This window comes from Notolepis coatsorum (genome assembly GCF_963971535.1).
Source record: "Notolepis coatsorum genome assembly, chromosome: 2".
NCBI lineage: Eukaryota > Metazoa > Chordata > Actinopteri > Aulopiformes > Paralepididae > Notolepis > Notolepis coatsorum.
Window position 1 is genome coordinate 198,776,657 of NC_140166.1, and position 72,089 is coordinate 198,848,745.

Consider the following 72,089-nt stretch of genomic DNA (forward strand, 5'->3'; position numbering starts at 1 on the left):
GTAAGCGCTCTGGGGTCACTGGGGTGTCACGAAGAGCGCTATATAAATCCAATCCATTATTATTATTATTATTACTTTCTGGTACTTTGGGGTATTTTAGGGTACTTTGGGGTATTTTCTGGTACTTTGGGGTATTTTAGGGTATTTTTGGGTATTTTAGGGTACTTTGGGGTATACTTTGGGGTATTTATAGACAGGTAATGTTTTGTAACCTAACGTTACGTGGGACCAAGTAAGGTTTCGTGGATAATCCAATGTAGTTACCCCCCACCCAACCACCTCCAATGTAGTTTGCCCACCCCTACCCACCTCCTCCAATGTAATTTCTTCGTCAAATGTATATACTCTTAGTCTTTTTTAGACTCTTTTGTATCACAAACAGTACTGTATTTGTAAATCTGGTATGTCAAATGTACTATATTTGTAAATCTGGTATGTCATAATAAATGTATAGATGTAGCAGTACTGTCTATCTGTATGTCATGTTATGATGAATTGAAAATGGGGGACCCTGTGTAAACAAGACGAAAGTCTTTCTTTGGTCTGCATCCCCTTAACAATTGTGTGTATTGAGCTGTACTGTACCCATTCTGCAATCTGTTAAAAAAATAAAAATAAAAAATGTCAATCAATCAATAACCAGCGTTTAGCGCTAGCTAACGTTACCTAACTAGTAGCTAATGTTAGCCTAGCCTGACGTTAGCCTAGCCTGTTTAGCCTACCTGTTAACTGTTATTGTTTTATCATTGAGAACTTACCGTAGCAAGTCAACTTCAGTCACCTTCTCTTCTCTTTGTCGTCGGGAGGAAAGCGCAACAGCACAAATGTACTTACCGGAGCCCAGGTTGTTGTGATCACATGACTGACGAAGCCGTGCAGTGATAGGCCAGAAGTCAGTTCGATTGCATCCAGGCTCGATTGCTTATCCTCAGGGATGTGCACAGGGCTTTAGAAAGGCAGGTGCCCAATAGGAGAAAAGGGCATCAATTATTAAATGCAATGCGAGCGCGCACAGCGCGTGAGCCCGATTTTTGGGGTTAATACAAGTCTATGGTACATTCAGTTTCACCGATAGATGTCACCAAAACTACATAGTGTCCCTTTAATAACACAATATGCGCTCCAGACCAACAGCTGCGGGCGGCATGCCGAAATTAACACTGTTGAGAAAGCAAGAGAGATTCAGATTCAGAGTTTTATTTGCCACATGGAATCATACACTCAGAGTTTCTTCATTACACAATCATAAATAACATTCCATGGACAAGAGAGAGCAAGAGAGAGAGAGAGCGAGAGAGAGCGAGGGGGAGAGAGAGAGAGAGAGAGAGGGAGGGGGAGAGAGAGAGAGAGAGAGTATGCTGCGTGACAGGGAGGGGCTGGGGAGGGGTGATCTGGCGACGTGTTTCACGAGAGCCGCGCATCTTGCAAGTGAGGCGGTGAGATGAGAATGTGATAAAGCATGAAGTAAAGACATAATGCAATGCCACCGCCCACCGTGGTATGAATAATAAGAAATGTAGTATGGGGATTCAGGGGAAGTGCAGTGTTGCCACATCTAGCCTGCCTGCCGCCTGATTGCATGAGACTAAAGCATGGATAATCACAACTTCACAAGGCAATGCATGCCCGAAATATACAGTGCACTGCAAACCCGACATTTTATTTTGTTGGGCAAATACCTTACCTGATGAAGTGTACTCTTGCTTTGTTTTAGTTGAAATTAAATAAGAACGATATTCCATTTGTTCCATCCAGTTTAATAAAGAAGGAAACAATATACAAATAAGTCTCGGACGACTGCAGGTGTATTTACAAGTAGCGTCTCAACTTCCTGTTCCGGTCGCTGCGCTACTGTGCAGGACAGTCTGTTATAGAGGCGCTGTCTAGATATTCTCTATCTCCCCCAGAGTCTTTAACATACTGTGTAAAGGCTGAGAAATAATAATAAACAAACACACAAAAACGTGGACAAATACCTGTATAACCCACACCCAGGCTATGCGACTATAAATCATGTGTCCATTATGTGACTAGCCCATGGAATAGTCCCTGTGCCAGGCAGGCACTCTGGTCGCCCTGGTGGATCGGCGTAAGTCCGCCCTAGGTGCAGGGGACGACACAGTGGGCCCCGGTGGGGGATCGGCTCCCGGGTCCAAAGGGGCCGGTGGTGACGCCTGAAGGACCGTGTGCGAAGCAGGCGGCGTCCCGCGCCGGGGTTGGCTCGCCAATGTGAGTACCGGTGGCGATGTGGGGGACACAAGGTCGCAGTTGGGGTCAGGCAGACGTGGTGTGACAACGAGTGCTGGTGGTACGGTGACACGGGTCGCCAGGTCGTCGTAAATTGATCGAGGAGGTGGAAGGTTGTTGCGAACAGGGCTGAACCTGCGCAGGAACCTCCTGTTCCGAAGTGTGACTATGCCCGAGCCGTCGACCTTGACCACGTATTGGTCATGCTGGCGTACCTCCACAACACTGCCAGTCCTGTCCCATTTGTTGGGGTAGGGCCCTGTCTGGTTCTGTACACGGACCATGTCCCCTACCATGAGTGGCGGGAGGCGTTTTGTGTGCTCTGCCCAGGCATCCGCTGTGCGGATGTGGCGTTTGCGGAGAGCCTCCTACCTTGCCGTCAGTGTCTCACGCCAGGTCTCGTGTGGTCTGTACTTCCCAGGTACAACCGGGATGAAGTCACGTATCGGGCGGCCGAAGACACACATTGCCGGAGATATTTTCGTGTCAGGGTCAGGTGTGTTACGATATTGCAGGATCGCTCTCTGCACAGCATCTGTGTCAAGCTCCCCCTTTGGGCCGGTGTTGTCAGTGATAAGGCGTTTCATTGTCTTTACCCCAATCTCAGCGCGGCAGTTGCTGTGGGGGAAGGCCACAGATGAGAGGCGGTGGTGTACGCCCCATCTGTATAGAAATGACCTGGTCTCGGTGGAGGTGAACTCTGGGCCCCCGTCTGATGTGAGCTCTTCTGGCGTCCCGTACGTCACGAAGGCCCGACGTAGGTGATTTATGAGGCCGGCGGCGCCCCCCGTCGCCTTCGAGATGATCGGCCAGTTTGAGTACCGGTCCACCGTCACGAGGTAGTACACGCCCCTGTGCATGAAGAAGTCCGAACACACCGCCTGAAAAGGGTAAACAACTGGGATCGGCGGGGTTGGCGGCGCTCCAGGCTGTGAAGGTGCCATCCGGTGGCAGTGCTCGCAGTTCCTCCGAGTGGCGCTGATGTCAGCCGACATGCCTGGCCAGAACACAGAGGATTCTGCGCGGGCGGTCATCATCGATACGCCCTGGTGGGCAGCGTGTAGGGCGCTCAGCACTTCTCTGCAGAGAGAGAGTGGTATAATCACCCTGTCCTTGTACAAGACCACCCCATCAGTTGATGTGATGTTCTCACGGTACTGGTGGAAGTCACGGATCGTCGTCGGCATCTCGAATTTTGAGTCGGGGATGCCGTCCGTCGCCATTTCCTCCAGGGTGCGCATCTCACCATCGCTGCTGGTGGCCTCCCTGACACGATCCCATGTCACTGACCGCAATGATTCAAGGCCCGCAGCACACCATGCCAGGTCATCCTCCTCAGTGTCGTCGTCATTCCCTGGCTCGGTCTGGCGTAGGAAGGACAGTACATCAGTGTGCGTACTGGGTGGGAGGTGGGCGTTGTCATCTGGAAGGTCCATAAGTGATGGCCGTGTGGTGCCAACCGGCCTACGTGACATGGCGTCCGCCGCCTTGTTCCTCATGCCCGGGACATGCACGATGCGGAAACGATAACGCAAGGTCTTCTCCTTGAGGTTCCGTAGGCGTGGGTTTGGTATGTCATCGAGCGCCCTGTCTGCAAGGAGTCTCAGCAGCGGCTTATGGTCTACAGCTACAATCAAGTCCTCGCATCCCAACACAAAGTAGCGTGCCTTGTCCAATGCTTCCGCGACCGCAAGAGCCTCGCCCTCTATGGGCGCGTACCTGGACTCCGCCGCATGCGTGAATCTGCTGCCAACCAGGGTTATCTTCCACCCATCAGTGCAGCAGAAGGGTCTGACTGGCATACATCGGCAATGTTTCTGGAATAACCAGAATCCAATGCCCTCCTTTGACCAGTCCGTGGCGATACATGTTGGCCTGGTTGTCAAAAATGCGGACACCACGCTCAATTTCTTCGATGATCACATCCTTTGACTCACGGAATATGTCTTCCAACTCCGCGGACCACTCGAAGCGTTCTCCACTCTTCAGGAGCTTCCGGAATGGCTGCATACGCTTGGCCATACTGAAGGCGTAGGCCACCTGGTTGACCAGCCCAAACCACGACCTGATGTCCGTGACATTACGTGGTTGTGGGAAGTCGTGTATCGCCTCCAGGTAGCGACTGCACGGTCGCACATCAGTCATGGTGATTGTAAAGCCAGTGAAGTCCACCGTGGGTGCGCTAAAAATGAACTTCTCCGGGTTGAGGACTATTCCATTCCGGCCGCATATGTCCAGCCACTGGACCGCCTGGAAGTAGCTCTCCTCAATCGTATCTGACCATAGTAGCGTGTCGTCTATGCACTTAGTTTTGTTGCCTATGTCCGCGACAACCTCGTCATACCGTCGCGAGTAACCGTCCCCCGATTCCATGTACCCCTGCGGGGCCGACAGGTACCGGTAGCGGCCCCATGGGGTTATGAACGTCGTCTTGTGGCGATCGTCCTTGTGTAATGGGACGCTGTGGTAACCATTCCAGGCATCGAACACAGTCTTGAGTTTCCCGTTAGGCACACATCTCGCTTGGTGGAATGGAGATTGGGTGTGGTGGGTCTCGCGGAGTGCATACTTGTTCAGGGCCTGGAAGTCGACAGTGCGTCGCGGTTTGCCTGTCTTCTTCGCGCAGATCACCATGCGATGACACCACGTCACCGGTGTACCGATTGGTACTTCCTCCAACACGCCGAGGCGGACGTCCTGGTCGAGGCCTGCCTTTACCTCCTCTTGCCAGTGTAGGGCCACAGGGATGGGGGTGTGACAGGCAACCGGTGTCGCATCCTCATTAAGCATGAGGCGGAGTGGTGGGCCGGTCATTTTCGGTAATGTCTGGTGGGGGCATGTGTTAAATGTGCTCTGAGCGTACAGTTCTAACAAGTGTCTCCGTAACGCCTTCCTGTTAGCCTCGATCGCCAACATGGGGAGTGTGGTTGGCCTGGTCGGCGGCTCCGCACGCCGCGGGCAGTCACATACTTCTGATGTCGCCAGATTCACCTCCCCGAGTGTTGGGAACTGGGCGGAGATCATTCCCAGGTCCACGCAGGCTGCGCGGGAGAGAAATATGCGGTCTGAGGTGTCCGTCACACGCGATTTGGCGTGTCTCCAACCTTCGAGCGTCACCACTGTTGCCGGCGAATCTGACTACCGCAGCTCCGAGGATCCGAATTCCCTTATTGTTCGCAGCTTTCATGGTCATGGATACGGGGATGAGGTCCTCTGCGCTTAGGCCCATTTGTTGAGCGACTTTAATGCCGATCAGGCAGCTTTGGCATCCCGTATCGGCCATAGCAGGCAGGGATACTGCACGGGTGCGTTTTAGGAAGTCAAAACCCAGAGCCTTGTAATCCTCGTGCTCGGTGGTGAGAGTGAGGTTGACGTATGGCTGCGGGCTGGACGCACGCTTCATCCACTTGTCGCACATATCATCGTACAGGTGGTGAGCGAGGGGAAGCGTGCGTAACTCGCCATCTGTGCTGATTGTGCATAGCTCAACGAATGCTGCTGTCTGCTCGTCACACGTCCAGTCTGTCTCTCCGGGTGGGGGCCTAGTCGATCGGCCACCCAGGCAGGCCCTCTCGAGGTGATTCTGGCGGCCACACTTCCGACACTTTTTACCGTATGCTGGGCACTCGGCACGTCTGGCGTGCCACTGGGGTGTTTTGCCGTGGCCCACCTCGCCGCAGTGGATGCATACCCCTTCGGGCTTAGCCTTTGGTTTCTCTAGCCTGGCTCCTCCTCTGGCGCGGGTGTCCTGTTGTCTCACCCGCCTGTACGAACTGCTGACCGTGTCCGCGCTCTGAGGGTCAAGCAGGCGCGATGCCGAGCGCTTTCCAGACTCCTTAGCCTCGATATACTCGATCATGTCTGTTGTGAAGGGCCAGATTAAACCGAATATATATATTTATTTATATATATATATTTAATTGTATTTGTATATTCTCTAATATTCCCTGATATCCCTTGTATATTCCTTGTACAATATGCATTGAATATCCATTCTAGCCTACTGAACATCCCATAATAGTCTCCATTCTACTATTGGTCGAGACCTTGGTGCCAGGCTGCCATACCCCTCAGACCCAGTTCAAACGTACCGCTCCACATGTACGAACAAGTCCTAGTTCCGCGTAGGAATCTGGCTACCGCACCACTAATGGGACTATTTGTTCATAGTGCGTATATATACTGCGCTACTAAAGTAGGACTTTCTTTTCAGTCCAGTTTCTTACCCTCCAATAGAGTCACAGACGTAAAGCCTCCCCGCGACGCCACGTGTGGGAGTAAGGCCAAGTTCGCCTACCATCGGTATTGAGACATCGTGTATATTAATATTTGAATAGTCATATTTGGCACTATATCGTCGAGTTGGACGTAGTCTATTAAGCTAATAATAGTCTGTTAATATATAGTGCTTCGTACGGTGAGAATACTACCGTAGTCAGTACCCCATCGTTTCGGGCAGAGAACTGGCTGCTTATCCAGGGTGGTTGACCCCACGTGAAGCTGCACCCGAGGAGCCCCAGAGCCGACGAGCGAGTGGACCTGTATACCGGATTATTCTACCGACGACAGCCCGCCTTCCCAGGCACGGATTATGCTTTGTATACTTTGATTATTCCATGGATAAAGACCCCCGACACTGCCGTGTGTTGGAACCCCCCCCCCTGGAGAGGACGCAAGGTGAGGAGACGCTCTGCAAGACGAGGTCGCTTCACGTCTCTCCTCCGTGGACCGGATGACGCCGGCCCACAAAGAGTCCACCTGCTTTCATCTGTGGTCCAAGGATCGCCGGCGCATTGAACGGCACTACAGTGGGTTCACCTGGGATACCCTTGGCCGGATGAGGCAGCCGGATTCTACCCCCCCCCCCCTTCCTACTCCTGTCGGCTTACAAGCGACCGGATTAACCCCCCCTAGCGTATCCAGTATATAATCATTCAAGTATCATTGCTGTTATTCCTTAAACTATTCCAGGTCGTATATGTACCACCTGCGCCTTCAGAGATTGGACATTCTCTATTGATATACCGACGAATACTCTTGCCATAAAAGTGCATACTAATTTCCATTCATAAATGTGATTGTTTTGATTAAGTGCTTGCTCTACACACCATCGCTGTGTAGAAATAAAGACCTATTTCTAATTCGTACATTTGTGTTGGATCCGTTTCATCTACGTGACAGTGTTCATCATAATATATTTATGCCGTGTACTGGGTGGCCGAATATTAAGTACAAAGGTAGTGGTAGTAAGTATCATATCTAGTAATACAGTCAGGGAATTGTACCCCTCAGTTACAATTGGTCCTTCGAGCCGGATGGTAATTAGTGTAGTATTAATATAGTGTTATTAATATTGAAATGGCCTATGATGAACACTCCACGAAACGATCCTCCTAACCAACGCCCGCAGCGCGAACGACGGCTCCCTCAGTATTTAGAGGCTTACGCTGTCAGTCAACAACCTAGTCTTCTACTAACAGTAAACGCGGTAAAACTAGAAAGTAAAAGTATGTCTAACCCCAACGCCCAGACTACCCCGACCATAGAGGCCCCTACGGGCTCTAATGTAACTGACCAAGTTCACGGTGGGGACCAGTGGGAACCAGACATGACTTCACACCCCGCCAGTACTGAAGAAGTAGTCCCCGATGAGTCCCGGGAGGAATACAACGCTACCGAGAGAGAACTCGGCACGGAAGAAGACGGGGAGAGCACCGTGGAGATAGAGCTCCAAGGCTCCGCAAGGAGTACCCCGAGGGAAGGCTCCCCTATACAACCGCCTTCTCCCAGCGAGGCAGAGAGGACCCTACAGCAGGCCTTCCTCATCAGCCTGAACGCCGCTGCTGAACGCGACCGACTGCAGATCCAGCAGCGGAGCAAAGAAGAGCATATACGTCTAGAACTAAGACGCATTCAGAGAGAAGAGAATGTGGCCCGAGACCGAGCAGACAGCCAGCGAGCAGCTGCTGGTGCTCTACGGGACGCAGAGCGCGACAGACAGCAAGCGCAACTAATAGAACAGCTGATCAGACGGACAACACCCTCTCCCTCCGCCAGAGGCTCCAGGAACTCGTCTAGACACACCTCCAGGGCGGCATCCCCTAGCCGAGTAAACAACCCTGAACTTGACCAACAGACGAGGTCTATACCCCCCACAGACCACCTCCCCCCACCGGTCCAAGCGAGACCTAGCAACCGGGAAGGAGCAGCATATCCTGTGGAGAGGCTAAACCAGAGACTACAAGCACTGGATGACCTAACTGAAGACGAAGAGGAAGAGGAGGAGAACCACGCCCGACGACAGCACAGTACTCTACCGGACCAGGAGGTCCGGTACAGCCCAGGCTATACTCCCGCGGAGCTGCGCTACAGACCCCCGACTCTATACACGGGTGAGCACGACGCACGACCCGCACCGAGGAACAGCACCTGGACAAGCGGGCCATGGTACACTGCCGGTACCAGCCCATACCAAGGAGCGGGAGGAGACTCGCCTAGGAGGCCTCTCCCCCAACGCTCGCCGATGTATCCACAGTCAGCGTCATACATTGGCACGCCTATGGTACCCGACTTCACCCAAGAGAACCGGGCCCAGTATACAGAACTCCGCATGTGTCTGGAGACCATGTTGGTGGATGTATTGGATTAACGCCACAAATACGCCATCCTACTGAAGCACTTAAAGGTACCCCGCGCACATAATATAGCGCTCGCCTACGCGACTTCCACCACCCCATACACAGCAGCGCTGGTAGCATTGGACCAGAGGTATGGGCGCATATGGGATTACGTGATCCAGGAGATCCGACACATCGACCGCTTACCCCCAGCAATAGACAATCGAGCACTGGACGACCTGTCCATCAGAGTGCAGTCCCTGGTAGGGATGTTGGGAGCGCAGAGAGAGAAGGGGAGGCATGAACTTTACGCCAACTCAAATGTGGAAAGGATCTTGGAGAAGCTGCCGCCCGCTCGACAGGAGCGTTTTAGGCGACAGAGGGACCACCGAGACCCGAATGGCCCCGAACCGAACCTCCTCGATCTAGCAGACTTCCTGGCGAGAGAAGTCAGCAGCCTACGGCTAGATACATTCGGACGGAGCACCCCTGGCTCCAGAGAAGGAACCAGACGACTAAATGATGGAAGAAGATCGGTGACTGTGATGCACCAATCGGAGTCAGTACCGAGCAGCAGGAGCCACAGTACCCCCTCCAGAACGGAGAAGTGGAAGATAGTGTGCCCCTACTGTGAGAAAGAACACTGGCTAGCGCAATGTGACTCCTTCCCCAAGCTGAACGCGGAGGAAGCAAGTCAATGGATAAAGTCCAACAAGCGCTGTTTTCGCTGTGCGCGCTCACACATGGCAGCCGAATGCCGCTTAAAGAAAAGGTGCACCAAGTGCGATGGAGCCCATCTGGACATACTTCACGACAGTAACAGACGGCGCCCTTCACCCGCACCATCCAGCCGCAAAGCGAGCGTCATGTACATCGATCCCGCCAGCAGCAGTGGAGCCCGAGTACTCCTAAAAGTAGTGCGTGTGACACTAAGCTACCAGAATAAAGTCCTGGACACTTACGCCGCCCTCGATGACGGGTCAGAGAAGACCCTTCTGCTCGCCTCCGCTGCGGCCCAGCTAGGGCTGCGGGGAAGCGAAACCCAAATGACAATTCGGACAATAAGACGAGATTTGAAGACGATAAAGGGCGAGAATGTCTCATTCTCTATCGCAGCAAGCGGCCAGCCTGAGCGACGGTACCAGATTACAGACGCTTTCACCAGCCAAGAAATAGGACTGTCGCGGTACACATACCCCGTCGCCAAGCTGATGGAGAAATATGTACATCTGCGCAAGTTACCGATCCCGCTCATAGACAATGCTATGCCGACCCTGTTGATAGGCTCCGACCATGCAGACCTCATTGTCCCGATAGACCGGGTTCATACCGGACCCCGAGGCTGTCCTGCAGCAGTCGAGACCCGTTTGGGATGGACTCTCCAAGGCCCGCTCGCCAAATCTCTCAACCGAAGTACAGCCACTAGATGTCTCCACTCCCGAGTCACGGAGGGAGAAACCGCACTCCTGCAACACGTAGAGCGGCTATGGACCTTGGAACAAATGCCCTTTAAGAACGGAAAGAAAGACATTCGCTCTAAAGATGACATTTACGCCATTCACCTCCTCGAGACAGGGACCAAGAGAGTCCCGGTCAACGGCGTGTTGAGATACGCCACGCCACTCCTGCGGCGAGAAGGAATGCCTACTTTCCACGCCAAGACAGACGCCACAGAACGGTACCTGCTGAACACGGAGCGGCGCTTAGCCAAGAACCCCGCCCAAGAGAGTGTATACCGCGCTGAGATTGAGAAGCTCATCACAGCGGGACACGTCACAAAGATGGACATTAAAGAGGCTGACCAGACCACTGAATCGTGGTACGTGCCTCACCACAAGGTCCATCACAACGGTAAAGACCGCATAGTATTTAACTGCAGCTACCAGATCGGATCCCAAAATCTGAATAAAGAGTTACTGCCCGGTCCCACACTCGGCCCCTCCCTACTCGGCGTTCTACTCCGCTTCCGCCAGGAAAAGGTGGCCATCAGCGGGGACATTAAAGGAATGTTCCTGCAGGTGAGATTAGTAGAGGCGGACAAGCCCCTGTTACGGTTCCTATGGAGAGAGAAGCCAGGAGATGAGCACCCAGCCATCTACCAATGGGAAGTCCTCCCCTTCGGAACGACGTGCAGCCCCTGCTGTGCTACATTTGCACTACAGAAACATGTAGCAGAGGACCCAGCAGCGGACGAAGAGGTCCGACACAGCGTAAAGAACAGCTTCTACGTAGACAACTGTCGACAAAGCCTTTCAACCCAGGAAGAAGCCGAGGCTCTCCTGACTAAACTCCGCGCCTCATTGATCAAAGGCGGCTTTGATCTCAGGCAGTGGGCCAGCAGCGATCCGCAAGTACTGCGCAGCCTCTCCTCCGAGGACAAGGCAGTCAGCAGCGAGACCTGGATGGCTACAATCCCGGGAGAAGCCCAGGAGATGACCCTGGGATTGGTGTGGCGATTCAAAACAGATTCGCTTCACTACAGACACAAGCCCCTGACTACGGAGCAGGGAAGGCCGGCGGCGGCGCCGACCACCAGACGGAGTGTGTACACAACACTCGCCCGACAATATGACCCGCTAGGATGTATTCTACCGTACACCACCAGGGCAAAAATGATTGTACGAGCATTGTGGGACAAGGACCAGGGCTGGGACGACCCCATTCCCGCACACCTTGCATCCACCTGGAGAGAGTGGGAGATGGAGCTCCACTCACTCCCAGGCGTTAATATGCGCCGAAGCTACTTCCCACCCACGGTGAGGCCAGAGACATGTAAAATGGACTTACACGTCTTCAGTGACGCCTCAGAGGTCGCATACGGATCAGTAGCCTACTTGCGGGCCCAAGAGAAGGGGGGAGAGATCTACACAGCATTTGTCCTCGCCCGCTCGAGAATAGCCCCACGCAAGCAACAATCTATCCCACGTCTAGAGCTCTGCGCAGCCCTAGCCGGAGCGCACCTAGCCACGCTCATCCAACGTGAGCTCACCATACCGGTGTCTAGAACAATCCTGTGGTCAGATTCCACGACGGTACTCGCCTGGATCAAATCGGACTCATGCAAGTACAAAGTCTTCGTGGGAGTCAGAGTCACCGAGATTCAAGACTTAACCGAAGAGTTAACCGGAGAAACAGAGTGGCGCTACGTTGATACAAAACAGAACCCAGCTGACGTCATCACCCGGGGGATGCCCCTGGATGACCTCACCCGTCGCAATGTCTACAGTGACGGCCCCGCATTCCTAAGACTCCCGGAAGGACAGTGGCCCATGCCTATCCCGAGGGAAGCAAGTCCAGAGGAGGTGGAAAATAAGAAGTCTGTGTTCTGTGGATTGAGCACTGTTATCTCCGCAGACCCCAACACACTCCTGATGGGGCGGCTAGATCCTGCATTACCCCAGACAATGTACCGGCCTGAAGAAGCGAACGGCCGACGAATGTGGAGGTACAGCCAAGTATTAGCCGACAAGTTTTGGAGCAGTTTCCTACTGCACTACCTACCGTCTCTACAGACCCGCCAGAAGTGGGTAAAGGAGAGAGACAATTTGACAGAAGGAACAGTCGTCATGATTATTGATCAATCACTGCCCAGAGCTATGTGGCCGGCCGGCCGCGTAAGCAAAGTGATCACCGGTGCCGACGGCAAGGTCCGAGCAGCTGAAGTGCTCGTCCAGGGTCGCACTTACACCCGTCCCGTGGCGAGGCTCATAGAACTGCCTCGACTCCCAGACACAATCGATGATGACCATGACCCTATAACCCTATGACTTTGTGAAGTTGACTGACCCCTACAGCAAACCCTTATGTGTAAATAGACAACGCGATTAATCTGTCTCTGTTTAACTGATTAGGTCTGGGACCAATCAGGGGGTGGCTGTTGTGAAGGGCCAGATTAAACCGAATATATATATTTATTTATATATATATATTTAATTGTATTTGTATATTCTCTAATATTCCCTGATATCCCTTGTATATTCCTTGTACAATATGCATTGAATATCCATTCTAGCCTACTGAACATCCCATAATAGTCTCCATTCTACTATTGGTCGAGACCTTGGTGCCAGGCTGCCATACCCCTCAGACCCAGTTCAAACGTACCGCTCCACATGTACGAACAAGTCCTAGTTCCGCGTAGGAATCTGGCTACCGCACCACTAATGGGACTATTTGTTCATAGTGCGTATATATACTGCGCTACTAAAGTAGGACTTTCTTTTCAGTCCAGTTTCTTACCCTCCAATAGAGTCACAGACGTAAAGCCTCCCCGCGACGCCACGTGTGGGAGTAAGGCCAAGTTCGCCTACCATCGGTATTGAGACATCGTGTATATTAATATTTGAATAGTCATATTTGGCACTATATCGTCGAGTTGGACGTAGTCTATTAAGCTAATAATAGTCTGTTAATATATAGTGCTTCGTACGGTGAGAATACTACCGTAGTCAGTACCCCATCGTTTCGGGCAGAGAACTGGCTGCTTATCCAGGGTGGTTGACCCCACGTGAAGCTGCACCCGAGGAGCCCCAGAGCCGACGAGCAAGTGGACCTGTATACCGGATTATTCTACCGACGACAGCCCGCCTTCCCAGGCACGGATTATGCTTTGTATACTTTGATTATTCCATGGATAAAGACCCCGGACACTGCCGTGTGTTGGAACCCCCCCCCCCTGGAGAGGACGCAAGGTGAGGAGACGCTCTGCAAGACGAGGTCGCTTCACGTCTCTCCTCCGTGGACCGGATGACGCCGGCCCACAAAGAGTCCACCTGCTTTCATCTGTGGTCCAAGGATCGCCGGCGCATTGAACGGCACTACAGTGGGTTCACCTGGGATACCCTTGGCCGGATGAGGCAGCCGGATTCTACCCCCCCCCCCCTTCCTACTCCTGTCGGCTTACAAGCGACCGGATTAACCCCCCCTAGCGTATCCAGTATATAATCATTCAAGTATCATTGCTGTTATTCCTTAAACTATTCCAGGTCGTATATGTACCACCTGCGCCTTCAGAGATTGGACATTCTCTATTGATATACCGACGAATACTCTTGCCATAAAAGTGCATACTAATTTCCATTCATAAATGTGATTGATTTGATTAAGTGCTTGCTCTACACACCATCGCTGTGTAGAAATAAAGACCTATTTCTAATTCGTACATTTGTGTTGGATCCGTTTCATCTACGTGACAGTGTTCATCATAATATATTTATGCCGTGTACTGGGTGGCCGAATATTAAGTACAAAGGTAGTGGTAGTAAGTATCATATCTAGTAATACAGTCAGGGAATTGTACCCCTCAGTTACAATGTCCTTTAGTGGCATGTTCTGGTTCTTCTCACCGAGCAGGTCGAGCTGTATTTCCGAATCTGCAATGCCACGGGCAATCACGTCACGTAGGATCTCTTCCGTGAAGTCGTTGACTTGGTCGCACCCTGTCCTAGTGCATTTCACATCAGCGCTGTCTAGATATTCTCTAGAAATAGTAACTGTAAAAAAAGGTCTCGACTCGAGTGTGAGCTCAACAACAGCTGGATATCAATTTCGTGTTCAGTGCACTGCTGGCCCGGCGTGCAGTTTACATCATCTCATCATCACCCACCCACTTGCTATGCGTAAATAATAGGTCCTTCCAGGCTGGAAGGACCTATTATTTACGGCATTTCTCTCTCTTTCTTTACCTAATATTTAGATTCTATCGTGACATCTTTCATTTGGAAGGGCAGGGCAGTATATCTATATGTGCAACAGTTAAAAAAAAAAAAAAAAAGAGGGTGGCATCAAAAGGGCACTTTCTAATGAAAAATGAAAAAGGCAGGTGCCCGGGCACCCCTTCACCCCTATGTGTGCACGTGCCTGCTTATCCTGTCTGGGTAACCCGGATGATTCTGCATCGCAATTTTTTACATTGAATTTTGAACACCGTAATTATGCATTCGAATTTTTTACATTGAATTTTACACACCGCATTTTTATTTCACATAGGTAAATTCAGAGCAAAAAATTCAGATACATGATTTTCAAAGTAATTATTTTCAATGCTATAAATTCGGTGTCTGAAAAAATTCAGATACATGATTAGAAAGTAATTATTTTAAATGCTATAAATTCGGTGTCTGATGAAATTCAAATACTTCTGTCACTCATTTACTTCCATAGGATTGGTCTGGTATATTTCCTGCAAAACAAGATACAGGCTGCTAAGATAATAACATTAAATCGAATGGCGTTTCGGCCCTACAGAAGCTAGAGCTAAAAATCAAAATGCATATGATCGATATCATGTTCCACCATGAATGCATGAAGGGGGGGGGGGCGGGGGATGTCGTTTCTGATGATTGATTACCAATAACGGCATTAGCCTCAGTAGCCGTATTCGCTGACCGGGTGGATGGCTATCAAAGCAAGGCCCGATAAACCACCGCAACACTTCCGGGATTCTGAAATCGGGGAGGAGATAGCGGGGGGAGCATAATAATGAATGTGGATGAGAGCCGTGATGTAAGTGGTTGCAGATACGGCTGTGGGGGTGCTAGAGACATGATCGAATAGACGTTTATGCGCGTCAATCTCCTGAACACGGCGTGACCCATTCCTAATCGATCAGAACTAAATCGCCAGAGAAAAAGCCCATTTTAAAGCACCTATTCCGCATGCACATGCGCAGAGTGCCCATGGAGTCTGGACGACGCACAAATGAATGTGGACTGTTCCATCAGAGGGCGGAGCTTCGGTGGCCAGTGTGAGTGGCTACAGACTGCTTCACTTAAATATAAACATTAGTCTACCTGGAGACTCAATGAGGTAATTGTAGATGTCGCCATAAGATGCGTCTGGCCATTTAGTGGGATCATTATCGTGTTCGGCTGAAAGGACACTGGCCACCGAAGCTCCCCCCTCTGATGGAACAGTCCACATTCATTCGTGTGTCATCTCGCGTCGTCCAGACTCCATGGGCAATCTGCGCATGTGCATGCGGAATAGGTGCTTTAAAATGGGCTTTTTCTCTGCCGATTTAGTTCTGATCGATTAGGAATGGGTCACGCCGTGTTCAGGAGATTGGGCGCATAAACGTCTATTCGATCATGTCTCTAGCACCCCCACAGACGTATCGGCAACCACTTACATCACGGCTCTCATCCACATTCATTATTATCCCCCCGCAATCTCCTCCCCGATTTCAATGTAACGCGGAAGTGTAGTGGTCTATAGGGCTGTAATTTACGTGAAAAAGGTCTTACCGTGGGCCGGTTGGACTGCAAAATGGATTTCCCAGTTATCGATGGCCAAGTGGTAGATCCATATGTCCATTGGCTGATGCTATATTTCTTTACTGCACACTGAATTCAGCTCCCAAAACATATTCCATGCTACACGCATAGATTCAGCCTAACAGGAAAGTCCATTCAAGATCAGAAAAAATAAAACACTGTTCTGCCACAGGGAACACTGCATTATCGAGACAGCGACCCTACGAGGATCTGGCCGGTAATGCACTTTTCCGAATTCCAAGAGTAGGGTAATTCTGTAGTGCCGCTCTGTGACATTGAGTAGATTAAAATGGAATAAAAGCCAAAACAACCTTGCCACGGACATGTCCATGGTTGGCCCTCAAACGTTGGATCCCAAACACGGACATGTCCGTGGTTGGCCAGGAATGTGTTAAGCATCCGTCTGTGAGCCAATCAGAATGCACCTCGACAGTGTAGTATGACGAACCAGAAGAGGTTTGTCATATAAAGGAAGTCAACACATGAGTTCAATTTAACAACAATGATTTATTTAATCCTATCTAAAAACAATAATTGATTAAACAACAAAAGCATAAACAAATAGGTATGTATCAGAATGGATAAGGATCCCAAGATGGTTCACTTGGTGGCTGATACAACCTGTGGTGTCTGAAGTGGAAAAGCAGATGGGAGAAGCAGACAGAAGGGTTAGACAAGGGAAACATATATACTGTGTGTGCAGGCAGCTCTCTGCACTGCACAGGTGATTCAAATTGGGGTAACGACCTACCCACTCCAACCTGCTCTTTGAGTCAGAAGACTCCCCATTGCAGGTAGAGTGGGGGTCGTCACACCCTCCCCCTAAAGACAAGGGTTCTACCCTGTTAATAAATTACATTTTTATTTATAAGTGACTAACCCAAATGTAACAATACTTTTTCCCAAATTCAACATAGGTTTACCCTTCACCCATTCCCCTCACCATCCTGCCTCCGCTCTCAGCAACATAGGGCCCTAGGTAGCTATTTTAAGAGAGCAGGAGACAGTAGGGATTGGGGAACAGACAAAACAAGAGTTGCACACCAGAGGAGCACACAAATACAAATTACAAAGCACAAAAGTCAACAATCAAACACATGGGCCAAAAAGGGATATTTAATCTACAGAGCTAAATGGCGTTTCCAACCAACCTATCAAGCATACCCCACATAGGTTAAGGGTTAGGCCTCGGGTTAGGCCTCTTTGTGCATTATCAAAATTAGCCCTAGGCTTATAATACAGCAGTCAAAGAATTAAGGGTACAATTAAGGGTTAAACAAAACACCACAAATCATCTCCAACACCCCTGCGGACCGGTCACCCTTTCCCCTCACCCTCCTGCCTCCGCTCTCTGCAACATAGGATCCTAAGAAGCAAATTAAGAGAACAAGAGACAGAAGAGATTGGGGGAGCAAACGAGACGAGAAGAACAGAATGTTAAAAGGTGATGCACATCAAAACAATAGTCAACCCTATAAGGTCGCCATAAACTTAAATGGTCAACCATGCCCGGACGTAAACTTAAACGGTCAACCATGCCCAGACGCATGTCATCAGGTGCTGGAAAGTTGCGGGCACAACAACATCCTCCATCTCAGCACAACGACCATAAAGAGATTTTATCTTTTTCTTTTTCTTTTTCCAGTTCTCTTTTCCTCTCTTTTTTTCCGTTTTCATTTTCTCCTTCCCAACCATCTCACTCTGAATAGTCATGGGACCACCAACTTTCTCACCAAACCTCAGGTCATCAAGGCTAAACCCTGTGACCTCCTGGGCGACCTCTCTGGAAGCCAGTAGGAGCAATGGCAGTCCCTCCTCAGGAACGGCCACTGGAGAGGTGGAACAGAAAGAAACATTAATGCATTCCCCATTATTCCCCCCCCCCTTCAGATGGGCAAAAGGTGGTGGGCGTCAGGAGGTCCACATGATCACATGCATCTCCGCCTTTGGCAATAACATTTGAGATAACATTTGCCTCATCCATATTCTCAAATGGCACGGCTGTATCTAACAGTGTTTCCCAAGCCGGATCAATTTCCACCCCTGTAGCCAAATCAGACTGTGACATGGACTGAAATGGGTCAGGCAGAACCAAACTAAGATGAACAGACTCAACATCCGCGCCTTTGGCAACCCCCTGCGCATCACACGTTGCCGTCATTTCCTGTGCCACTGCACAGGCTGGATGCTCAATGACAACATTTGATATGTTGTCATTGTCAACACCGTCAAACATAGGACTAGGAGAGTCTTGTGGTTCTGGACTAGGAGAGTCTTGGGGTGCTGGACTAGGAGAGTCTTGGGTGACTACACTTGGGAGAGGCCCCTCGGCCCACACCCGCACCCCAGCAAGATTGTTACCCAGGTCGATGTCCACACCAACTACAGGCAACCCAGCGTGCACACCTCTCTGCATAACACCACTTCCCAAACCTGAAATGAGAGAAATGTTAGGCACAGAAACAGGGAACACAGACAATGGTGGACGAGGAGAAAACAATAAATCCAGCTCCCTATGCTGCAGATCTATATATTCGGCAAGCTCAGCCTTCTGCCTAATCTCCTCCAAAGCGAACTCTTGTCTGTGCTTTGCCTTGTAAAGCCAACTCTCGTCTGTGCTGCCGTATCAGAAGTTCCTTCTGCCGCTCAAAACTGAGTGCCATAGTGCACTATTGGCCTAAACAAAGTGAGCCGCACTCACAAACAAAGTGCCCTACGACACAGGCCTACAAAACAAACAAAACCTATGCTGGGACAATGAAGCGTGAATACCATTAAAAAACAAACAGTCTGATCAAATGAAACCTCCCCCCCTGACTAACTACAGGTCCTAACTAACTACCTCAAAAGCTCAATCTTCGTGCCACTACTTGTAGGGGGTACTGATGCACTAGAACTCTCTGGGCAGAAAAGTACCTGTTATACAGCCACTCCTCTGAGCCAGAGACGTGCTCCCGAGAGGACAAAAGCGCCTATGCCAGTGCCTGTCTCTGCCTACGTTTTTGCGGCCGCCTAAAAAAGAAAATACCAAGACAAGTCCCCCTATTGGAAACCTGCCCTCTTCGCCTACCTGGGGATTTTTGGTTCCCAAAACAGACTGTATGATTAAGGCATCAAACTCCAAAGCCTCAACACAAGCAATAACAAACAAACAAAACAAAGTAACAAATCTCCACCACAAGAAATCTGCACAAACAAACTGCCACTTCCCCCAAATACCAAACAATCAAACCCCAATAACAAAGACCAAATCACACATGCTCACTCCCCAACATTGGCATACAATTAATTAGGCTACAAACAAATTCTAGCCAACAGGCTACAAATACAATACTAGCTGCAACCCTCAGGCCACAGACACTAGTCCAAAGAAGCAATTAGCCTAAATATCTTTTCAAATGAGCCCTTCTATACTCAGACAGAGCCCAAACAAATCGTCCCAACAGGAACCCACCACAAATGCCAGCCAAACTACAAACTCCAAATGCCAGAAAAATTACCAAGCACAAATACCAATTCAACCACACTAGGCCAAATTACAAACAAATCAATGTCCAAGTGTCACAAAAGGTCCTCCAAACGGCTTGAGCCCCCATATATGACGAACCAGAAGAGGTTCGTCATATAAAGGAAGTCAACACATGAGAGTTCAATTTAACAACAATGATTTATTTAATCCTATCTAAAAACAATAATTGATTAAACAACAAAAGCATAAACAAATAGGTATGTATCAGAATGGATAAGGATCCCAAGATGGTTCACTTGGTGGCTGATACAACCTGTGGTGTCTGAAGTGGAGAAGCAGACAGAAGGGTTAGACAAGGGAAACATATATACTGTGTGTGCAGGCAGCTCTCTGCACTGCACAGGTGATTCAAATTGGGGTAACGACCTACCCACTCCAACCTGCTCTTTGAGTCAGAAGACTCCCCATTGCAGGTAGAGGGGGGGTCGTCACACCAAAACACGTAAGTATGAGGTACCCACTGATTTATTTTTTTCAATTTCAGAGATAGATTCTTACAATGATTAAAACAACTCAAAATCAAGATTATTCACACCCTGTTACAGCATAATTCAAAACCCTAAATAAAAAATAGCACATTATAAAAATAGCTTCCCATAAAAAAAACTGCAATTTGTGCTTATTACAACCTAAGACAAAGAATCATATAAGTCCGTTTGAAGTTTTCAGAGGAAACTATTATCTAAAGATGGTAAGTTAGTGTTGTGTTCACTTGTAGTTAATTTAAAGACAGTCAAGGTTGAGCCGTTGCTTGTATCACCTTCACACTCCATGTGATATATTAACTTCACAAGTGCAAATACGGTCAACATTTTTTATAAATGGACTTATATGGTTCAGTACAATGGTTCAATTAATGAGTCCAGAATATATTTACATACACTTGTAAGCAACGTCCTCATGGCACAAAAATAGACATTTCCCTCAGAGCAAATAAAAGACTCCATTCTGTTAGTTTTCACTACCGCTCCTTTCCTTGTCTCCTTCCAGGAAATAACTTGGAGAAGATGGGAAAAGAGGGAGGAGAGAAAGGGGCAACTGGTACTGATGTTTCAGGGCTTCTGCATCACAGACGAGACAGCAATATTGATGATGACCAAATGCCATTAGACGTCCTCAAAAAGAAGCTTCCCTTTTTTCATTTCACTAAAGTTATCAACTTTCAAGATATAAAATGTCATTTCTTTTTTATACTTTTCCGGATATACATCATTCTAGAGGTTTTGTATTTCTCCTCACGGGTGGTCCAATCATTCTTACAGCTGGCCTGAATCATGCAATTGACTTCCTGGACCCTCTGCTGCCGGAGGCTGGAGATGTTTGAAGCAGCTTTTTCTCCCCTGTTGGGACAGCAGTGTCGTGGATCAGGGGGGAGGAGGTGGTAGTGGAGTGAAGGAGGCTTTTATAAAGAGACAGTATGCGCTCGTCACTTGTTGGCCGAGCTGCAAAGTCAGAACTCCTCATACTTTTCACCCTAATCTCAAATAGAGTCAATGTTTTTGACACTATTGATTTTCAAAGCTATGGTGATTTCTTTTTATACAGTTATACTCTTAATGTATTAGCGTCTCTTGCACGGGAGCTCCGACAGTTTCAACATAGTCCATTGAGATCGATGAGGTCCTTTTTTGTACAGAAGCTTCCAGAATCTGCAGAGATAATTTACAGCAGTTAAATAAAGTCTACATATTCATAATAAAAATCCTTCAAATACAGAGGAAAAAAAACACCCACAATTAGGTCAATAAATATTTGGACATTGACACAATTCTGGCTCTGTACACCACCACAATGGACCTGTGAAATGAAACAATCAAGATGTGCTTTAAGTGCAGACTCTCAGCTTTAATTTGAGGGTATTTACATCTAAATCTTGAATTTTGATTTCACAGGTCCATTGTGGTGGTGTACAGAGCCAATACTGTGTTGATATCCAAATATTTATGGACCCGACTGTATAGTGGTGTTTACATCAAGAAATGAGTAGTTTTCAACCTTTTTGATGCCACCAAAAAATTTAACATTCCCAAGTACAAAACTATTGAGTGCTTGGAAAGGTCACAAATCGCATTGTGCTCATATTATACAACAGTTGGTTCCAACCAAGTAATTTGATTGGACAAGAGGAATCGATGAGTGCTGATATTCAGTATAACAGCACTGGGACGTTTTACCTATATGCATCACTCCACCGCACAGGTGTTCTATTAATAACCATTAATTAGGCAATGGTTCAGGTTCAAAAGTGCAGTTGTGGAACTATTTGTTGGCGGAGCTAAATAAATGATTACATTAACAAACAAATGTCAAAATCTAAATCAATTGTCGCTTAAAACGGTTAACTAATAGATGGTGATTGTAAAACTGTTGATAAGAGGTCTGGAGATATTCAAAGCATAATAAGTTAGTAAAAAAAAAATTGCCTAGAAGTCACCGTTTGATGGCATTACAGATTTTACTTTTAACTTAATTGAATAGAATAAAATCTATGTTTTTTATATTTTTTGTATTCTTCAAAGTCAATGTGTTATGTCAATATCAGCCTCGTACCTACGATCGAATCACAGCCGATATTCAGTATAATAGCACTCCTTCTTATGGGATATTGCTTAATTAGGCTAACTATAGAAAACTGCTGGCCATGGAGAATTATCAAAAATATAGGTTATTCAATTCAATGAAGTTAAAGGTAGAATCTGTAATGCCATTAAGCGTGACCTCTAGGCAAAATAGCCCTGCTTGGTATTGCACTTAGTTTATTTAGTTTTTGTATTGATCCGATGTGTGGGTTGGAGTTTAGTAACCTATTATGCTTAGAATTTCTCCAGACCTCTCTTAGCAGAGCCTGTGTTCTGGGCCAGCAATAGTAGGCCCTCCCCTATCCCCACTCAAATCCAACCCATATATCAGATCAAAACAAAAAGTGTAAACAAAGTGCATTATCAACCAGGCTCTTTTACCTAGAGGTCGCTGTTTGACAGCATTACAGATTCTACCTTTAACCCTTTGGAGGCCAAACCCGAGATAAGTCGGGTTAACTCGCCATGCTCTGGGCACCAAACCCGAGAAATCCCGGGTTTTAAATCGATATTTCTTTTATTCGCTATATCCATTCATTTTTCATCCATCCAGCCTGACGTTATCATTGGGAATGGGTCTGAGCTCGCAAAGGGCAAATACCGCCGCCTAACGGCTCCCGGATGGTATTGCACATCATTGGAATCCCTCTGGCTGGGGCTGTGCATCAATCTAAGACAATCTAAGAAGTCCGGTCCAGGTTTTCCTTCTCGGGCATGCAATATCGTTATAACACATTGACTGGGGACACTCGGAGCAGCGTGGATTATGTGTTTTGGACATATAACGTTGGATCAATAAACGCGATCAATATTTGGAATGGCGATAAGGAATTGGATTAATCTTTTTGCACTACATCAGATGTGAGGTAAGGACTTTGTTACAAATCTTGGGTTAATCCGATGTTCCTTTCACCGCCATCGGAGTATGTGTGTGTGGTTCGCACCGACCAAAGTACGGAGAAGCGATTTTTCAGACCCGCTTCTGTTCGCCCATGATGACACATATAATATCGATAATCTAGCGTTTATTTGAAAACGATTCATAAATCAAGCGACAAATGGCACGATTTCTAACAAAATACATTGAACCGCGATTTGCTGGAGTTTATTGAGATGAGACAGAACGCTCTAGAAATATATTCATATTCATCACGGTATAAACGGAAATGTATGAAAAAAATTTCCGTTTCGTGCATGTTGACTGGAAGCAACTCACTGACGATCAGTGTTATTTAGATCTATTGCTATTATATTTGATATATTTTAAGCACTCGCAAATAAGTCCTATCCTACATTGGATAAAGCACTGGCGCTGAAGGACCATCAGCGCCCTCTGCTGTTGGCGCTGGAAGTGTTAAGGGGATATATTTTGTTTGACATGGGTTTCACTTTAACATTCAAGCATCATTTCAAACTACACATGGGAGTGTAAAGAATAACTGACACATGATTGATGCATCAAAATGAATAGGTAGACAAAATATAACATGTCATATTTATTAAATTTGTTAACATAACACTGACCTAATACTTTGGTGCACGATTTTATTTAGCTTAATTATATACATTTATTGCTGAACTACATCAGTCTCGTCACATTTGTTTACTTAGGCCCTGCACATTCAAGAAGTAATAAAATGTAATGGAACTGCGGTCAAAATGTAGGATTGTGTGATGCACCCAATCTTTGCCCAAATAACTGGAATCTAGTGATGCACCGATGTGAAAATTGTGGCCGATACCGATAACCGATATTAATATTGCTGTTCTGGCCGATACCGATATTTACCGATGTCGATATCTCTGTATAGAAAACACTTTATGATAATCAAATAAAGAGCTATTTTCCAAAACGCATTTTTTTGTACTTTTGTAACTTATTTTCAGAAATGACTGATATTTTGAAACTATTTAAGTTTTTTATACATACATATATATATATATATATATATATATATATATATATATATATAGGTTCATATCGGCCGTATCTTGATATCGGACCGATACCGATGTGTAAAAAAACAGCTATATCGGCGGCCGATATATCGTGCATCACTACTGGAATCAAATAAAATAGTTTGTAGATTTAACCGTCACATCCGTGAGTTCACTCCATGGCTTTACCAGTATTGATACATCCGTTCATAACCACCACCTTGATGATTGACATTTAAAAGAAAATATTGGATGTATGACGTAAACTTAAAACCAAAGATAATCCCTACCAGATACTTTGTACTGTTACTGTACGCACACACGTGTTGAGGGCACATGCATGAGACGGTGCAGGCAAACCGAATAGCTAACATTGGAAAGAGATGCCAAAAGGGAAGAATAAGTGCCATAAAAACATAGAGATCACAATAAAAGTTATTTACCAACTTATGCAGCATCTTAATCATCATCCAATTGGTGCATGAACAATGCTGAAGCAATTCGAACAAACAAAAAGGGCATCTTAAATGTCACTTATCATAGATAAGATAAAAATCACATTTAGACCCGTCACAGGTTTATTGCTTATATTGGTACGCAACAAGGAACAAGTTGCTTTATATAGTTGGTTTGTGTGCATTTAGAAGAGGTTTTAAAGCTCACCCTAGCATTGTTCCCTCGTGTAGCTTGCAAGGGCTGATCCTCTTTTGCCTTTTCAGTCTGTCCAGTGTGAGATGCAGATGCCACACTGTCCTCACTGGATTGGACTTGAGAAGAGTTTCTATTTGGATTTGGAGGTTTAGCTTTAGCTCGCGGTGAGGTAGCAGGTTTAGCTTTAGCCCGCGGTGAGGTAGCAGGTTTAGCTTTAGCTCGCGGTGAGGTAGCAGCCTTAGCTTTAGGTGAAGATGAGTCAGTGTTAGCTTGAGAGTGCTCAGCACGCAGCTCCCCAACTGCACTGGTAGCACTGGCTCCAGCTAGCTCCTCCTGCGTCTCCGGCTCATCTGAATCTCCCTCAGTTCGAGAGGCGCTGTCGGTGTCTGAGAGATATTCTGGCTGCTCCAGGTCAGGAACCCCCTCCCTCCGCTCTGCGTCCAGCTCATCCGCGTTGTAGGGCCGCTCAGTGTTCCGTAGGGTCTCCACCACCACCTTGGCGGGCTCTTCCCTCTCTTTGTTGGGCCTCCTGTGACGAACATGGGGTCTATCCAGTCTGCCTTGGTTGGCTTGGGGCCTCGGGACATGTTGCGGTGCATCCCCCCCTGCTAAGCAGTAGCGGTCTGCGTCCCTCAGTGGAAGAGGTTGAGGCTGGGGCGGGTTCAGTGCTGGCGGTGAGGGGTCCCTCCGTCTGCGGCGTAGTGGTGCGGTGATGCCATACTGGAAGGCTGCCTGGACACTCCCATACATAAACACCTGCAAAGGATACAGTAATGATAGACAGTTATATCATAACTGAAGCCCTACATAATAACTGAACACCAGTCTCTCAATTCCTTTCTTTAATCTCCACTTTCGTCTTTAGTCTCCAAATTCCTGAAAACATTGACAAATTGAATGATGGGTGTTCTCTGACCATGAGTGTCGTATGCTAGTGTGTGAATGCCGTTTCATCAGGTATCTTTACCAGGATGGAGAGTACTATAGTGAGAAGAACGGGGATCTGCAGGGTGAATGGTAGGTCCTTGAGCAGCGCTATGAGGAACTCGCTGATCCCTTGGCCGATGTGCTTCAGAGGCTCCGTGATGAAGGTGGTGATGGTGACCGCTATGGCCTAAAAACAAAGAGGGCTGTTTGTATAGTGACCGGCTCATCGGATATGTCGTTTTTCATACACACACGGACCACTAGGGCTGGGCGATATGGGCAACATTTTTATCATAACATTTTTCATATAATTCGATAATTATCGATATTTTTATTAGTATAATTTTTTTTATTATTATTTAAACAACAAATGTATGTTTATTTTGTAGCAATTATTTTTCGTGGCTGCCATCTTTAGTGTTACAGCCCCTCACACTGCAGCTGGTTTGAAAGCGTAAGTAAACAGGCTTCTCTGCTGGCTGTGGCTCCAGGAGAGTTGAATAGTTCTGGCTCTGCTAGTTTCTTTTCTATCTTTTGGCGCTTTTTGCACACGTGCACTGTGACTCGCGACTGGAGACTAGCTCTGCTAGCAAACATAGCCTACTGTGTACAGACGGTTTCAAACTGTATTTTAAATTAGAAAGCAAACAAAATAAATGGACAAGAGAAAAATAAATCTCAATTTGGTCAGTATTGTCATTTGGACAAGCAAAGCCATTACTTTAAGTTGCAGGCAAGAAAGACAAGTCTGTCCACCGTCTCTGGTTTTAAAGCTGCCCTGTTGCAGGTCACAATACAATTTATTTTTTATTATCGACCACGTTTCATATCTATAATGAAAGAAAAATATATCGCGATAATTATCGTTATCATTTTATCACCCAGCCCTACTGACCACACATCAAGTCAATAACATTATGTGCCCTACCTTGGTTGGAGGTACCAGCAAGATGGGGTTGACGATGAGGTTTTCATAGTATTTCATACAGGGGTCACCCTGAAGGGTCCAGGTGCTTCGGTACCACTCTGCAACAGAAGGGCCAAAGTACCACTTCAAGAGTCAGACACTCAAGTAAAACCAAATATTGTGTAAAGTTATACAACGGCATGCAAATTTCTCGATTCTGATTGGCTGAAACAGTCCATTTACACGTATGTATTGCGATCAGTCCACGCTTGCTGGCCCAGGACCCGCCCACAACCGAATCACATCACATCAATCCGCCGGATCACAAGAAGGTGGACAATAATCTTTACAAATGGATATGTTGATAGCGACTAAACGACTAAATATCAAGCGATTCTGTCACAGCGAATGTCTTAGTCGTTTAAACAATGTTGGATGATGTAATTGATGAGTCTTGAATCATTCTGTAACAAAAGAAAAATCGCGGATTGATTGATTGATTAATTTTCAAAAATGTTTTCAATTTCTTTTTCCTTTCGACTGTCAGCGCTCGCTCTAGTCTCCACCCACCACCACACCCCCCCCCCCCCCCCCCACACACACACACACACACACACTCTGCCTGCAACGCGGGGGATAGTCAGACTGAGAGAGAGCTGGGTGCTGCGCTGTTCTAAGTGAGCATGGCCTATTGAGTTGATTGATTGATTGATTGCTAATTTTATTACTGTACGCTTGGTTTCCAACTGGTTAAGTTTAGGCCCTCTACAGTAGGTTTAAAAAAATAAATAAAAGAATAGGGCGAAGAAAACGTTTTTTTCCTATAGGGCAAAGAAAACGTTTTAATTTGTTTTACCTACTTTCTATAGAAGCATCCAAGAATGAAGTTCTATGGAAAGTAGGTCTGCATTCCCTTAACAATTGTGTGTATTGAGCCGTACTGTATTGTACCCATTCTGCATCTGGTAATAACATTTTCAATCAATCATTCCAATAATACACAGTTGGATGTGTTAGTTGGTTGGATGCACTTCAAGCTGCTTCCACATGAGGCAACTTCTCTCAATCATTCCAATAATACACAGTTGGATGTGTTAGTTGGTTGGATGCACTTCCGATCTGCTTCCACATGGAGGCAAATTGTCTTTTTTGTAGTTGTGGGAACTACTTTTTCTGGCGGATGGTTTTTTCAATAAATCTTCGATTAATGTGTGTTTATTGTATAGAAATAAGGTTGGATGAATGTGGCAGTTGTATAAAAGCTTTACACCACTTGCAGTCGTGATTTGTGAACAATAAACCATGCCTAGGGGGTCTAACCACCCTCGGCTGCGCCTCGGGCCTAACGACCACCCCTAGGCATGGTTTATTGTTCACAAACCACTCCTGCGCGTGATGTAATGTTTAATTACATGAACATCTATGACCTATCGAATTACTTTGTTATAAATATGACAAATGTATGCTTTCTTGAAGTTGGCCATATCTAATAGATAATCAAATGATGCTGATGTCACCATGCCCTAAGCAGCTTTAGATACAATTGTATAGTCATTGCACAGCACAAGTAGAGTACAACGAAATGTGAAGTTGGCAGAGTGCAAAGTAACAGTAAAGTGCATAGCAATATACAGTACACTAGTACAGTGTCACGTGTGAATATGTGGAGTATATATGACAAGGCTACGGAGTAAATATGCTAAGATAATGTATGTATAACTATATACAGTGGTACAAACTATTGACATTAGGTTGTATGAAATAGTTGCCAGTTACTTACCAAGTCCCGTGGTCAGAGTTCTGACTGGGTTTCAGAGTGAACCGGGTAGCTTTAGACAGGCAGCAAATGGGGATTTGGGAGCTACAAACTCAAAAAGGTTTTAATCTACACCACAACATGCCTGGTCCTTCTGCATTTTAAAAACAGCTGATAGGCCACGCTAACTGTGAACTGGCTCCAGCCCGTAGTAATACGCTTTTCCTCCCAATAAACAAAATAGTGCCAAGTGATAGCAGAATCAGAAATGCAGGAGGACGGTGGTTTTGTGTTGGAAATAGGAAACCCTTCATATTGTGGTGTGGGTTGAAACGTTTTGGCGCTTCTGAACCCGTTTGCTTTCGGGTTTGCTCGGAACCCGGCCAGAACTCCAACCATGGGACTCGTTAAATAAGCGAATAGCATTTTGAGAATGAATTGCTTCATTCATATATAGCCTAGTAATATAATATATGATAGTACTCATATCAAAAGGGTTTTCAAATATTCAATTATCTTACCCTTCAGACTATCACTCCAACCAATTTTCGTCAGTCCAGTACATTTCTCACTGACACTGTCCATCTTGGCTATGTTGTTTTGGTGCTCAGCAAAGGCAATCTAAACAAGCAGAAATTAAGCATGAAACATAGGTGCTTATAGGTGAAAAGCATTCAGTGATAACTAAAACAGAGTCAGTACTGTCTGGTTATTAACTGGTGGTTACCATGGTTACCTTACCTTATACAGGTAAAACCAGTTCCAGATGATGCTGATGAAGAAGCAGATGGCGAGCAGCCTCTTGATCTGGACGAACCAGGACACCACTGACCACAGCTGAGTGCAGATGATGACCACTATGACCATGACACATGCGCACACCTGGAGGTGGAAGCCAAACAGACACAAGACGTAACACTAGGCAATAGGAATGCACCAGGGCCCTATTCCCCGTACCTGGTTCAACTAAGTCGATCAAAAGTCCCATTATCCAGATTCAATTAACCCGATGTTTGAATCCGGGCTTTCCCTGTTCCTCGAACGCTGATTCAGTCTCGTTAATTCTAACCAGATTTGATACTCAGGATAATTGCGTGCGGCCGCCTCACCTGAAAAGACAGCAGGTGTCGATCGCAGAAATCCTGATTTTTCTAATGGCATTGATTGATTTATTGATTGATTGATTGAAAACTTTATTAACAGATTGCAGAATGGGTACAATACAGTACGGCTCAATAGCCTCGCCGACAAGTTAAATGCATAATCTATAGGCTAATTTTAAGTCCCTCATTACCCCAATCAATCAGATTATATTTCTTTAAATGTGCCTGCTGGCAGTAGGCTTAATGGAATGAATAATCAAATGAGATATTGCTAGCGAAAATAATGATTAAACTATTTCAGATAAGTAGACAAAAACAAGCCCAAAGAGTATCTAATTGATAGGAATTAATAGATACTATATATAATATATAAATACATGGTTCCCAACGTTTTCAGAGAGGCTTGGAGGGAGGCTATACAGTTTCACTATTAATCAGGTTTTAATCTGTTTGACATCATCCATACATGCATTGAATTGATTAACCTTTGGTTTATACCAGTGACACCTCATGTTAATCACCTTCTTGTTCATCATCAGATAACACTAACGGTGCTTGAACAGATAAATGCATTTTCTCAAATTCATCAAAACGTCAAAGGCTTGCAATTGCTCATTCATTTTCTCAAGTCACGTCCACGTCATCAAATCGCATCTCCTCAAACATTTTAATCCCACTTACAATATCACAATAACGTGTGAGTGACAATTCAACAATCCACATATTCCGATCCGTCGTAATTCATATCCACAATCCACGCATGAAGACGCTTCAATTTATGCTTGAATGAAACGCAATCCGGGCGCAAATACATCCACAGCAGAGAATATAAAACTAACCGGAGCCAAACGCCCGATGGTTAAAAACATCCCCGCGGGATTCACATTTGCAATGCTCCCTTATTAAAATAACCACATAGTGTGTATATTAGGCTTGGGCGGTATGACGGTATTACGGTATACCAGGTATTTTTAGAAATCCCGACGGTATTGAAAATCAATACCGTCAAAATCACAGATGCGTTTCAGTTTCTATTACACTGAAACAGAGTTTTGACAGGGACCATTGGTTGTAGTGCACACACAGCACGCGCCAGCAGAGGGCGAGACCAGTCCTCACTAGTGGAGCGAGCACACGCAGAGCTGGTTGTCTACACACAGGAGTGGTGGAAATTAAATGAGACACGCTTACCGTTGCTGGTGCTGGGCTAACTAATGTGGCTATCGTACTGAGAGCTAACGTCGGGACCTGGCTGGTGCTGGGCTAACTAACGTGGCTATCGTACTGAGAGCTAACGTCGGGACCTGGCTGGTGCTGGGCTAACTAACGTGGCTATCGTAGTGAGAGCTACCGTCGGGACCTGGCTGGTGCTGGGCTAACTAACGTGGCTATCGTACTGAGAGCTAACGTCGGGACCTGGCTGGTGCTGGGCTAACTAACGTGGCTACCATTCTGAGAGCTAACGATAGTAGCACTAGGATGCTGCAGGCTTCTGGCTACCATTCTGAGAGCTAACAATAGTAGCACTAGGATGCTGCGGGCTTCTGGCTACCATTCTGAGAGCTAACGATAGTAGTACTAGGATTAGGGCTGGGCGATATGACCAAAAACGTTATCGCGATAAAATTATTAAATTATTTTCATATAATTCGATATCGATAATTATCGTCGATATAATGTCCGTCAAGTTTAATTGACTTCTTATGCTGCTGCGAATGTCTCAAGTCGAGTTGATGTCGTCATCAGTCCGCGCACGTTACACGTTAGCCGACAAGCGGAGTATCTCATGACAATAAATATGACACTAAAATACTCTCTTCCGCCACAATATATTGAAACGAACTGTATACCTCACACTACTATAAACGTGGCCTCAGAATTCAAAACACACACATACTCGGCACGTAAATATATAAAACATCGGCGTGCAAGCTAATTAGCCTAGCAAGCCTGTAGTATCTAAGCGGTGTATTTCATGACAATGTGCTAAATATTACACTAAAATACTCTCTTCCGCCACAATATATTGAAACGACGTCCACTGTATACCCCCACTACTATAAACGTGGCCTCAGAATTCACGTCACACACATACTCGGCACGTAAATATATAAAACATCAGCGTGCAAGCTAATTAGCCTAGCAAGCCTGGTTGTTGAGTGAGTCCTACCTCCTTCCGGGTATACTTCGCTCTCGGCCATCTACTTCACTGATTGGTTGTTAGCTGTTGTGCGTAAACACGTCATCACGTAACGTTGGTTGTTGTCAGTGAGTGTGGTGAGCCGAGGCTGAACGGAGCCAAGCTTGGAAAATCGATATATCGAAACTTTGCGACCACGTTTCATGTTTATTTCGAGGAAATAATTTATCGCGATAGTTATCGTTATCGTTTTATCGCCCAGCCCTAACTAGGATGCTGCGGGCTTCTGGCTACCATTCTGAGAGCTAACGATAGTAGTACTAGGATGCTGCAGGCTTCTGGCTACCATTCTGAGAGCTAATGATAGTAGTACTAGGATGCTGCGGGCTTCTGGCTACCGTTCTGAGAGCTAACGTTACTAGTACTAGGATGCTGCAGGCTTCTGGCCATCGTTCCGTGATTTGTTTACTTGGTAACACAGGTTGCCCCCCCCCCCCTGATGGAAATGAAAGTCATACCATCATATACCCGTATACCGGGGTATTATGTCAGCAGGGTATGGCGGTATGAAAAGAATTATACCGCCCAAGCCTAGTGTATCGCAGCTCGCGAGCGCCGTATATATGACGTGCATTATTTAGGACAAAGTAAATTTATTATCAGCATTTTAGGTATATTATTTTACATTTCAAAAGCCCCCTCTAGTAAAACGAAACACAAAAACATAATTCAGAATGGTATAATGGGATCTAGACTGAGAATTATTTCAGGAAGGGAGCTGCATTTCTTTGCGAGGGTGTGGCCATGCAGGTTATCGAGCTAACTGAACTAAACCCTGCAGCCTCGACCAGGTTCAAACTTTTTGATCTGTTGCCATAGGGATTTAGACAATCGCACGTCGGGGAGCGGAAATTATCCGGCTAACTCAGTTAGCCAGGTACGAGGAACAGGGCCCAGGGATGAGTCAGGCCGATACCAGGCTAAAACAAAGTATGGTTATCAGGTATCAGGCGGATACCAGGCTAAAACAAAATGTGGTTATCAGGAAAATGTCCTCAATATACATCATGTAACATGTGTAACATGTCAGAAATCAAATCAAAGCCTCTTATATTTTCTGTGTTTTCTTTTGACACATAAGAAATATGTTTGATGTCTCCAGTGACCAGAAACTATATATATATATATACACACTGATATTTCACATCATCTAAGTGCATCTACATGCAAGCCTGGTGTCTGCCATCAACACAGCCGTTTCCCTCCTGCACATTTGGATTTAAACGCAATAGATGATCTGGAGGCAGCTCACCATGAACAGTGTGTTGATATCCACGCCAATGTAGTCCTCTAAGTGCCACTTCCAGTCCTCATAGTTATGTGGTTTAAGATCCACCAGGATCTGGCTGACGGCATTGTCCAGAGCCCCCGTTTGCCAGCTCTCCTCGCCCTCCACGAGCTTCCGGATCTCCACCACTGCTTGTCGGGACAGTTTCACTTTAGCGTCATAAAGGACATCATTATTGAAGTCACCGGACTAGAGAAAAGAAAAAATAGAACAGATTAGGGGTGGAACGGTTCACAAAATCGACGGTTCGGTTCGGATCACAGTTTTGGGTTCGGTTCTTTTTTTTTTTAAATGTAACACTCGAATCTAAACATATAAAAAAAATTTTTTACAGTGTTACAGTGTTTACAGCCTTAAATAATGTTTGGCACACAAAGACCGAACTGACTGAAAAATATAGGCTACATTTGCTACAAACAATATGCTCAGCCAGCACTAGACTTTCCTTTCTTTAATATAAAACACAAAAAAACAATGTCAACAATGTTTAAATTCCCCGATTGTCAGTTCTTAATGGAAAGATTAGTTTTCTGCTTGAAATTAAAGTGCAGTATTTGAAATACAATGAAAGGAATATGGCTGGATTTCTTATCAAAGGGAAAAGTGTCACTGTTATTTAAAATAAATAAATAAACAAATTAGAAGGCCATCAATATAAATTGCAGCATACATCAAACTAACACACACACACTGTACTGTTTCAAAACAACACTGCTCTGTTCATTCTATTTTTAAAATACATTACATACATTATCTGTCTACATTTATTTAGACTAACATTATTTAAATATTGAGTGCAACTGTGGTGGATTAACGTAATTCGGTGAGTTGGGGGACCGCACAGACATTTTAGCGTCACAGACCTTCAGCTCAGCCAACGTTATCAGCTCCGGTAACGTTAGGACGACAGAGTACAGCAACTTGCAATGGGCCTGGTCTACAAGATACACTATACGACTAAGGTAAAGGTACCCATGTACATGTCAAAATACTTACCAAAGGTCAGTCAATACCACAACCACTACACCAGAGGAAGCTCAACAAATCATGTTAAACCCAGATTCGGCTCAAACAAGGGACTAAACACGTTTCGCAATTATGCCACATCAATGTGGAACGCCCTACCCAAAGCTGTAAAGGAATGTGTGAATCCCTACCCACATTCAAAACCGCTCTTAAAGAGCACCTACGGGAGGCTGCAATTCGAAACTGGCCACCGTAAATGCCCAAAACCCCCACCACCTCCTAATAGACAGTCTCCTCCCCACCGCATGTATATATTCCCTCCCCGCGTATGTATATTTCTCTCCCACCCACCCACCCCCTCCTAATGTACAGTCCCCTCCCCATCATATGTATATACTCTGTCAGGATCTAGGGGTAACAGTACTGTATATTTGAATACCGTTTAAGTCACAAATGTATCAGCACTAAATACCTATATGTCCCTATGCCATAAATGTCATGTATGTTGTGTATGTCATAAATGTCTATATGGCGAGCGGTTAGGTGGCCGAGCGGAGATTGCATTCGTCACCAACCCCGGAGCTGTGAGCTGGATTCGCCTGTTCGAATCCAGCTCACAGCTCCGGGGTTGTCACCAGCTTGGCTGGCCGTCTGCACTAATACAATTGGCTGTATTAGAGGGTGGGAGAAGCTGGCGGGGTGGGTCCGGGTCGTTGTAAACAGCGACTCCTACAGTTCGGTCGGGGCGCCTGCTAAGCGCGGATAGGACTTGAGGGGGATAGTGTGATCCTCCCACACGCTACGCCCTCTCGATGAGAATCCGCGCTGCCAGGTGAAAAGAAGCGGTGATTGGCTGGACGTGTGTCGGAGGAAGCACGTGGTAGCCTCCACTCTCCCAGATGATCTGACTGTGGGGGGTAAGTGCGCAGCGACCAGGAAGGGACTGGGAATTGGCATAACGACTAACATTGGGATGGGAGAAAATCGGAGGAAAATGGAGGGGGAAAAAGACCAATAACAAAAAAAAAAAAAAAAAAAAAAAAATGTCTATATGAATTGAAAATGGGGGACCCTGATGGAAACAAGACAAACGTCTTTCTCAGGTCTGCATCCCCTTAACAATTGTGTGTATTGAGCCGTACTGTATTGTACCCATTCTGCAATCTGTTAAATAAAGTTCTCATTCATTCATTCATTCATTCATTCATTCATTTGTTCATAACATGCAGTGGAAAAGCGGCAACAGTCCCGATTGGAGTTAGTAAAACACAGTTGTATGTTACCCTTCTTGGATGTTGAATAAACGCCTATCGTTGTCTTTAAACACCACGCCTCTCAGACTCCCATTTTCTCCTCTGCTAGCTAGTAGCTACGATAACATTTCATTGACTGTATTAGCTGGCGGGCTACCATAGTTCAACATGCGTTGTGTTGTACAAACTGCTAACGTTATGGCAAGATGTGTGTAGGCCTATGTAATGTTAATGGCTATGTTTTTAAAGTCGTAATGAAGATTGATTTATATTGCGCTTGCCATTTACACAAACTGACTAGCACCTGCAGTGCTGCTGCTGCCTGCAGCCAGCACTCACCTCTCCCGGCTCCATGCCAAATGAAGTTTTTTATTTTTTTTATTTGCGCATCATCTGAACCGTACGATACACAGACGCCCCGAACCGTGGAGGTCGTACCGAACGGTGTTATGGTTCAAATGCGTATCGTTCCACCCCTAGAACAGATGTATGATATGGTGATGAGTTGGGTTGGATGGGGTGGTGATGAATTTGGAGAAGAGGGAATTAAAAACCTACCACACCAACTCTTTCCACCTCCTTCATGAGCTTGGAGAGGAATCTCTTGAACAATGGGTTGCATGTGGGTCGCTGTGAGATATGAACAATCTTCATCTTCTGGTCTTCAATCTGAACAAGAGCAAATTTTACTTAAAAGGGGCACTTCACCAAAAAAATTAACAATGCTGGTTTAACCTCAGATTCAGAGTTTTATTTGCCACATGGAAGCAATTCAATCATACAGTTTTCATACAAAATCATAAATAACGTTCTACCATGGGCAAAAGGAGCAGGAAGAAGAATTATTCTTATAGTTACCTGCCCCCTATTCCTAAACTAAACAACTATTACTTGATGGTCGGCGTACAACCTAATTTACACAAAATAATCATACCATATACCGTACTTTTCGGACTATAAGCCGCGGCTTTCCCCCCCATTTTTTTTTTTATATATGTACACATCATTCAATTTAGCTGCTGCGGCTTATAGTCAGGTGCGGCTTATAGTGCGAAAAGTACGGTACAAACAAACAAACAATCCACACACCCAACCTTTGCACACATTCATTTAGTTTGACTATTAAGAATAAAGGTATTGAGAATAAATTAGTATGAATATGGCCACCAGTAATGTCATTGTTAGAGCTCAATTAATAATAAATGAACCGATTCATTCAATGCAGTATAAGACTATGGTGATTGATTGAATGAAATTTGTATTAACAGATTGCAGAATGGGTACAATACACAGTACGGCTCAATGCACAATTGTTAAGGGGATGCAGACCAGAGAAAGACTTTTGTCTTGTTTACATCAGGGTCCCCCATTTTCAATTAATAATGAATTGTAAGTAAGGGTGCAATTAGCACTGCCACTGTGCAACCCATTCTTTGTGGATCTAGCCCAATGTATTGCTATTTCTCATCTACATCATGTTTAGTGCTGTAATTAACACAACAAGTCACTGTCCCCAATGACATCACTGGTGTCCATATTCAAACTAATTTACTCCCAATAACTGTCAAACAAAGTGAATACCCGTAGAAGAGGTTCAGAAGTTTCTTTCCCTCTGCTTGTCAAGGAGAAAGCACCTAGTCAAGGTGAATGACTACACTCCGAGGTCAAATTCTGCAGCATCGGGGTGCCTCAAGATGTCACGAGATCCTCCCCCACTGAACTAAGCGACTAAACACGTTTCGCAATTATGCCACATCAATGCGGAACGCCCTACCCAAAGCTGTAAAGGAATGTGAATCACTACCCACTTTCAAAACCACTCTCAAGGGACACCTACGGGAGACTGCAATTCAAAACTGGCCCCTGTAAATGTCCTAACCCAACCCCCTCCAATGTACAGTTATTTACCTAGTATAGTTGTCAATATTCCAATGTACAGTTTTGCTTGTTTGTACAGTCCCCCCCCCCCCCCCCCCCCCAATGTACAGTTTTGCTTGTTTGTACAGTGCCCCCCCCCCCCCCCCCAATGTAAATTACCCAGTATGGTTGTCAATATCCCAATGTACCCCCCCCCCCCCCCCCCCACAACCCCACCCAACCTCCTCCAATGTACAGTTTTTACGTCAAATGTATATACTCCCTTTTCTTGTACGTCATATATGTCCTGATGAATTGAAAATGGGGGACCCTGATGTAAACAAGACGAAAGTCTCTCTGGTCTGCATCCCTTAACAATTGTGTGTATTGAGCTGTACTGTACCCATTCTGCAATCTGTTAATAACGTTTTCAATCAATCAATCAATCAATCAATCAGCACAACGCCATAAGCACTGACCTGTCTTTGCAACCCATCCACTCTTTTATTACACACAGTCAGCTCAACTTGACTGGAGTCCTGTGAGTCCTGAATATAATCTCTTCTTTTCGTGGGCACATTGGGATAGTCTGGAGACTGTGGAGGGAATAATATGTTCAGTTATAGCAGAGCTTGAAGCGTCGTCATCATAGTTAAGTTACAAAGTGAACCTACTGCATTGACAGTTTTTACACATAACTCACCTCTGGGGACTTCCTCATGGTTTTGGTGGTTGCATCGTAGTTCAGCATGTCGTACGGATCAATCCACTCGTCGTCTTGCTGCTGCCCCAGTATTGCAACTAGTGCCAGGCTGCATGTCAGGACAATGAGATGGATCCTGGTAGGATAGGACGACATTTTCCACTCCCAGCTACACAGTCAGCCGGGTATGGATAGCGTTGTAAAATAGCAATAGCTAACGTTTGCTAGAAAACGTCACGAGTTTGCACTCGAATGTTTACAAATTCAAGAAACCGAACTACCAGGCTACTACTACTAGCCTAACCGTTAGCGTTAGCTAGCTTGCGTCACTTTTAGGTTGAGCTAACGCTAGTCATTAAGTATGACAGATTAAAATCCTCCTGTCCTACTAACCTAGTGGTGTAATGCTTAGCGACGTTAGCTACATTTAAAAAGAAATGTCACCTGTAACTACAGCTAGTTAATTAAAGGCAACGCCAGTTCGGAGAATACACACTAGGATATTTTGGTTTCATTTCTTCACCACCCTTGACCCCTGCTGCAACGTGTACCGCAGAGGCGCATGGTAAATGTAGTTTTTGTGAAAGTGCATCTCACACGATTGATTGATTGATTGAAAACTTTATTAACAGTTTGAAGAATGGGTACAGTACAGCTCAATACATACAATTGTTAAGGGGATGCAGACCAGCGAAAGACTTTCGTCTTGTTTACATCAGGGTCCCCCATTTCAATTCATGAATGAATGAATGAATGAATGAATGAATGAACGAATGAACGAATGAATGAAAACTTTATTTAACAGATTGCACAATGGGTACAATACAGTACGGCTCAATACATACAATTGTTAAGGGGATGCAGACCTGAGAAAGACGTTTGTCTTGTTTCCATCAGGGTCCCCCATTTTCAATTCATATAGACATCATCATCAGGCACTGTACAAGCAAAACTGTACATTGGAATATTTACAAAGCCATACTTGGTCATTTACTGTACATTGGAGGGGGTTGGGTTAGGACATTTGCAGGGGCCGGTTTCGAATTGCAGTCTCCCGTAGGTGTTCTTTGAGAGTGGTTTTGAAAGTGGGTAGTGATTCACATTCCTTTACAGCTTTGGGTAGGGCGTTCCACATTGATGCTCCAAAATGGGGGACCCTGATGGAAACAAGACAAACGTCTTTCTCAGGTCTGCATCCCCTTAACAATTGTATGTATTGAGCCGTACTGTATTGTACCCATTCTGCAATCTGTTAAATAAAGTTTTCATTCATTCATTCATTCATTCATTCATTCATTCATGTGGCATAATTGCGAAAGGTGTTTAGGCCCTTATTTGAGCCGAATCTGGGTTTAACATGATTTGTGGAGCTCCCTCTGGTGTTGTGATCGTGGTATTCACTGACCTTTGGGAAGTATTTTGACATGTACATGGGTACCTTGGTCGTGTAGTGTATCTTGTAGACCAGGCCCATTGCAAGTTGCTGTACTCTGTCATCTACTCTAAGCCATCCTAGGTTGTCAAAGTGGGCAGGGGTGAGGTGGGTTCTAGGAGTAAGGTCAAGCAGTAGTCTGACCAGTTTGTTTTGAGATGTTTGTAATTTTGTTTTTAGTGCCTTTGAGGTGCTTTGGTACCATGAGGTGCAACTCAAGCATAGTCGTAGTACCCTTGAATGAGTACTCCTGCCAGAGTCTTCAGGGTATTCTTGTTTACCAGAGAGGAGATCCAGTACAAGAATCGAGTTTGTTGGCTGACTCTTTTTTTATTACATTGGATGCCAATGTAAACAACTCACCAAAAGTGACTATTGCACAACTGATTTGACAAAAAAAATCCACCAAGGGGGGGAAACACCCCCCCCCCCCCCCTCCAAAATCCACCAAGGGGGGTAAACACCCCCTTCACCCCCCCCCCCCCCCCTCCTCGCCATGCCTTGCCTTTTACTGAAATGACGCCACTGGGAGTAGGTGCTGAAAAAGGGACTTTATCTCGGCCTGATTAAGTTCCGATCGATTTGGAATGGGTCGCGCGTTTTCAGGAGACTCAGTCAGGCGCATAAAAGTATTCGATCATGTCTCTAGCACCCCCACAGCCGTAGCTGCAACCACTTACATCAAGGCTCTCATCCACATTCATTCATTTGCTCCCCCGCTATCTCCTCCCCGATTTCAGAATCCCGGAAGTGTTGATTGATTGATTGATTGAAAACTTTATTAACAGATTGCAGAATGGGTACAATACAGTACAGCTCAATACACACAATTGTTAAGGGGATGCAGACCAGAGAAAGACTTTCGTCTTGTTGCGGTGGTCTATATAGTTTCTGTTAGGATCTCTGTTAAACAATACTGTATATTTGTATATCATGTATGTCATAAATGTAACGGATGTAAACAAGACAAAAGTATTTCTCTGGTGTGTATTGAGCCGTACTGTTTCCAATGTACAGTTTCTACGTCAAATGTATACTCTCTTTTCTGGACCCCTTTTGTATCACAAACAGTAGGCTACTGTATTTGCAAATCTGGTATGTCATAAATGTATAGATGTAGCAGTACTGTATCTGTATGTCGTGTATGTCATATATGTTATGATGAATTGAAAATGGGGGACCCTGATGTAAACAAGACGAAAGTCTTTCTCTGGTCTGCATCCCCTTAACAATTGTATGTATTGAGCTGTACTGTACTGTACCCATTCTGCAATCTGTTAATAAAGTTTTCAATCAATCAATCAATCAAAACTTTATTGTACCCATTCTGCAATCTGTTAATAAAATGTTCAATCAATCAATCAATTGTAAGGCCATGAATCCTGAGAATGTTGAAGTTACAGCTAATGCTATAGGCCTGTTTCGCGCAAGGCCCCAGTGAATTATAGACCACAGCACCGCAACACTTCCGGTATTCTGAAATCATGGGAGAGAGAGCGGGGGGAGAAAATGAATGAATGTGGATGAGAGCCTTGACATTAAGTGGTTGTAGCTACGGCTGTGGGGGTGCTGGAGACATGTTCCAATAGATCTTTATTCGCCTGACGGAGAGACCAATCCCAAATCTATATATGCACTTTCTCGGCCGAGCTATAGTAACTTTTTCCGCACCTACTCCCCAAACTCCAGAGACTCTGTGGGCAATCTGCGTATTTGCAGATCTTGTTTCCTTTTGCGAAGCTCTAGCTTATGTCCACAAAGGTTTTGTTTTTGGTCTCGGGGAGAACGATGTAGAGAGATAGAATAGAATAGAAATACTTTTATTATCCAAAGGGAAATTTGACACTGCAAATCGCTCAACATTTAAACATTTAGACAGAACAGGTCACGAATAAGAATAACAAAACAAATCAAATCAAATTGCCTAAGATAAGAGTAGAATAAAATAGAATAAAAATGGAATAAAATATACAGTAAATAAATACAGTAACAATATACTGAGGTCTACAGTAGGTGTAATATTGCACAGTGCTGTTTCAAAACTAAGAGTCCAGGAAGATGGTAACTGTCACTCTCTGCTCAGTGATGCAGTGAGGCACAGTGATGCATTATATAGTCTGATGGCTGTTGGAATGAAGGACTTCCTGTGCCGTTCAGTGCTGCATTTAGGTAGTGTGAGCCTGGCACTGAACATGCTCCTCCTGTCAGCCAAGTCTGTATATAGTGGGTGGGAGGGGTTTTCCCTGATGGCCTGGAGTTTAGCAAGACTCCTCCTCTCCGCTACCCTCGCTAGGGAGTCCAGCTCCACCCCAACCACGCTACTGGCCTAGATAGAGCTCCCAGTCCCAGCAAACACACCACCACAAACACCAGGAAGATATAGGATTGTACTCCTTTTTTTTTTTTTATTATTATTATTTTTATTTATTTTTTCCATTTTTCAATTAAACAAAACACAACATAATACAGTAACAACAATAATACACAAGGCATCACAGGACAGTACTTCAACAATAATAATCATAATAACAAGACAATTAGAAATAATAAATACAGAATATAGAAATCTAATTATATGATCACAAACACCACAAAAGACATTAGACATTTGACATTTCCTCCCCCACTCCCACCCCCGGACCCCCCAGGACCAACACCCCAACCTCGCCCCGCTGCTAGATGGTGGTATTAACTTTCTCGGTCGTTGCGACCCACAGCTCAATGCTGGCCTGTCCCACTCAAATTACATGTGCAGTAGAGATTTCCAATGACATCCAGAGACCAAGATTCAAGAGGTTTATTCGTCACATACATACCAGGGCATACAGTGAAATGCGGGTGGCCATGCCAGCTTTGATTGTGCAATAATACTAAATAATAAAATAGACATAATAAACAGGTAATAAAATAGACATGCTAAAGTCCTGAGATAGTGCAATACAATGTTAGCTACGGATTAAGTCACTGGATCCTATGTACACTACTATACAATATGCAGTTTTTACTCTACAGTATATCCGTATGCTATACTTGCTATTTCTAAACTATACTATACAAGAACCACATACTTTGGGAAAGCCTGCCCTATAGCTGCATCACATTTTATCCACTAACCGAGCACTCATTAAGACACGTTATATTTAATTTTTTGATGTGAAGGGCAGCCAATAGGGCACGTCCTCAAATTTTTGCCACTCAAAAGGGCACTTTAGCTTGACGTTTTTCAACCGTGGGGGCACATGGTCAAGTTTAGACCATTGGAAGGGCACCAATGGGCACATCCTATAATTTTCTCCACTCAAAAGGGCACTTTTGCGTGACGTTATTTAACCGTGGGGGCACATGGTCAACTTTAGACCATTGGAAGGGCACCAATATGGCACATCTTCTCATTTCACCACTCAAAATGGCACTTTAGTGCAACGTTTTTAACTGTGGGGGCACATGGTCATGTTTAGACCATTGGAAGAGCACCAATATTTTTATTTTTTTTATTTTTTATTTTTTTTATTTTTTATTTTTTTTTCTCTGTGCAGTTTTGGCGCCCACCTCTATATCGGCAACCATTATTTTTACATAAAAAAAATTCTAACATAAGGGAAAATGAGCCAAAAATCTAAAACGGTCGGTCGGTCTGAGCCTCAGCTTTAGGTGTTCACAGTCAGAACATGCTAGAGCGCTGTGCATTGATGGGTATCGGTCAAGTGTTTATAGAATTGAGCGTTGAGGAAAGAAAGACTAACGTTAGAGAACTATGAAGAGGCAAAAGCCATAAAAAAAAAATAAAAAAAAAATCACACAAAAAAAAATTACAAAAAAGAAAAAAAATAACAAAAAGAAAAAGAAAATACAAAAAAAAAAAAAAAAAAAAAATGGGGGGGGGGGGGGCGGCGCAGTGGTGAATCTCGCCTAGGGCGCCAAATGTGCTAGGTCCGCCCCTGACCACAGCACCAGGTGTACTGGGACAACATTGGAAAGGTTCCTGCAAATGAAGGCAAGCTAGAGTCTAATGATTGTACGGTGAATAGCACCATCTTGTGTCCATGATAATCTGCCACAAGTGTTACAATGGCCCGTCCCAAGATCTCTTGTCATTGTATTGACTATAGGGCTTAAACCACTACACCTTGTATTCAAGATCCTTATATTTAATGGTTATCGTGTGCAGTATCACAATTAATACAACGATAACACACCATTCGCCAGGCCAATATGACAGAACATTAAAAACTAAAAATCTCTAGAAAATCTAGTAAATTTACAAACCAATGAGCTTCTAGATAGACACAGTAGAAAAGAGATGCAGCCAGTATGAGCTTCTAGATAGACAGTAGAAAAGATATGCAGCCAGTATGAGCTTCTAGATAGACAGTAGAAAAGATATGCTGCCAGTATGAGCTTCTAGATAAACAGTAGAAAAGATATGCAGCCAGTATGAGCTTCTAGATAGACAGTAGAAAGGATATGTCGCCAGTGAGCTTGTTGCATACTGATGTTAAACAGTTGGCATTAGTGCAGAATTTGACTACAACTGTCTCATAGGGACGAATGCTGGAATGGCATTTTGAATGGCAGGCATATAGTTAGACATAAATGAAAGCTCTCATCGACTCAGACAGATTGCTACTTTGCTAGTCATACATAATGGCATCAAGTCCAAATGACCTGAGTTCTGACAATGGTTTACCCCATGGTCCCCATTATGCATCTGTATTCTTTCCATTGACTCCATAGGTAATTCTACCCTTGCTTAGCAGACACACGACAGAGTAGAGCAGTCGTCTGGTAATCCAGAGGTTCACGGTTAGATTCCCGATCCTCCCGGGCAGCATGTCGAAGTGTCCTTGAGCAAGACACTTAACCCCTAATTGCTCCTGATGAGCAGGTTGGCACCTTGCATGGTTGCCTCCATCATCGGTGTGTGAATGTGTGAGTGAATGGGTCAAATGCGAGGAACAAATTGTAAAGCGCTTTGGATAAGTGAACTGAAATAGTGCGGGCGTTGCATAACTTGTCTCTTATCATTACTGTAAAAGTAAACTATGAACTTGTGAAAGTGTTGTTCTTTTTATATATGTATATACACACTATACATTGCCCTTTATATTTTATGGGTAACTCATTTATGATTAATTACTTTATACTTACTAAATGTTTATATGAAGACCTTATACAGTTATTTTTTCTCTAATAAAAATAAAATAATTGACTAGTCGAACCACAACTATTTAATTATTATATTGAAACAGAAAGGTTATCGGACGTATTCCACTGAAGGGAAAAGTGATCATATCCAAATATGTGAATTTTTTATTGGCTAGTTTGAATATGTTAAAGGTAATTGATCCAAACATACATGAATGGGTAGCTCCATCACCGGACATAAGAATTGAGCCCCATTTCATATCCTGCTGACTGACTAACACTAGACATCAGTAAGCTGATATTTGTTCTGTGGCTGAAACACTTTGGGTATGTTGGCAATGTTTGCAAACATTGTAGTAAAACTGATTTATATTACGATTTACAATAGGTTCAGAGTACTGTATATATTGCACAGGATAGACTTATATTTATAGTTACAGTATACAGTATACAGCCATCGACTCACTAAAGACACTTAAATAAATTAATTAATACTAACATACACTCAACACTGCAGCACTCAAATTTGAACCCTTTGATGAACATTATTCCTCAGCTGATAAAGAGTTGTACCCTTCCTGCTGACTTGTCGTATAGAACTTGTAAGTCGCTTTGGATAAAAGCGTCAGCTAAATGACAACATGTAAAATGTAAATACTGTATATTGTACCAGGAGTAGACATAAGATAGAGTTAGCTATATTTGTACCGGAGGTAGACTTAGCATAGAGTTATTTGTATATTTATAACAGGGTGGGCTATACATACACATTACACACATATTTATATTATTGATATTGTAGAGTATACTTGTACTTCTATGTTCATTCACTCACTCAGAGATCCAGAGTAGATTTCAAGGGCAAGCAGCCGTGTGTTTACTTGGTTTTATTTTATTTTCATTCTAATTATCCTAGCTTGTTTGGATCTAACCTGTGCATCTACTGTGCTTCATTGCCTTTGCTGTTGCTGCTTTGATGCCTGAACTCCCCTATGGGGGAATAAAAAAGGTTTATCTTATCTTAAACTCTTCAAAAATGCATAATTATGAATATACCACATTGATATAGTCAAGAACAAAAACTAAAATTAATAGCAATATATAAAAGGTCAAGATGTTTCACCTGCAGAGTTTTGACTCCTGCCATCAGGGAGGAGGTACTTTCCCTAGGAGCGCCAAATCAAACATATCTGAGCTGAGGTAATTTGTTCCCTCAGCTCTTGGGTTCTTAAACAATTGTAATAGTAACAATGGTAACATTTTAGAAAGTATTTGCCACTCATTGGAGATTATCTAGATATCTAGAATTAAACCAGAATTGGTTTGGAACTCTAATAACTAATTTCACTATTGAATTTCAATGGTAATGTTAGATTTTTACTGAATTTCTCGTGTAGCACATGGAAATAGTGAGTTAAAGTAAATTCCTTTGCGTTGTGTTCAAAGTTCTATATTGAGGTTCAGTCGGTGAAACGGCAAGTTTCAAGAAAATATCCACACGGGTCCTTCTGGGTTTAGATGTCCACGTTTATTTAGTAAGAATTAGTAAGAATAAAAGAACAAAAGACAAAAATGCACAATATTCAATTAATGGTCATTCTTCCTAAGCCAGCTCCTATCTAGGTCTCCCTCAAAGTCTGCCACCAGAAGAACAACTCTCTCTCTCCTTGAGCTCTTGATAACGCAGATGGGTTTGTAAAACAAAATAGTTGCATTTACACCTGACTCATGCCCCACACATCCTGGCTATGCCTGGGTTCAACCGAAGGCCTTGAAAATAGTGTCCCATATGAAGTGTCCCGGCTGCCCAGAGATTAGAGGGAAAAGGTTATAGGCTGAATCAACCTCCCCATGGAGGTCCGGCAACCACATTGTTACCAACCCCCCTTGGAACAGAGAGAAGAGACAGACCCAAATCCCAGAGTATTTAAAAAAATGACCAAAGGTGATCAAATACAAATAAAATAGTTACATATTGTTGTCCAGCCTACCCAGATTATGAAAAGATTTTGACTTCCCCACATGCAAAGGAACAGAGGTATTGAAGATAGGAATCATCAAACAAACTTTACCCCGGTAGGCTATAAACAAAGCAAACCATATGGGCTAGATCCACAAAGAATGGATTGCACGGAGTAAGTTGCACCCTTACTTAAAATTCATTATGAATTGAAAATGGGGGACCCTGATGTAAACAAGACGAAAGTCTCTCTCTGGTCTGCATCCCCTTAACGAGCCGTACTGTATTGTACCCATTCTGCAATCTGTTAATACAATTTTCATTCAATCAATCACTGTGCAGATTGATTGATTGAAAATGTTATGGGTACAATACAGTACGGCTCAATACACACAAATTGTTAAGGGGATGCAGACCAGAGAAAGACTTTCGTCTTGTTTACATCAGGGTCCCCCATTTTCAATTCATAATGAATTTTAAGTAAGGGTGCAACTTGCTTCGTGCAATCCATTCTTTGTGGATAGTGTATGTGTGTGTGTCCCTGAAAACAACAATAGAGTGAATGTAACTCCTAATGACCTCATCTTTCACAACTCAGCATCTTCAAGATCAATTTAAATCCCAAACCCATGGGTAGAGGAGCTGTGAATGTCACGGTCTACTTCAGCTCACAAAACTCAGCCTCCCCAGGGGTTTTAAACCAAAATCCAGGATAGAGAGGCTGAGTGAATGTGGTGTTGACTCTGTACAGGAGGGTCATTGTGCGTCTCATTGTGTCAGAGACGCCATAGAAGGACAGAGTACCTGCCCTGTGATTCAGGTACACTCCTATTCTGGAGGAAAGGGGGCCACGGCCACCTACTCGCATGTTTTTGTTATCGTGTCTGAAGATGTGAATACCTTCACAGTACACTAAAGCCCAGGATTTGGAATTGTATCCAAATCCACAGTCCTCCATTGTGCCTGTTCTACTAATGTCTTTGTATGAGGCTGCTACAGAGCCCCATCCACTCAACTCCACCTCCCAGTAACAGCGTCCAGTCAGGCCTTCTGTACCCAGAACCTGACACCATTCAATAAATCTTTCTGTAGGATACGACTGCTTTTTCTGCATCCATGTTGCTTTTCTGTTCCCCTCAGACAAAGACAGTTGCGTGTGTGCCGTGTTTGGGTCCAGTGTGATCCGAGAGGAATATTGTAAGAAGTCAGCTCTGGTCTTGGGCTCTGGTGGCGGTAAAACATAAACTGCATTCACTGTTGTTGAGATTCCGGGCCACTGCTCTTTTAGAACGTCCTCTAGTTTGTCTCTCAGCTTAGACACAACCTCAGTCACATCTGCAAAGTACAGGAGAGGAAGGACACCGATGCTGGGGAAGTCTGTAGACTCACTGGGACTGGAGAGGGAGGGGTAACTCTGTAGAAAGTGGATGTGGTCCTCCGTGTGCGAGAGCTGCTCCAGCTCAGTGTATCTCCTCCTCAGGTCCGCTATCTCCTGCTCCAGTCTCTTCTGCAGTTCTTCAGCCTGAGTCACTGTGGTCCTCTGTTGGGCTCCGATTACCTTCTTCAGCTCAGAGCGCCTCGTCTCCAAGGAGCACATCAGCTCAGTAAAGATTCTCTCACTGTCCTCCACTGCTTTGTCAGCAGAGCGATTGAGAGAATGCACAGCCTGTTGGAGCTCTTTGAGTTCCTTCTCTCTCTGGCGGACTTTCTGCCGACTCATGCCAAGCTCTTTCTGTCTCTCCGTCCTCTCTGCTGCAGCTGAGACTGTATCATGGCCTTTATGTTCATCCATGGAACACAAACAACAGATACACTGCTGATCAGTACGACAAAAAACATCCAGAATCCTGTTGTGACGAGAGCAGGTGTTCTCCTGAAGCCGTGTGGAGGCTTTGACCAGCTTGTGTTTCTTTAATGGAGCTACAGTATAATGAGGCTGGAGGTGAGTTTCACAGAAGGAGGTCAGACATACCAGGCAGGACTTGATGGCTTTCTGCTTCCTCCCAGTGCAGAAATCACAGGCCACGTCTCCAGGTCCAACATAACAGTGATCAGGAGGAGCAGCTTGGAGTCCTGTCTTCTTTAGTTGTTCTATCACTTCAGCCATTATATTGTTTTTCTTCAGAACAGGCCTCAGAGTAATAGTCTCCCTGCACTGGGGACATGTGTAGATCATCCCCTTCTGATCATCTTTATCCCACCAGTCTTTAATACAGTCCATACAGTAGCTGTGTCCACAGTGAATCGTTACCGGATCCTTGAGCAGATCCAGACAGACCGAACAGCAGAACTGGTCCCGGTCCAGATCAACTCCTTGCTGTGCCATTTTATTCTACAAGGACAACGACACTCTAAGTTTTGTTTTCTCAAACTCTGATGGTGTGGGGTGGGAGGTGCTTCCTGGTTATAGTTGTCCAGGGGGTGTTATTTTTTTTCGTAGCCGCATTTTGCGGAGACGCTCTCTGATTGGCCACTTCATGTGACATGTGCGCCCAATCGTGTGACGCCTGTTTCTACACCGGTTAAGCTTAGGCACTCTTTCGAAGTTGGTTAAGGTTAGAGTTTGTCTTAGAGCAGGGCGATAGAACACCAGCCCTGATTCCAAACTCTAACCTTAACCAACTTCGAAAGAGTCGCCTAAGCTTAACCAGTGATAAACTAGGCGTTAGGTAGTTTGCAGGCTGTTAGACCCGGACATGGGCAAAGGCACAGCTCGTCACGCGATTGGGCGCACATGTCAGTGGCCAATCAGAGAGCGTCAGTCAGTGGCCAATCAGAGAGCGTCTCCGCAAAATGCGGCTACGAAAAAAAATAACGCGTCCAGGGGAGGAGTCGCTTTAAAGAGGCACACAGGTGCCACACATAATTAATTACCAACCTAAACAGGTGCTACACATCAATACATTAACAAGTTCCTACACACTATACAAATGAATTAATTAACCTATCCCCAGAAAATAGCAACACCAATAAAAACTAAAACCCTGATAATATAATAAATATATGTATGAATGTATGTATGCATGTATGATAAGATTAATGAATGTATGTATGTATGTATGATAAGATTAATGAATGTATGTTTGATAATATATATGTAGGTATGTATGATAATATGAATGAATGTATGTATGTATGTGTATGTATGTATGTATGTATGTATGTATGTATGTATGTATGTATGTATGTATGTATGTATGTATGTATGTATGTATGTATGTATGTATGATAATATGTAATAATAATATGAAATGAATGATTTCTTTAAATAGCGTCACCTCTGCACCGTGGGAGGCCCGCAAATAAAATAACAGAGATAATTTTTCTGACTACGCCATAGTTTGTGGGTGTTTGGAGGAGTTCGAGAAAGAACCCCGCCACAGAATGTGATTCACAGTATGAATTACTGTGATTCATAGATGTTTTTTTTTACATCGTTTAGGACTTTCCCTTGTCCATCAACTACCTCTAATTTGTTTACTTTGTAAAACCACTAAAACTCGTAAGCACAAAGAGAGACAGAGAGAAAATGGTATACATACTCAATACAACACTCTCTCTCACACACACATTTCCGCTCTTTCATTTACTCTCATTCTTTCCTATCTTGCTTTCTCTTTCTCACACTCACTCTTTCTCTTGCTCTTTCACTGATTTGATTTACTGATTGTTTGAAGGCTGGTTTCTTACCAGTTTCCTTTATGTCTCAGAAAGAACCTGACTTCATTGGTGTCAAAGTAAATCTGCAGTAATTCTCATTTCACGAGCAAAGTTATAATGAAATGATAATGCAATGAAAACCCATGATTACAGTTAAAAGGATATCCAGAGAATAACTTGATGTTACCAAATATACATTAGTAAATATAGGTGCAGTAACAAAGAAAGTGAACCCAGGGGAGGAAAGAAAGTACTTTTACTACTGTATTTAAGTATTTTTAGGATACTTTTACTTGAGTATTTCCAGTTTAGGGATCTCAATACATTTACTATACTACACTTGAAAGGACGTTTCCAAATTTATTTTCCTCTACCACATTTATACAAACCCTGCGAGTTACTGTACTTTCTTTTAATCCAAAATATGTGATAAGTTGGAAAACATAATGTACATTTAATGTGTAAGTCTGTCAATGTCAAACGGAAGTAATCACAACCAGTAACCAGTTTGACATCACACAGAGGTTGATGCATTGAGAATTTAGGAGCTCTCAAGCATTGAAATCCTGCACCATACAGAATGTGTATTTACTTTGTATACTTGCATATATTCAATATTTACTTTTATGCTATTACTTTAGTAGACTTTTGAATAGAGTCCATTTACTTTTACCAGAGTACTATTCTATCAAATGGGATAAAGTTGGTTTGATATTAGATATTCACATATTCCATTTCTTGGCATAGCCATACTCCCCTATTCAATAACAATGCACTCCTTATTGCACAACGACCTATCAGATATCCCAAATGGGAAAAGCAAGGCATACATACATTGGGAGATATCTTCAACGAACGGGGTTTCTGTAGCTATCATGAAATTTATAACAAATTTAACCTCACCAACTCCACTTATTATTTCTATATACAGTTATTAGCAACTTTGAAGGCTCATGGAGTCCCATTAAAGATACCACTTGAGCACCACAGATATCACAAATTCTTCTATGAAAGGGAGACATCGAGAGGCTTCGTATCAGACTTTTATCATCACTTACTTACTTCTTCGTATGGAGTCCTCCCCCATAGACTCAGGACTTGGAAGTGGATTTTGATTGGCAAGAAGTCTGGGCAAACGTTCGACTAGCGTCACGCAACCCGGATCATCAACAGACTAATCTTAATTATATTCATAGGACTTACCTGACTCCTATAAGATTGAACCGAATGGGGCTTAAACAAGACTCTCTATGCTCCTTGTGTTCAAGGGGCGATATCGGTACATTTATACATATGTACTAGGAATGCCCCCCTGTTTCTGAACATACCTGTACTGCCTTCTGTATTGTTGTTGAATGATGTTTCTCAAATAGCAGCTACTAAACAGCTAAAGAGACAAATCTTGTCCGGTCTTACGGCTGCTAAAAAGCTGATAGCATCACGCTGGATTCAACCGGATAAAATGTGCCTAAAGGTATGGGCTCTTACTTATCTCGATGTGATTTATCTAGAGATATCTACAGCAAGAATTTTAGGTGTCAATGAAGCCAGCATCGCAATCTGGTTAGAAGTGGTGGAGAGAATAAAGGTTAGCATATGAATTGTAATCCTTGGTTAGAAGCTAAATAATGGATGGATTATCCAAGGGGGGTCCTGGGGGGGGGGGGGGGGGGGGGGAAGAAGAGCGAGTAAGAGCATATGTATGTATTGTATTGCAAGTATAATGTATACATATCTCGTAAACTACATTTATATTGATTCAAATATTGGAATGTATAATCCTGTGATTTATTGTGGATATTTACTGTAATGCTTGTGTGTCTAGTTTTATGTCATGTCAAAAAAATTATAAAAAAAAATTTTCACAAAAACATATTCCATTTCTATCTTCAGCACCTCTGTCCCTTTCCCTGTGGAGAAGTCAACATCTTTACTTTCATACTCACAACAAACAACATCTTTTCATATGTATTCACTTTTTTTAATTACTATTGAAATTCAATAGTGTTAAAATCAAGGTAGAGTTCCAAAACGAATACTGCTTTTAGTCTAGATATCCTCATATTACCATTGAAAATAAATAGTGTTACAGATTTAAATGACTTAAAAGTGTTTGAAATCCAATGCTGGTTTAAATCTAGATATCCTCCCTCAAATAATTACTTTTTCAATTGATACCATTGCAATTCAATAGCATTTACTATGCTGTTTACTTACTTGTAATTACAATGCTGTTCCCTAACCCTAACTATTCCACTATCAATGCTGGTTTAAGTATAGATATCCTTCCTCCAATTAGCAGCAATTCGCTTATCAAATATCTGTTCCAATTTTTAAGGAAGAATATGAAATGGTCATGCATTACCATTGAAATTCAATAGTGTTAAATTAAAATGACTTAGAGTTCCAGAACCAATGCTGAAGCTTGCAGGGTCAGAGGAGCTCCGAGACTCACAGAGTCCATTTATGAACCACATGAGAGAAAAGCTAGAGGTCACACAGGCTTAAAATAGCTGCCTAGTGTTTATTCTTTTGAATGTTTCTTTCTTTTCTTCTTGATGTTTTTATTATTTGTATATGTAGGTATATGTTGTTGTTTAAAAGAAGACTTGCAGAATCTATAATAAATGGTTTATAAAAAAAATATTTGAAACAATAACTTCTATGAGCAAGGCACATTAATATTTTGTAAAAATATAAAAAAGATAATATGAAAAGATGTAGTTTTTCAGTGTAACACCGACGGGTCCGATACCGGTCCCAAAATGACATCACGTCATAAATCAATGTCTGCAATGTATGCAAGAGTAAACATCCTAACCATGTCACAACAGCAGTCATATTGTATATTTTCAGCAATACGTTTGTTTACCAATAGATTCAAGTGTTATTAGTGAGATTTTAGTTTTTGAAATGTGATAATATTATCGCGGAGGTCGGCCATTTTGACTCACCGAATGATGTTGATTTGTAGTCATATGAGCACAGGGCATCCATAGCTCTCAATGAGCGTTGAAATTTCGAAAAACTACAGTACCCAGGAAATTCTAGCCTCAAGCAAGCGAATTACTTGTGTATGATTTTTTTTTTTCTCTTATTTCTCGGGATACTAGATCACAAAACTGAACGTTATTGGCATAGATTGGAGCGCAGTTAGTGTGTCTACCTTCTGTGAACATTTAGCGTTGCAAACAGATTCAAAATGGCGGACCTGTCGCAAAAATAAAAAGCTGACTGTATTTACAGTAGATTTCATTCTCGGTTCTTCATGCACGCCTGGTGATACTAAATCCAAATTGAACTCTCCCATTGGAAAGAGTAGATTTGGCCCGATCCATAGATGTGCAAGTTGGCTATAATAAGGTAATTTATAGGCCTCATATTCTATATTCTATAATAATATTTCAAATTGCATGGGGCCAGATGGCAGAATTCAGTACTGTATCTACAAAACCTTCTGTTTAATCATCTTCCCTTTATTCATTCCCTTAGATTGTTTCTACACATGATCTCAAGAAGGTACTGAACAGGTACAGATTTCCATGTCTGGTCATTTTTAGCATGGTGTTATTCACTGTCAAAGATGCAAAGAAAAATCATAATTCATATTCTCCTTTGTTTCATCACAATTTAAGCAAGCCTAATAGACACAATATTTCTGACAATACATTCACCGAGGTCCATAGATGTCCCTGGATACCAAGAACATGCAAATAGCCTTGTAGAAGTGGAGCAATCTTCCATTTACTTAGGTATGTATTTTAGGCGGATTTTCAGAAAATAGGGCTTAAGAAAACAAAAACTAGCAACAACAACAAAAAGTCTGTTTTAAAATGACAGACTATATAATTGGAAGACATAAGAAGAATTCTGGTTTAGAATCCCAGTTTTATTTAATTTTTTTAACATTTGATTTGCTTTCGCACCAGGTGCTCTGGTCTTTTATTGATTCTCAGTGAGGATGGAGTGGCTTCTGTGCGGATGCTTATGTATGTGTAGTTGTATGGCTATATTTTGGCCTAGACGAGGAATGTATTCACCTAACGAAGCTCTTGTTCGGTTGTTCCGTTATTCGCTGTGATTTTGTTTTCTACTGCTCCCAGGATGTTCTATATTATATATATATTTAGCAATATCTGCTTTACTCAGAGCTTTCAGAAGCTCTGTCATGTTTCAATCTGTGTTTCTCGAGATATTTTTTACCTTGTCCTTGATTATGTTTCTCATGATGAAAATAAAACGTTTAAAATCTCCAACATCCAACACGTTATTTTGTCTGATGCAATTTCTTGTTTTGCTTAACAGGGACAGGTGTCAATACTTTCACGAGTACTCGTAAATACTGAACTCATGATACTGAATACCAATATGAGCACTTGACAATGGCATTTATCATTTCGGCTAACTTAGTCTATTGAAAACTGAGGAGGGGACAGACGATATAATTGGAAGACATAAGAAGAATTCAGTCCTGCAATGATGCAGACATTTAACCCTAGAACACTAACGTCGGGTGATTTTCACCCGGACAATTGAATTCATGTGATTTTCATTGTGTTGCTGCTGTCCGAGGTGGGCAGATCCTTGGGTACCTTCAGGATGCTCGTCCCTGATACACCTCCTGCTGTCCTGCTACACCTCCTGATGTCCTGCTACACCTCCTGCTGTCCTGCTACACCTCCTACTGTCCTGCTACACCTCCTGCTGTCCTGCTACACCTCCTACTGTCCTGCTACACCTCCTGCTGTCCTGCTACACCTGCTGCTGTCCTGCTACACCTCCTGCTGTCCTGCTACACCTCCTGCTGTCCTGCTACACCTCCTGCTGTCCTGATACACCTCCTGCTGTCCTGCTACACCTCCTGCTGTCCTGCTACACCTCCTGCTGTCCTGCTACACCTCCTGATGTCCTGCTACACCTCCTGCTGTCCTGCTACACCTCCTGCTGTCCTGCTACACCTCCTGCTGTCCTGCTACACCTCCTGCTGTCCTGATACACCTCCTACTGTCCTGCTACACCTCCTACTGTCCTGCTACACCTCCTGCTGTCCTGCTACACCTCCTGCTGTCCTGATACACCTCCTGCTGTCCTGCTACACCTCCTGCTGTCCTGCTACACCTCCTGCTGTCCTGCTACACCTCCTGCTGTCCTGCTACACCTCCTGCTGTCCTGCTACACCTCCTACTGTCCTGATACACCTCCTGCTACACCTCCTGCTGTCCTGCTACACCTCCTGCTGTCCCTGATACACCTTCTGCTGTCCTGCTACACCTCCTGCTGTCCCTGATACACCTCCTGCTGTCTCTGCTACACCTCCTACTGTCCTGCTACACCTCCTGCTGTCCTGCTACACCTCCTGCTGTCCTGATACACCTCCTGCTGTCCTGATACACCTCCTGCTGTCCTGCTACACCTCCTGCTGTCCTGCTACACCTCCTGTTGTCCCTGCTACACCTCCTGCTGTCCTGCTACACCTCCTGCTGTCCTGCTACACCTCCTGCTGTCCTGCTACACCTCCTGCTGTCCTGCTACACCTCCTGCTGTCCTGCTACACCTCCTGCTGTCCTGCCACACCTCCTGCTGTCCTGCTACACCTCCTGCTGTCCTGCTACACCTCCTGCTGTCCTGCTACACCTCCTGCTGTCCCTGCTACACCTCCTACTGTCCTGCTACACCTCCTGCTGCCCCTGATATGATATATGACTTGTTGTAATTCTTATATACCTAATGTAGCATGTCTCCTTGAAGCGGATTCAGCTTTTTTTGCCCCGATTTGACATCAGTTTAATTGCATTGTCACTGTTCACATGTGGGGTGCCGTCACAGTCATATATAAGTAAAGATAAAGTTTGAATGACTTACTGAACTGGTGTTTTAATTTCATACTACACTGCTTCTTTGCTATTTCAGTACCAGGCGCTGTCCACCGACTTTATTCATGTTGAGCAAGTGCTACATTGCACCTCTGCCTATAGCCTACCTGTTATTCACTCTCAACATGGATAAAAAAAGGTATAATAAGCATTCTTTAGGTGGTTGTAGTTTCTCTGTTTGGACATTATAGCTTATATATATATAGCCTAGCCTATAGTCGGTCTGATATATAAAATAAAATAAATAAAAAATTATATTCTCAAAATTATCTGACAGGCCAGATATTATTGTTGGCGGGCAAATTTTTTTCCCACGGGCCGCCTATTGCCAGCCACTGATTTAAAACTTTGTATGCCACTCACGGCTTTTCTCTGGTTACGCCCCGACCGTTGAATGCCACGTCAAACAAGCTGACTCTAGAGCTATGTGGCAGGGGCTCAAAACGATGACAGACTACAAAGGCGCCTCCCTCAAACTGAACAGTGACATCTCCTTAGCAAATGACCTCAATACCTTCTATGCGAGGTTTGATGCTGGTAATAACAACACCAGCTCACAAGCCACGGCAATGGGGGGGGGGGGGGGGGGGGTCGGCTGCTGATGGAGGCGCAGTGTTCAGGGTAACAGAGCATGAGGTGAGGCGGACCTTTAAAAAAGTGAATATCAGGAAGGCAGCAGGTCCGGACGGCATCCCCGGCCGCGTCCTAAAAGTCTGTGCCGACCAACTGGCCCCAGTATTCACTGACATATTTAACCTGTCCTTAGAACAGGCTGTCATCCCCACCTGCCTGAAGAAGTCCACTATTATCCCTGTACCCAAAAAATCCAAGCCTGCTTGCCTCAACGACTACCGCCCTGTAGCTCTCACCTCCATAGCCATGAAGTGCTTTGAGAAGCTAGTAAAGGGCCACATCTGCTCCTCCCTCCCCATCAACATGGACCCCCTGCAATTTGCATACCGCCCCAACAGGTCCACGGAGGACGCCATAGCCCATGTGCTGCACACAGCAGCATCACACCTGGACAAGAGGCAGGGGAACTATGTGAGAATGCTATTCATCGACTACAGCTCGGCATTCAATACCATAGTCCCCTCCATACTCATAGCCAAGCTCAGGGACCTGGGCTTGAACTATGACCTCTGCCAGTGGGTCTTGGACTTCCTGACTGGCAGACCCCAGGTGGTGAGAGCAGGCAACTGCACCTCCTCATCCATCACCCTCAACATAGGGGCCCCCCAGGGCTGTGTTCTGAGTCCCCTCCTCTACTCCCTGTACACACACGACTGTGTGGCTCAGCGGAGTAGCAATACAATCATCAAATTTGCTGACGACACAGTGGTGGTGGGCCTGATCTCTGCCAACGACGAGAGGGCCTACCTGGAAGAGGTCAAGGTCCTGGCGGGATGGTGCCAGGAAAACAGCCTCTCCCTGAACGTCAGCAAAACAAAGGAGATGATTGTGGACTTCAGGAGGTCGGGGGTCAAGGACTACAGCCCCCTCAGCATCGACGGGGCACCGGTTGAGAGAGTCAACAGCTTTAAGTACCTCGGAGCCTACATATCCGAGGACTTGACATGGACCACACACATTGACAGTGTTGTGAAGAAGGCACGACAACGCCTCTACTTCCTCAGGCGCCTAAGGAAGTTCCAAGTCAGTCAGAAGATCCTTAAGAACTTCTACTCATGTACAATAGAGAGCATCTTGACCGGCAACATCACCTCCTGGTTTGGGAATAGCACTGCACAAGACCGAAGCAGACTACAAAGAGTGACACGTTCAGCCGAACGCACAATTGGAGGGGGGCTCCCCACCCTCCAGAACATTTACAACAAGCGTTGCAAGGGCAAGGCTAAGAGAATCATTAAAGACTCCAGTCACCCGAACAACTGCCTCTTTGAACTGCTGCGGTCAGGCAAGCGATACCGGAGTCTCAAGGCGAGCACAGAAAGACTCAGAAGAAGCTTCTATCCCCAGGCCATCAGGCTGCTAAACGAACAATGAATGAACACTACACAACAACAACCACCAAACGCACATAGCACACACATCCACACGCACACAGTCACTTAAACAAACACACTGTAGCACCCACTCCACACACTTTATAGCACACACCCACTTTAAACAAACACACTGTAGCACCCACTACCCACACTTTATATTTATTGATGAAGGATTGCACTACAACTCGTACACCTTACTGTAAATTGTACCTAAATTGTACCTCATCCCATTTCTGCTTTGCACTAGATAGTACTGTACATTAGTACACTGCATAGTATTGTATATTATATGGTAACTCAGAACATTGTACATATGTCTATACCGAACACTGTGACCTCTTTTTCTTCTTCTAAATTACACGTATACTATGTTTGATACTATCTTGTCTAGCACAGTCTCTGGAGCGTAACAGTAAGAAGCATTTTGTATGAAAGTATTCTGTACTTCTGTATGACAACTATTAAAGAAACTTGAACGAGTATTCTCTCTCTTTTTTATTAGCGATCTGAAATCATATTGCATCACGCGAGCCTACCGCCGGCGCTCAGATGTGAAAAAAGCGCCCCCTATCGTCTCCCAGATGGTAAATCACCCTTTTGGAATGGACTCAATGAAAGTGAATGGGAGAACGGATTTCTGACTCCACATTTTACTTCTCACTGATGCAGCCGGGGTCTACCAGAGTTCATTCTGGAGCCTCTGAGCCACGGCGAATATGGGTTATACTGTACACACGATGGATCAATACATTTATCGATTTTTTCGAATGACGATCGGAAATTGGAATAAACCATTTGGATACCATCTGACCTCAGGTAAGGAATCTATGTTATCAGTGTTAGGATAATCAGACTTGTTTTTACGGATATATAAGTGTTTATGTGATATGTGATATGGCTGTTTTGACTGTAAAAGCCATGAGGAAATAAGAGCAGCGATTATCAGCGCACGGCACGAGCGTGCGTGCGCACACATATACTATCGATCATCTAGCGTTTATTTGAAAACGATTCATAAATAGGCCGACAAATGACAACGTTCTGGAATATTCCAGTAAAAGGCGATTATCATAGGCATGGGTTGTTTTTTCCCCGAAAACGGGTGATTTTCAAAATGCTATCAAACGGAAATGAAGCGATAAAAATACAATCTGCCTTGACAATGTTGACTGGAAAATGATTCTTTGATAAGCGACGGGCAGATTAGACACATAGCCATAATTTAAAACATAGATTAGGCGATATTAACGTTAACATTGGCCGTGGATGGTGGTATTCAAGGGGGTAAAAAGGAAAACACGGCTGGCGCTCAAAGTGTTAAGGTAAACTGAAGTGGCCCCAAATAACTTTTTGCATAGGACCCCTGAAAGTCTAGGGACGGCTCTGCATGGTTTCATTCATACTCCAATTCAATTCAATACCAAAAGTTTGGCAGGCAGTTTGGTTTCGGAAGCAGATTTGCCTACAAGATGACAAATGTCATCATAATTAAAATGTACACAACATCATAAATAGCCTGATCAGTGTGTCTGTTGATTTAATTCTCATCATACAGTACCTTATACTGCAGGGCTGTTGGTTTAATCTAATAATCTGTGTTACAAGTCAAAAACATTTTGATAAAGAGGCTACGTTTAAAACAAGCCCAGGGGTTTGTTACTGTACCTTTAGTCTCACTCTCTTGGAAATACATTGACATTTCTGCCTGAGAGGTTTGTGTTGGGAAATAAAGTGTGAGAAAGGAGGGGGTCATTCTTATTGCCTGTTTATAAAGAATGCCATTTACATCTATAACGTCTAGCTACTGTACAGGCCTGACAGCTATTCCCTTGTGAGATTCTGCTTATTTCAGAATATTTTTATATGTATATTTCTGCTTTAACTCATTGGGCGCCATTCACGAGAAAAGTCGGGTTAACTCACCATCGCTTGAGCGCCAATCACGAGAAAAGTCGGGTTTTAATCGTTATTTCTTTTATTCGCTATATCCATACATTTTTCATCCATCCAGCCTGATGTTATCATTGGGAATGGGTCTGAGCTCGCAAAAGGCCAATACCGCCGCCTAACGCCTTCCGGCCGGTATTGCACATCATTGGAATCCCTCCCCCTTGGGCTGTACGTTGATCTAAGAAGTCCGGTCCATGTTTTCCTTCTCGGGCATGCAGTATCGTTATAACACATGGACTGGGGAGACTGGGAGCAGCGTGGATTATGCGTTTTGGTGGAGAAACGTTGGATCTATAAACGCGATCAATATTTGGAATGGCGATCAGGAATTGGATTATTCTTTTTGCAGTACATCAGATGTGAGGTAAGGACTCTATGTTACCAATCTTGGGTTAATCCGATGTTTCTGGCACGATTTCTAAGGAAATGCATTGAAGCGCGGTTTGCTCGAGTTTCTTGAGATTAGACAGAATCGCTCTGGAACTATACTCATATTCACCACGGTATAAAACGGAAATGTATGTATGAAAAAAAAATCTGTTTTTTGCATGTTGACTGGAAGAAACTCACTGACAATCGACGTGTTTATTAGATCCATAGCTATAATATTTAATATAGTTTTAGCACTCGCAAACACGGCATTCTCCCCATTGCATTACAGCGATGGCATTCTAACCAGAAGGTAAACAGCGCCCCCTTGGCGTCCATTGAGTTAATGTGGACAGGACAGTCAGAGAGAGGAAATCAGGTGAAGAGACGGGGGAGGACATGCAACACATGTCGTGGGCTGGATTCGAACACAGGATGTTGTGATCACACAGTGTGTCTTAACGTGATGTGCCACCGGGGTGCCTCCTCATTTCAGAATCTTGACAAAGACATTAACCACCATTTAACATTTGATGGCACACGTTATTTTTATTCTATCAAGCCAACTGAATCAGAGCTACCACTTAAAAGTGAAAAACATTAGAAATATTTACCCTTGATGTGCTAAAGTGCAGCAGAACCATACAGTGGTCAAACTTTGGGAGAGCCATCATTTTATCTGGGATAAAATGTAATGACTCTTAATGCTCTTTATTCTGTTATACAGCACAAAGTGGATTCCCATGCATCTCTATTTTTGTGTTTCTTTTTTCATCTAATATGCAAGTGCATCATCGTCGTCATCATCACTGCTTCAATGTTCCATTGTCTTTGCTTTCGTCCGCTCCGCACACACTTTCGTTCAAGATTCAGTTATTTTTAAAACCCGCACAGACTTAGCTCCTTCATCCTAAACCATTACATCGCCACATTCACACACTGGATAAGAAAAATTTAAAATAAAAAAGAACAGTGCAATTATTGACTAAAATCTTTAAGCTCATACAGTACATACTAGTTTTGTTTTAAGTATTCAGTCTGTGCAACAACATGATTTAAAAATGCATTGACTTCAGATTTGTTTAGTCTGCTATCTACACAATGGACTCTATACTATCAATGTATGGATGGTACTGGTTCAGTTCCAGCGCTATAAGCAACAATACAAACTGTGCACTTTGTTCCTATCCTGATTCAAACAATTAGGCAGCGTGTACATCTCCACAATTACATTTCCACTTTGCACAGTAGAGGGATTTGCATTGGACAAAACAAATGCATAATTATTCATTTTGTATCACAAAAAAAGCTAAATAATCTTTTATAAAAATAAAAAATAAAGTGAGGTGAATATTTTCTGAGGCAACGATACAACCGCTTCCGATTGTGACCACACAGTGTAATTAGGGATGTCTCGATACCACTTTACAAGTACTTACATTTGGGTACTTGCCGATACCGAGTACTGATATGATACCATTACAGTTCAAACAATGACTTCAAAAAAACATATTTGACTTTCATCAGATGCTCCTCACTTTCTCACTGTGACAAATAAAACATACAACATTTGAAGTTAAGTTAAAGTTAAAATAATATAAACTAATGTAAATATAATAACATTTTTAACATTACATTTTGTAGTTTTACAAGTACATGAGCACAGAATGGGCCCTGGTATGGGTATTGGGACATCCCCGAGTGTAATCCTACACATGATCCCGGTACACGTAAGGGATGCTGTGTGAACACAGGTGAAGGACAATGGAGTGATCCCTCTTTGATCAGCGGCGTTGACTGTGTGACATCACAAGGATTCATATATTACAGGTTAAAGCTTTTCAAATAAAATGTATGTCTCAGTGCCACCTCTCGTTCAAAACCCCTCAAATGTTTTTTCTTTTAAAAAGGCACCTTATGATACATATAACTAATGTGATTTGAATGGACAACATAGTCAAGACTGTTAAAGGTGCTATAGATACAATTGTTATGTAGAGTAATCATTAAAAAATAAACATCCACAGAGCTTTTCGAAAGGTGCGGAATAAAAGTATTGCTTTCCCCACAATTTTATTTATTTATTAATGAAATAATAATTCAAAGATTTTGTCAGGTCCAAAATGAATGTTGTTATTTACATCTTGCATGCATGTATCCCCTCCCTACTTCCCATTTCCCCATGTGGAATGCACCTGATTGGATAAATTACATGCTGGTACTCTAGTGCGACATCTAGTGGCTGAATGTTATCTATAGCACCTTTAATAAGATAATAATTAGTTTGATAAGAATTTACCTGCCTGATAAAAACTTATTTTGGACCAGATTCAGAGAAATAAAGATGATAAATAAGAGTAGTTCACACAGGGGGAAAGTAACATATTACATTTACTCTAGTTGTAATCTAGTACATTTTTAAGTAACACTACTTTTTAAGTCATTTAAATAAATAAAGACCATTCCCAAACCTTGGGCAAATAATAATCTATTTTTAGTATCAGTTCCCCTTGGGGGGGTCCAATTTTGTCCAAAATATTAGTTACTTTTGTACAAAAGCCATTAAGTACTTTTCTAGTGAGCTATTCTTTTACTTTTAATTGAGTAATTTAATTGAGCAAAAACATATGGCTACTCTACTTGAGTAAAAATGTAGTGAATGAAACTTGAATAATATATTTAAATTATCTTTCTGCCTTTGCTACATCGGCAGTAAATACAAAAAAAGGGAACGTTAGTGTGCTTATCGTGAGCATGCGCTAGGTTCCGTCATGCACAAGTTAATTTCACATTATTCTGTTACCCTATCTTTTCAACTAAATGGTTGTGGTTTTCTCATCAGCGGTAACAGTAGTCAACCTAGGAGGCACAAGTTCTGAGCAAAGGCTAAAAGTTCACAGCAGCAGTAACGGTGATACACGTTGAACAAAAACGTATATTACAGTACATATAGTTGCTCTAACACACAAATGTGAACATGTGGGCACACAAAAATCCTAAAAAATCCTAACTGCTTAACCCCAACCCTAACCCTAATGCTAATCCTAACCGTAACCCCCAACTTTCCCAGCAAAAATTTCTCCTTTTGTCTTTCTAAGCACAAATCCAAATTGAACCCTTTCACTACCACACTACAGACGGTTAACCCTTTCACTACCACACTACAGACGGTTAACCACAGTGTGGTATTGAAAGGGTTAATGTCACGTTTGACCATATGTGGGGTTAGGGTTAGGGTTACATTCTACATTTGAACTACAGATGGAAAAGAAGCTTTTTGGAATCTTCTTAACCAAGTCCAAACATAGGCCTGTTCTACTCTACAAGTACCAAATGTAAACAAACCTCTTACAGCCGCAAAATACAGCAAATACAATGAAGAACTGATCAACTAGTGTTAATCCTTCTATAGAGAGCTCATTCGGTCAACTAGTACAACAACATGTCTCCATTCCCTTTTCTGGCAGTGGGGGTCCCACCCATTTTGTTTAGCATGTTTGGATCATGAATTGGAACTTTCACTGTTTAAACGCACGTGTGTGTGTGTGTGCGTGTGCGTGTGCGCGTGTGCGTGTGTGTGTGTGTGTGTGTGTGTGTTGTTGTTGTTATTTAGCCAGTGTTTAGCGGGTCATCAGTCAGGGGCTCTGGGCCCAGAGGGAGACAGTTCTGTCTGCGGAGGAGGAGATGAAGGCCAGGTCGTGGGTGTGCCACCTGCACTGGATCACCTTGTCTCCATGTTCCCCAGCCACCATCTGAGGGAGCTGCTTGGTCAGGTCACCTGGAGGAAGGACACACGCAAATAATGACACACTAACCTTCTATGTATTGATACCCTGGGGGCAGTTAGAAGAAGGCCCTCATAGTAAAAAACAGTACAAACAAAACAACAATAATCAAGACAACAGTGGATGACAGGCATAAAACAGTACAAACAAAACAACAATAATCAAGACAACAGTGGATGACAGGCATAAAACAGTACAAATAAAACAACAATAATCAAGACAACAGTGGATGACAGGCATAAAACAGTACAAACAAAACAACAATAATAAAGTCAATAGTGGATGACGGGCATAAAAACAGTACAAACAAAACAACAATAATCAGGCTTCACAACAGTGGGCAGGGACCGCTGTCAGCAGCCAGATAACTAACGGCAGCAGAACTCAAGAACTACTAGGAATGTCTGATCACTAAGGCCCCGTTTAGACGGAAACGCTAGCAGGTGAATCCGCAAAAATATTTTTTCGGATGTGCCTTTCGTTTATACGGAAACAGCGTTTTTACGGGGTGAAACCGTAAAAAAGTGAGACCACCTTCCAGGGTGGAATTCCTAGAAACGCTAAACCTTTGCGCTCTCATCTAAACTGTCAAACCGCATAAAACGATGACAAAAGGGTTGTCAAGGCTCTCGTCGCGTGTACTGCTTACATCACAGGCATGCGCCAGTAGCCTAGAAGCGTAAATAAAGCATGTCTGATTCTATCCATGGCGATCACCTGAAGGCTACATTGGCAGTACTTTTAAATACACAAGAATCTGTCCCGCGGCGTGACTGGACCCACTGTCTGTGAGTGACTCTGCTTTGGTCCAATCACATTCCCCACCCACAGTCTGCGAATCAGAGGCAGAGTAGGGCGGGTCTTCACAGCACGTCATGTGACATATGCGCCAATCGTGTGACAGCGGGGCTCCGTTGTCTCGAGTTGTTACAGCCTCGTCTGCACGGAGAATTCCATCCCAAAACGCTTGTCTAAACGCAAAATTAAAAGTGAAACCGTAAGACGACTTTTGCGGTTTCTGTTCAGACTCTCCGTCTAAACGTAGCCTAAGTGTGTCTGACTCTTACCACCTAAACTGAACCAAGCTGCTGCGTAAAGCCAGGTCACTAGCCGGGTAACTAGCCAGGTAACAAGCCGGGTAACTAGCCAGGTAACAAGCCGGGTAACTAGCCGGGTAACCAACCAGGTAACTAGCCGTGAGTTCATAAACATTTAAATGACTTGATGATTTGTCATCTGACTGGAATCTGACAGGCAATGAGTTAATTGGAGAGATGTTGAAATTCACACCTCTACAGTATTTCCATTTATTCTAAGGTTGAGTGAGTAGTGAGTGATGGAGTGAGCAAGGGAGAGAACTCTCTCTCTCTTTCTCTCTGCTGTACTGTACTGTATGTTACTATAGTTAGTAGGACTGCAGTTAATTACCTTGTAGATCAGTGATGATGACTTTGTTGTCGTAGGAGCCTGTCAGTAGATAGTGGGCTCCGGGTGAGAAGCGGACTGAGCGCACGTCGCTACTGTGGGGGCGGTAGGTCTGCACCATGCGGCCCCCTCTGATATCATACAGCATGCTGGTACTGTCCTCCTGGCCTGTGGCCAGCAGTCGGCCACTGGGGTCCACCGCCACCGACGCTACCGCACTTCCTGTGGGCGGAGTGGGGAGACCGATGCTGCTGTAATTGTAATGTAATTAAGACCAACTGAAACCAACAAAGCATTTGTTCTACTTACAAGTATTTTACTAATGCATAATTACTTCATGAAGTGGCAGCGATCGCCGCAAGTCTGCCTGAACCAGGAACTACTTCCGAGGCGATCACTGCTACTTCATGAAGTAGTTCTGGGAAAAATTATGAATTATACTGACCAAAAAGAAAAAAGCGGCTCCGTTCTGTTCTGTTCTTTGGACAATAATGGAATTCTGTGACTTCTGGATATGAGCTATAATCTGGTGTTGGCTGAATGAAGCATACTTGTAAGTAGGAGAAATGCATTGTAGGTTTTGGTCTTTTCTTAGGCTACTATATGCTGACAACTAGAAAATGTATAAAGCACACCGGCCTTATCCTTTAACACTTTGAGTGCCAGCAGGGGGCACACGATTTAACGCTTGAGTGCCAGCGCTTAAGTCAATGAGAGGGCGAGCACATTTGCGAACGCATAAACTATATCTTAAATTATGGCTATGTGTCTAATACGACCGTCGCTTATCAATGACTTGCTTGCAGTCAACATGTACAAAACGGGTTGTTTTTTCATCGGTACATTTCCGTTTTATACCATTTTGAAAAACGCTCGTTTTTGAAAATTTCCAGAAAAAAAAGAGATTCTGCAGGAATCGCCCTTTAGTGGAATACACAAAACACGTTGTCATTTTTCGGCCTATTTATGAATCGTTTTCAAATAAACGCTAGATTATCGATAGTATATGTGTACTTATGCACGCTAGAGAAGCGGGCTGAAAAATCGATTATCTATTTCCTGATCAGCACACACACACACACACATACACATATAGGGGACACGTTGAGATATAGAGTATGTGAAAAAAAACTCTGATTACCCCAAGACTGGTAAAATAGATTCCTTACCTCAGATCAGATGTTCTGCAAAAAGATTATTCCAATTCCTGATCGCCATTCCAAATATCATCGCGTTTATTGATCCAACGCTGGGTACTCAAAACACATAATCCACGCTGTTCTGAGGGACCACAATGAGTCTGATCGGCTCAGGTTACATGCCTAAATGTAAAATGTGGATTCCGGATTTTTCTTTTCTCATCCATTTTCATTGAGTCCATTCCAATGCGTGCATTACCATCCGGGAGACGATAGGGGCGGTATTTTCCCTGTTCGAGCTCAGATAGAGCCCCAATGGTAACGTGAGGCTGGATTGATGAAAGATTTATGGAAATCGCTAATAAAAGAAATAACGATTAAATAACAAGATTTCTCGTCATTGGCACTCAACGCATGGCATGAACTAACAAGATTTCTCCTGGCTGGCACTCAAAGTGTTAAAGGTAGAATCAGTAATGCTGTCAAACGGTGACCAGCGGCCAGAAATAACAACCCCTTCCCTATCCTCACACAACTCCAACCCACACGTCAGACAGAAACAAAAACCTAAGTGTAATGTTGGTCTGTTTGTTTAAACAAGAGTCTAAAAGTGTTTTGATTGATTGATTGAAAACTTTATTAACAGATTGCAGAATGGGTACAATACAGTACAGCTCAATACACACAATTGTTAAGGGGATGCAGACCAGAGAAAGACTTTCGTCTTGTTTCCACCAGGGTCCCCCATTTTCAATTCATCAGGACATATATGACATACATGACATACAGATAGTCAGTACTGCTACATCTATACATTTATGACATACCAGATTTGCAAATACAGTACTGTTTGTGATACAGAAGGAGTCAAGAAAAGGGAGTATATACATTTGACGTAGAAACTGTACATTGGAGGAGGTTGGGTGGGGGGGGTTGGGTACACTGGGATATTGACAACCATACTGGGTAATTTACATTGGAGGTGGTTGGGGGGGGGGGGGGGGGCACACTGTATAAGCAAGCAAAACTGTACATTGAGGGGGGGGAGACTCTGTACAAACAAACAAAATTGTACATTGGACTATTGACAATACCATACTAGGTAAATGACTGTACATTGGAGGGGGTTGGGTTAGGATATTTACAGGGGCCAGTGTTGAATTGCAGTCTCCCGTAGGTGTCTCTTGAGAGAGGTTTTGAAAGTGGGTAGTGATCCACATTCCTTTACAGCTTTGGGTAGGGCGTTCCACATTGATGTGGCATAATTGCGAAACGTGTTTAGTCCCTTATTTGAGCCGAATCTGGGTTTAACATGATTTGTGGAGCTCCCTCTGGTGTTGTGATCGTGGTATTCACTGACCTTTGGGAAGTATTTTGCCATGTACATGGGTACCTTGGTCGTGTAGTGTATCTTGTAGACCAGGCCCATTGCAAGTTGCTGTACTCTGTCATCTACTCTAAGCCATCCTAGGTTGTCAAAGTGGGCAGGGGTGAGGTGGGTTCTAGGAGTAAGGTCAAGCAGTAGTCTGACCAGTTTGTTTTGAGATGTTTGTAATTTTGTTTTTAGCGCCTTTGAGGTGCTTTGGTACCATGAGGTGCAAGCATAGTCGTAGTACCCCTGAATGAGTGCTCCTGCCAGAGTCTTCAGGGTATTCTTGTTTACCAGAGAGGAGATCCGGTACAAGAATCGAGTTCGTTGGTTGACTTTTTTTATTACATTGGATGCCATTTTGTCACATGAGAGATTAGCCTCTAGGATGGAACCCAGGTAGGTAATTTCATCTTTCCTTGTGACAATATTGTCACCCACTGTAACTGAGAAGCCGTCGGTCTTGCTGAGTTTGTTATTTGAACCGAAGAGAATGGACTCTGTTTTGCCCATGTGTAATGATAGTTTGTTATCAGCGAGCCATATGCAGATTCTGCCTAGTTCCGAGCTGAGGGTTTTTTCAACCTGTAACTTGTTCTTGTCAGAGACCAGCAGGGCTGAGTCGTCCGCAAACAGGAACAAGTTGCAGTCACAAGCTGACGACATGTCATTTGCATAAATTAGGAACAGTAGCGGTCCTAGTATGCTTCCTTGTGGAACACCACAGCTCACTGTGAGGGGGGGGGATAGGGTACCGTTTACCTCCACCATCTGTTCCCTCCCCTCAAGGTAGGATTGCATCCAGCTCACTGATAGACTATCAAAACCAATTGCTTTTAGCTTGTCAATCAGAATGGAGTGATTGACCGTGTCAAAGGCCTTTTGTAGGTCCAGCATGACCATGCCGCAGTATTTGCCTGCGTCCACCTCTTGTTTGATGTGGTCATTCAAATAGAGAAGGCATGTGTCAGTGGAGTGGGATGTTCTGAAGCCAGATTGGAATTCGTAGATTAGATTTTTTTCCACTAGGTACTTTTCGACCTGTTCGTAGACTATTTTTTCCATGACTTTCGAGATGGAGGTGAGAATAGAAACAGGGCGGTAGTTGCCTGGGTCTAATTTGCTGCCCTTTTTGTGCAGAGGGGTCACCCTCGCAATTTTGAAGTCCTTGGGGACGTGTCCCTGTTTTATGGAGAGGTTTATTATGTGTGTGATGATTGGGGTGATGGCGGCTGCTGAGTCTCTGAGGAATTTGGAGGGGATGTTGTCATGGCCAGTGGCCTTGTTAGGTTGGAGGGCGCTCAGTTTATTGAGTACCTCATCTGTTGTTACCATTTCCAGTTTGAAGTCGTCCTTGCGGACCCCTAGGTTTTTGTAGTAAGCTACTATGTGTTCTACCCCATAAAGCCCTGAGTGGGAGGGTAGTTTGTTTACCAGTGTTGTGGCTATGTTTGTGAAGAAAATGTTTAAGTAATTGGCTACATCCAGCTTGTCTGTGATGAGCGTGTTGTCCGTTTTTATGTTTATGTTTGAGTGTTCTTTAAATTTTTTTTATTCACAATCCTATATTGTACAAATTCACACACAGAGGCATAGTTTTAGGCTACATTTTTTACATAAAATCTATTTACAAACAGTGTCATTGTCATACAACTATGAAAATCTAACCCTAACCCTAACCCTTAAGTATTATCAATGCCTAGTGGCTAAACTGTGTAATCACACACTTCCATCAGCACGAAACTAATCATATTCCAAGGATATTGGAAAATATGTGTGTGTGTGTGTGTGTGTGTGTGTGTGTGTGTGTGTGTGTGTGTGTGTGTGTGTGTGTGTGTGTGTGTGTGTGTGTGTGTGTGTGTGTGTGTGTGTGTGTGTGTGTGTGTGTGTGTGTGTGTGTGTGTGTGTGTGTGTGTGTGTGTGTGTGGGACGTGCACAGGACTTTAGGGGCGACAGTGGCTCAGGAGGTAGAGCAGTCGTCTGGCAAAACGGAGGTTCCCGGTTCGATTCCCGCTCCTCCTGGGCAGCGTGTCGATGTGTCCTTGAGCAAGACACTTAACCCCTAATTGCTCCCGATGAGCAGGTTGGCACCTTGCATGGTTGCCTCCGCCGTCGGTGTGTGAATGGGTAATATGTAAGTAACAAATTGTAAAGCGCTTTGGATAAAAGCGCTATATAAAAAAAAAAGCAGCCACTTTAGAGGAGCAGGTGCTCAAAGGCTGAAAAGGGCCTGTTCATGTGTGAATCGAGCGTGTGCAGCGCGCAAGCCCGATTTTTGGGGGCCCTTTTTGGGGTAAAGTCTATGGTACATTCAGTTTCAACACTAAATGTCACGAAAAACTACATAGTGTCCCTTTAATAACACAATATGTAGCCTGCCTGCAATTAAGCCCATGTACAATTGATAATACATGTAGGCCTAATAATAAATTAGTCATACAGTAGATAGCTTAGCTGTGTATTCTGTAGCTGTGAGTGATATACAAGTATGTTTGTTTTATTTGTTATCTTTTGTGTCAACTGTTTCCAAAATGAGAATATTCAGATTTATCATAATAATAAGGTTTAGGAATTGGAAGATATGCAATTCAGCTGCAATTTTAAGAGAAACAAAACACTGGCTACAGTGATTTTCCTTCCTAGCACAGACAGGGAGGGGTGAGGGAGGGGTGATCCGGTGACGTGAATTCACGAGAGCCGCATGAATCTTGCAAGTGAGGTGGTGAGAATGTGATAAAGTAAAGAGATAATGCAATGCCACCACGGTATGAATAATAAGAAATGTAGTATGGGGGAAGTGCAGTGTAGATAGTTATGCTGTAGCCTACTCCACCGAGTTTTGCATGAGAGAAAAGCACCGACAATCACAACTTCACAAGGCATGCCCCAAATATACAAACCCAAAATGAACATGTATTTTGTTGGGCAAATACCTTACCTGATGATGAAGTGTAGTTCTTGCTTAGGTTTAAGTTGAACTATTAACTGTAAAAAAAGAAGTCTCGAGTGTGAGCTCAGCTGGATGTCAATTTCGTGTTCAGTGCCGGCTGTCAGCGCGCGTGGTTTATATCATCTCATCATCACCACCTACGCTATGGTTAAATATATAGGTCTGCGGAGATCACGCTGAGGAGGCCGTGCAAACTGCAATGGAAGACGGGGCATCTCTCTCTCTCTTTACCTAATATTTTTATTCTATCCTGACACCTTTCAGTTGGAAGGGCAGTCTACCTATATGCGCAATGGTAAAAAAGAAACGAATTTGGCATAAAAAGGGCATTTTTTGACGAGGCACAAAAGGGCACCCCTTGGGCTGTGTGTGTGTGTGTGTGTGTGTGTGTGTGTGTGTGTGTGTGTGTGTGTGTGTGTGTGTGTGTGTGTGTGACCCACCTGAGCCGTGCAGTGCTGTGCCCACCACCCGCACACAGCTGGGCACCCGCAGGTCCCAGAAACGGACCGTCTTGTCTTGGGAGCCGGTGGCGATCATCCAGCCTCCCCACGTATACAGAGTCAGAATGTGACCTGCAAAAAGAAGAAGAACAACATCATCTAAAATACTTGAGAGAACGGCCATTTTTGAAAGTTATAGTATTTAATTTTTTTTACCACAGTTCAATACAATGATGTGATTTTGCAGACCGTGATAACTCTACATCCTGTAACACCCAGCCTGTCATAATCACGGCGAGAGCCTTCTTCACTCCTCCTCCTCCTCCCCCACATTCACCACGGAAGCCCCACACCTTCTTCACTCCTCCTCATCCTCTCCCACATTCACAGCGGAAGCCTCACACCCATATATGGGCAGCACCCCTTCACACGCTGTCAAGCTCTTCACTCAACACGGCTGTACCTCATCCCCTGATTCACACGCTGCCAGGCACATCACTCAACACGGCTGTACCTCATCCCCTGATCAGCAAGACACTACATCTACCTGCAGCTCCTGACCAGACCTCGTCGTAGTGTTAATCTAGCTACCTAGGACCTCCGCTCCAGTGCACCCCCCTGCCTGGACATCTCGTGCTGCACAAGGAGTGCTCTCTCTCTCTCTTCCTCGACACAGACCTGTGTCTTCTGCCCACAGCTGCACAGGGAGTGCACCTGTCCTCATCCCCCCAAGAAACATTCCCAATACCTGTCTGTTGCACATTCCTGCCTGTTCAACTGTCTGCTTG

The 72,089-nt window shown here is 44.1% G+C and overlaps 3 protein-coding genes across 5 annotated transcripts in view; all 3 read right to left on the minus strand.

Annotated features, from left to right (window-relative positions):
* Positions 1–16,669: 16,669 nt before the first annotated feature.
* On the minus strand, positions 16,670–38,330 carry LOC311224300 (chloride channel CLIC-like protein 1). Of its 3 annotated transcripts, none has more exons than XM_084309229.1 (11): positions 38,240–38,330; positions 37,796–37,931; positions 37,572–37,688; positions 35,794–35,904; positions 32,981–33,205; positions 29,167–29,307; positions 28,947–29,046; positions 26,691–26,788; positions 25,803–25,949; positions 24,848–25,591; positions 16,670–21,316 (listed from the first exon to the last, which is right to left on the minus strand). In XM_084309229.1, the coding sequence occupies exons 2-11, from the start codon at positions 37,841–37,843 to the stop codon at positions 21,221–21,223; spliced, it is 1,827 nt and encodes a 608-aa protein (XP_084165355.1). In that variant the 5' UTR covers positions 37,844–37,931; positions 38,240–38,330; the 3' UTR covers positions 16,670–21,220. The 3 variants fall into 3 exon arrangements, with proteins under 3 accessions (XP_084165355.1, XP_084165354.1, XP_084165353.1); XM_084309228.1 differs by having other exon boundaries at positions 38,189–38,322; XM_084309227.1 differs by having other exon boundaries at positions 37,796–38,325.
* Positions 38,331–46,990: 8,660 nt separating this feature from the next.
* Positions 46,991–48,658, minus strand: LOC311223686 (tripartite motif-containing protein 16-like; the record flags this gene model as incomplete). Its single annotated transcript, XM_084308458.1, has 1 exon — positions 46,991–48,658. The coding sequence occupies one exon, from the start codon at positions 48,656–48,658 to the stop codon at positions 46,991–46,993; it is 1,668 nt and encodes a 555-aa protein (XP_084164584.1).
* A 15,170-nt stretch (positions 48,659–63,828) lies between these two features.
* Positions 63,829–72,089, minus strand: part of LOC311246527 (WD repeat-containing protein 47-like) — a gene marked incomplete at both ends in the record, with an annotated part of 39,900 nt that continues 31,639 nt past the window's right edge. The window contains 3 exons of the mRNA XM_084336677.1: positions 63,829–63,971; positions 65,407–65,625; positions 71,302–71,433. Of these exons, the coding sequence (XP_084192803.1) occupies positions 63,829–63,971; positions 65,407–65,625; positions 71,302–71,433 (494 nt within the window). The remainder of the gene's footprint in view (positions 63,972–65,406; positions 65,626–71,301; positions 71,434–72,089) is intronic.

Coding starts and splice junctions, on each gene's coding strand:
- LOC311224300 (XM_084309227.1), bottom strand. CDS start 37,951: ATGTCGTCCTATCCTACCAGGATCCATCTCATTGTCCTGACATGCAGC. Junction 35,905..37,571: donor TGGATGGGTTGCAAAGACAG/GTCAGTGCTTAT, acceptor GCTCTTGTTCAG/ATTGAAGACCAGAAGATGAA. Junction 25,592..25,802: donor CTATAGTACTCTCCATCCTG/GTAAAGATACCT, acceptor TATCCTTTGCAG/GTGTTTATGTATGGGAGTGT.